Raw genomic sequence first — 72,089 nt, 5'->3', positions numbered from 1 at the left:
CAAAACTGACACATGGATTCGATTAAGATCCACACCGTTCATTTCGTCTATAAATTATGAGTATTTCCCCATCTTTTACTCTTTACGCTTAATCAATTCTTAAAGAAAAGAAATCACCTAGAACTTCCTTTCTCTCAAATTTCTCTAATTCCTCCATCTTCGAAGAATGACTAAGTTATCTTTCAGCGTCTCCGGTGCCGGCCACCAAAAGTCCAGCTCCGATGAACCTTCACAAAACCCCTCTACACCGAGCAAGGATAAAACTGGCCAAACTTCTGGCAAAGGGAAAGTTGTTAAGATCAGGACCTACTCCAAGGTCTTCGAAAATGTCCGCGAATGGAAGGTTGAGCCCTCTAGATGGGTCTCTGAGCATTTCGTACAACATGAACAACCATTTGCTGAATGGATTTCTAAGAACGAATGGACTGGGCTGTTCTCAGTCAGAGATGAGACATATCCTGACTTGGTAAGGGAGTTTTACCACAACCTCAAGGTTGCCAGTGACTCCGCCGACTACCTAAGCACTGAAGTAAGAGGGAAAACCATCTTCATCAACCCTCTGTACATAGGAAATCTCCTCCAGCTCAAAACTGAGGGAGTAAGCCTGAGGAAGTCAGGAGATCAGGACAAAACCAACTATGTCCTTACCTTCTGCAAACCTGAGGGCTACTCAGGAGAAGTCTCAGCATCTTCAATGGGTCAGCACCAGAAGATGGCTCACTATCTGCTGACATACTTTATCTATCCGAAGATCAATTGCACTACATCAGCAACGCACTTCGAGCAGTGCTTCATCTGGCACATGCTGACGTACACCCCCATCAACCTACCAGTTTTTCTTGTTGCTGGCTTTCTACGCAGCACTGGTACACTGAGGTTTATTACCAGGATCCTCATCGACCACAAGATTGACCTCGAAGGTGAGGAATCCGTCAGAGGAACTGAGATCACAGCTGCCTCGCTGAGCGCACTGAAATTTGGACAGCCCTTGAAGAAGGGAAAAGCTGCTGCTGGTCAAACTGACCAAGCTGAGGAATCTGTTGCTGAGCCTAAGAAAGGGCGAAGAACTAAGGCCCCAGCTTCTCGTAAGAGAAAATCTGCTGAGACTCCTTCACCAAACATTGAGTCTCCAGCAAAGAGGCAAAGATCAGCTGGTAAGTCAGCTGAGAAGAGAAACAGGCAAGATGAGCCTGGCACTGAGGAAGCTGCTGAGCTACCTCAGATGAAGCAGAAGCCTTCAACACTGGCACCTCTAGAAGTTATGCCGACAGACTTCATTGTACCGGGTGATTCCTACTTCACCCAGTGTCAAGGTACAGGTGCTGAGTCTGAGGAGCATGAGGTCCAGTTAGATGACCACTTCATCTCCCAAGTTGAGAAAGAACTTGATGGAGACAGCACTGCTGAAGAAGAAGCTGAAACCAGCGATCAGGATGTCGCTGATGAATCTGAGGAATATGACAGCGAAATTGAGGTTGAGGATGCCAACACTGGGTTAGCTGGTGGAAATGTGCAAACTAACACCGAGTTAGCTGCTGGAGTTGAGCAAGTTGAGCAAGTTGAGCAAGATGACCAGACCCATACTGAGCACAAGGAACCTTCTCCTACTCACTCAGAAGAACCTGCTCATCATACCACTCCACCACGTAGAAGGCGAAAGCTGGTCAAGGCTAGTGAGAAGATGGTCAGTGAACTTCCTGTGCAATCACCATCTATTCCTGAACTTGTCCTCTCTAAGACAACAAAGGACCCTTCTACTGTTCAACTAAAGTTTTTCAAACGGCCATCAACTTCCTCTACTACGACGTCGTTGGAAAAACAAGCCTCTGTTTCTTCTCAACAGGAACATGCCGACCATAACACTTCAACTACTTCAACTAGTCAGGTTGAACCGACCACTGCTCATGCCGTCTCCTTAAGCATGGTGCTGACTCCCCATCCTTCCACCGTCAGCACAGACAGTGTTCGGGTTATTACTTCCACAACAAACCTCTCTGCTGATCAATCAACATTACCTCCAATTCAAGTGCAGATTGAGCCAAGTCATCCAGTCACTGACCAGGGCACTCCCTTCACTCCACTTTCTTCTGGTCATACTGATATACATCGGGATGCCACTGAGTCCGACAAAAAGCTCATTGACTCAGTACAAGCACTCATCCACGATCTTCAACATTCCGCTTCGCCTTCTGCTGGATCTTCAATTCCTGAGACAACTCAGCTCTCCCAGGTCACTCTACTTCTCAACGAAGTCAAGGGACTCAAAGATCTGCTGAATGTAGTCTTGTCATTCCAAACCCAGCAAGCTAAGCAGGATTCACTTGCCAAGTTGGCAGAGATACATCTGTCAATAATTCAACACCTGAACTCTCTCCATCAGCAAGTTCAGAAGTTGTCTGCTGTGAACACTGACTACGCCACTTCCTCAGAACTCAAAATGCTTTTTGCCCAGCTTCATACTGAGCAACTTAAGACAAATGAGCAAATGGTGTCCTATAGTCAGTGCTCCGTCGAGCAAATCGGTGAGGTCGTCCGATTACTTAACCTCAACAAGCAAGAGTTGGATACTGACGTGTTGAAGCAGAATGAGTTGCTGTCTCTCGCACATCAATCTTTCAACCACATCCGTCATAATAATCTCCAGCGTCATCATTATGACTCAGCTCTCTTGAAGACATTCCACCAAGTCTTTGCTGGCCTCTCTGAAGCTCTCATCTGGCAAGCCAAAGCTCAAGCGTTCAGCATCAATATGCTCAGTGCTGCTGATCTTCGAGTACCAGTAGAAGTATCAGCTGATGGAGTTGCCATTTTTTATGGCGTCAATGATAGTGCCGACAAGCTAAAAGAGCTTTCACAAGAACTGACTCGCGCTGTCTTAACCGATGCGTTCAAGCTCCCTGAAGTTGACAAAACGGGGGAGAAAGCGCAAGCTGCTAGAGCTCAGCATGAGCGACGTCAGTACGAGCGAAGTCAGTCACAGGGCAAGAAAAAGAAATAAGCATAACTTAGGCCAAAACAGTTGCAATCTATTTGTCTTCCTTCTTTTCTCTGTGTAATTACTGACCGCTATCAATATATATCATACTTACTTTTCTTATTCAAATCTTGAGTTATGATATATGCTATTAAAGTACTGAGTTATTATGTATCTTCAATTAAATCAGCTATGTTTAAAACTTGTAATGTTTATTGACTAAATGATATGCTGATAACATGTTTGACATGAACCCATGTACTTATGAAGTATTCTGATAAGAACTCATTGAACAAATTACTCAGCACGCGCTCTGTATGTTTAAACCTTCCGCTTAACACTGAGTAAATAGAATATGTGATATAGCTGACCTATACCTAAAAACTGACCTTAGACTTACTCATTTAAATCCTTAAATGTTTTAAGTAAAACTAAGTCAGTAGCTCAACCCTTACGGGGGAGTTTGCTAAATTATATTAGGTCAACTATCATGGAGGAGCTCATACTGAGTTCCTTGCTGAATAGTTTTGCCAACATCAAAATGGGGGAGTTTGTTGAAACACCTTTCCACATAATTTTGATTTGACAAAATTGTTTAAGTATAATATACATATTCTAAACACACTAAGGTTAAATGCTTTGATTTATTCTACTAATGTGTTTGTTCAATGTTGAGTTACAAATATTATAAGTCATAAGGATTGGAAGGCCCAAGTCCAATACGGAATCCAAGGCCCATGTCAAACAACTCAGTACACTCGACCCGCGTATGTCAAGACGTTGCCGTTTTGAATGAAATCGCAACTCAGCAAACGGAAGGATCTAGAAGTCCTTCGGGAACAACTTCAAGATAAAGCTGCTGAGTAGTCTCGACAAACGTACAAGACAGCAGATGGCGAAGGAAAACTTCCAGACAAAGTGTTTCCTCTTTTGGCAAAGTTCAGACGACACAGTGTGCTGTCCAGTTGACTTTACCATAAAAGGAGAGACCATCTGCTGAGCTGACCGAGGACAGAAGATACACGATTGTGATTGGCCGAGAGCTCTGTACAAGTCAGGATGACAACGACACATAGTCGTTTCCCTCCAACGGTTATTTCGAAATTCGAAATGACCGATGACCCAGACGTCTCTATAAATAGTGCCATCACAAGCTTCACAAAACACAGAACTTGATCAAGCCATTACGCTGACCAAATCTCTACAAGTTCTGCAAGCCAGGAAGCAAAGCAAATTTCTTACACTACAATTTTCTCATCTGTGTAAAAGTCTAGAGTGATTGTAAAATCGTCTAAAGTGTCTTAGCACATCTTTGTATTAGGACAAAACACTTATCATTTCTAGAGATAGAAAGGAGAGGCTGAGTACTCGGTTTTAAGTACTCAGCGGAGAGATTAGGATTGAGTAGAAGTATAGAGGAAGGTACTCTTGTCATACTCAATTGCTGATATTGTAAAAGGTTTGAGGCTCTACCTTTAAAGAGCTCAGTAGAGGATTTGAAATCTCGGAAGTGTTCCGGGGACAGGACGTAGGCTTAGAAGAAGCCGAACCTGGATAAATCTACTGAGTGAAGTATTCCTAAACCTTTAACTCCTTATTTGTATTGCTTGCTTAAATAATCAAAAACTAACCAAGTAAAGAGGTCAAGTTGAGTTGTGCGCATTAAACGTAAGAGCTCAGGAATAGACTCTAAGTGCTATCTCCTGACTCAAGCTAAGAAACTGACCTAGTCACCTGTTGACTAAGCCAGTATCTTGCTGTTTACTCAGCGCCGCTGTTAAAACCTTTTTCTCTAGAAAAAGAAGTCTGCCTTAACTGGATAAAAAGTTTAAATAGTTCCTAACCCCCCCTTGGAACTATACTTGCAACTAAACAAGGGACCAACACATATGTTTGCACATAGCCGATCCACGAGGGTGGCTTACAAGGGCGAAGACATATTTTCGGATCAACCTTACGCCTGAGGAGTTGTGGTTGGACAACACAGAAATTTGTATTGGACCGACGATAAACTAGTTCAGCCTCCTACGCGAGTCAAATCCAGAACTTGCGAAGTTTTTAAAATGTGAGTTTTTTTTGTGGCGTTTTGGTCATTTGGAAATACCGAATCCATATGATCATTCAACAACAAGGCACTATAGACTTCATTGAGGAATTTGAGCTCCTTAGTTCCTCACCAGCCTTTATTAAATTTCTTAGCTTTCTTAGGTGTTTAAGTAAGGATGTCTTCTATGTTTACTTCGATTTATCCAATGGTGGAAAAAACAAAATAAGATTTACTTTGTCAAAAACAAAGTAAGTATAATCTAACCCTTAAGTTAGCTTACTTAAAGTAATCTACTAGCATTCCTAAGCTTGTATAAAATGTAGACACATTAACTTGTTCAAAATTTCATTTTTTTTACACTTGTATTTTAGAGGAATTAATAGTTTGATTTCAACAAATTCAAAAAGTAAATAGGTATTTTTAAAATTAGAAAGACACTTAACAAATAATAATAGTTAACAAATTTATCACACACGACATTCTTAGTGTGTGTATATATGGGCTAGGCTATGCTTACTTTGTTTTTGACAAAGTAAGCTTTACTTTGTTACTTTGTTTTTTACACTATTGGATGGTGATGAACTTTGACAAAGTAAGCTCATCCAATGGTAGAAAAAACAAAGTAAAGCTTACTTTGTAAAAAAACAAAGTAAGCATAGAAGACACCATATATATATATATATATATATATATCAATTATTGAATTATTATTGGTATTAAATAAGTCAAGCATAACTTAACACAAAACATCTTATTATAATCTTGTCAACTCAATCTATTACTTGGTAATATATATCACTAATTATAATGTCACAGGATCAGAGTTTTTCACAGAGGCATCTCTTGTGCGGCACCCTGACATTCCGTCTCTACCGAGATTCAACCTTCCGCTGCTCACTGATTTTCACCCTCCTATAGGGTCATAAGGGAAGCGGGATCAGCTCCCAAGCCTGTTCTAGTCAAATTCCAAACTAACGATAAGCTCCCCAAACTCGATTGTGTCGGTATACCTAACTCAGGATCAGGCGCTGCCTAAATAGCACGTACTTTTAATTATAACTGTCGCAACCGGAATTTTTTTCCGGGCGCGGACGCCGGACGTTATAAATCGACTAGGTAATAGTTTTACGTTTTTAGACTATTTTTTAGAGTCGCCACCAACCAAAATTAAGGTGTGATTGGACACCGAAATTGGGTAAAATTTTAATGGATAAGTGGTCCGCGAAATAGAGATTCTAAGCTCGTTTGTCGGTTACGTGTAGGGAAGAAAACATTGAGTAATCACCCTACCCCGCCCAAAATTGGTACTAAAAGATGTGGTTTTTGCATTAGATTCGCTTGATTTATCTGATTAATTCATCTTTATTTTATATACTTTTTATAATAAACGTATAATTTTAGGACAAGATTAATATTGTAGATGTAAATTCGTAACGAAGGATCGTGAATTGCACCTTTTAAGTTTTTACCGATTGAGGAGATATTTAATTACGTTATACCATTTTTATACCCCTAAAGCATAGACGTATAAATTGGGCCGTTTGGTTATTTTAATTAATTTTATTTTTGACCGATTTCATACCCCTATAGCATAGACGTATGAATTGAGTCGTTTTAAATTACTTAATTAATTTTTATTTTGACCGCTTTCATACCCCTATAGCATAGACGTATAAATTGGGCCGTTTGGTTATTTTAATTAATTTTATTTTGGCCGCTTTCATACCCCTATAGCATAGACGTATGAATTGAGTCGTTTTAAATTACTTAATTAATTTTTATTTTTGACCGCTTTTATACCCCTATAGCATAGACGTATAAATTGGGCCGTTCTAAATTATTTATTTTATTTTGACCGACTTTACACCCCTATGACATAGACTTATAAAGTAGGTCGTTGATTTTATGAATTTAAGGGTCTCTAATATGTATTTTCCTAGGACATAATAAATTTAATACAATTTCAAAGTTTTTTTAAATTAATTCATTTGTCTTCATCATTATTTTGATATGCATATAATTATTGAACTTATTTGGAAACAAGAAATCACATATATGTTGTTAAAAATTAAATACAAACAATCATATACCATACCTAAATAACACCTGAACCATGAACAACTAAACTAATTAAATAATGTCTAATTAACACTAGGTGATACCCAAGCTTTATATTTTGGGATGAATAATTAATTAAAGAATGGACATAAGGAGGGGTTGGGCTTGAACAAAACATCAGCGACCCAAGACCCATTAGTTTCAACCTCTTTCTCTTATATTATTTAATAACCCTAGGTCCCTATTTCCTCCGATTTTACAGAAACTTCTCTTGCGCTTTCGCCCCACTCCTCCTTCCTAGTCTTCCGCCTCTCAATCTCTCTAAAAATGGCGGATTTTGTTCTACTCAGAGCTCCTCAGGCGTCGCCCGCTAACTCCGGCGACAACCGTAAACGCAAACGGCAGTGGCGATTCTAACGCCCCTCCCCTCAGGCGTCGCCGTTAACTCCGGCGACAACCGTTAACACGACTATTCCCAACGGCAGTGGCGATTCTAACGCCCTTTCTCTTTCTGGACACCCTCGATCCACTCTCTCTCGTTTAAATCGGTGTCTGGCACCCCCTGCGATCTGAACATGCAGGCTCCTAAGAAATCAATCGTGGTTCCTAGAGGTATGGGTTCCTACATGTGTGATTTTGCATTGCTTTTCATTGGTTTAAGCTTCTTATTTGTTTAGGTTTTCGTTTTTTCAGGCTAGAAGAAGACTGGTTGAAGGAGGCAAATGATTGGACTAAAAGGACTTTTTGTTAAGTTAGACTTCAGCCTGTGAATTGGATTCAATATTTTATATCGCAAGGACCTAACATTACCTTGTCATCAAGGCGTTGTGAGTCCTATTTTATTTTCCATCTGACTAGTCTCTAGTTTATTACGGGCATATGGTCTTTTCTTTTCTTTAAGAGGCTACAAGTTTCATTTAGGTGCTTTGAATAGTTGGTATCTTTAAATGATATGGACAGAATGTAGCACATCCTCCCCTCTCAGTTAAAGAATTCCAAAAGAGAAAAGTTAGTTTTGTGAAGAAATTTCACCTGAGAAAGTGATTTTTTCTTTATCCCTCTTTTCCTTTTTTTTTTTTTGTCCGTCCCCCCTGATTAGGATCTTCCTATTTAAGGACTTTTATGGCTGTAACCCCTTGATTGTTTTGTTTTCACTCCTGTGTACCCTGTTGTTTATGGATATTTGGCTTAATTAAAAGCCTTTCTCTGTGTAATTAATTGAGAGCCTTTTTTTTGTAATTTCTTATGTCTTCGTTGGATTACTCTAATTGTAATGCACTGTATTTCTTGGTTTAATTATATGGAATGGGGAAATTGTTAGCTATAATAAGTTATTGGTTTAATCTTGAAAGTTATTTTCAGTTTATGACAAATGAGTTTATAGGGTTAATCCTTTGTTGGGGTCAATTTAAAAAAAAATTGCTAGACCTGGTTGGGAAATATTTCCCTTAGGAGGGACTATTTCCCAACCAGGGTTATAAAAACAAATTTTTTAATCAATTTATTACCCATTACGGCTCCATTGATGGGCTTGTTGTTGACAGGAGCATTCCTGTCAACAACTGGACAGTGACACTGCCCACAATTTTTTTTTTTTAATAATTATTTTAAATTTAATATTATAAAAATAAAAATATATTATTGAATATTTTTTTATGGAGTAAAATTTAAATTTGATTTTATTTGAAAATGTTATGTTAAATTTGCATATTTTTATACGTTAGTATTAAATCTGCATTTCGTTTAAAACGTTGAGATTAAATATTTAGTGCATTGCTAACGTATGAAATTGTGCAATTTTAATTTTAACGTTTCAAGTAAAAATTTAACCATAATATATGAAATTGTATAAATTTAAATATAACGTTTTAAGCGAAGTGCAGATTTAGGCCTAATGTATAAATTATGTAAATTTAACTCTAATATTTCCGAGCAAAATCAATTTTAACCACGTGCTATGGAAAATTTGAAAATACTTATTTGACTGTTATTCAGCTACATCGGACCTTCTAAACCAGTTTGTCGATAAATTAAAGCAGTTTCATATATTTTTTTGTAACTATGTGAATAACATAATAAAGTATTTTAAACAGTTTCAAAAAACTAAACATGCTATATATAAATTAATTACAATTTTTTTTTTGAAATTGTCTAAAATATTTGACTGTGTTACTAATGCATCATTTTTTTTTTTTGTTAGTAATGCACTAAATATTTAACCCTAACGTTTCAAATGAAGTGCGGATTTATCCCTAACGTATAAAATTGTATAAATTTATAGCGTTAATCCCCTGTTTAACTGTTATTTAGCCACATCAGATTTTCTAAACCAGTTTTTTGATAAATAACAGTAAACAAGTTTTTTCAAATTTTCGGTAACGTATGGTTAAAATTGATCTTGCTTTGAAATTTTAAGGTTAAATATTTAGTGCATTACTAAAAAAAAAAACAGTGCATTAATAATACAGTAAAATATTTTAAATAATTTAAAAGAAATGAATTAATTTATATGTAGCAGGTTTAGTTTTTTTGAAACTGTCTAAAATATTTTACCGTGTTATTAATATAGTTACAAAAAAAAAGTATGAAATTGCTTCAATTTATAGATAAACTGGTTTAGAAAGTCCGATGTAGCTAATAACAGTCAAAGAAGTATTTTCAAGTTTTCAGTAGCGCGTGGTTAAAATTAATTTTGCATTTTAATTTTGTTTGGAAACCTTAGAGTTAAATTTGTATAATTTTATATATCAGAGCCAAATTTGCACTTCGCTTAAAACGTTAGGGTTAATTTGTACAATTTCATACGTTAGAGTAAATCTGCATTTTACTTGAAACGTTATGATTAAATTTGCACAATTTCATACGTTAATCCTATAAATTAAAACCTTAACATTTCCAAATAAATCAAATTTAAAATTTAATCAAAATTTTATAAAACAATAATTTAATAATATAATTTTTATTTTTATTTTTATAATATTAAATTTTAAAAAATTGTTAAAAGAAAATTTATGTGAGGATCTCTGTCAACAACATGCCCATCATGGACGCCGTAATGGGCAATATCACAATAAAAAAAAATTTGTTTTCTTACCCTGGTTGGAAAATAGCCTCTTCTAGAGGAATATTTGATGAGAATCGGATCCATGCTAAAAACGAGATTATATTTACGAATTTTAGTCCTTTATTTGATAATCATATGAAGCGTGCGAAGTTCAAAATGAAATCATTTAATCCCTTTTCGAGTTACACGAATATCAAATTGAAAACGGATCAATTAGATTTAATTCATTTTGAATTTGGATTTTGAGGGAATTGAATTTGGATTTTAGGAGATCTAATTAAGTTGGATAATAAATTTTGGATGGTGGGAAATTATTTGCAATTTAAAGAATTGCACAATTTTTCTTTGATATGGTATGGGACTACATGAAGAATTATGAGGATGACTTTTACTTTGACTTTCTAGGTAATAATTTTGACTTGCTTAGTTACTTTTTTATCCTTATATTTATTATGTTTATTTTAGTTATGTAAGGGCAAAGTATGTCCAACATAATTTAGTTTTAGTCTTTAAATATTTCCAATTTTCTAAGTTTGTAACAACTTTGATATTAATAAAAATATTTTGTGAGTGATTTCTCTTGTGTTCTTTAGGGCACTACTTTGAACAGTTCGGGATTAAATCCTTAATTGTTGGAGACTGAGATTGGGTCTTTACAACCTAGTTTTGTAAGGGTTCTTTTCTGTCCGACCCTGATTCGTTAGCTTTCCTAGGGATCAAATCTAGTTGTCGGGTTTTCGAGGCACTGTTCCTCGTGGGTTCGCATCAATATTTCCCAACCAGGTCCAGTAGGGTAATTTTTTTAAAAAATTACCCCCAATAGAAGATTAATCCTGTGTTTATACCAATTAACTTTGAAATAATAATATTGGTAACTTTTAGCTTTGTGAATCGAGTTCTTTTGTCGACGAGTTATTAGTCTTAAAATTGATTAATTCAACATTTACCATTTTCCGCTATTGCTCCTTTATCTTCTAATTTTAACGAATTCGAACTAATTTCATATCCGTTTCATTTTTCTAGTGCATATTCTTTTCCCCTAATAATTATGAGTTTTATTTGAGAAATTTGATACATCGAACATGAAAGGGGTGGATACGTGGCAATTCCGACATGCTGCCTTGATTAGTAAAAGGACAAAAACGTGAAACAAAACCCCTTGTCTTGATTAAGAGGTTGAGGGGGCCTCCGCTCCGATCCTCTTTCGTGTGCAGAAGGGCCGACAAAAATAAGAGATAAACAAGAGAGTGGCCATTACTGTTCGAGTCAAAGAAAAACAAAAGGAAATAGACATCATTTGTTTTTTTTAAACAAAAGGGTATTAATATGTGACGGCTATCTAATCTCAATCGATGTGAATGATTTAGTAACAACATCCCAAATTAGCTCGCTAACCTCTATTTTTAAATGTAATCGAACTTTGTGAGACGTTTGTATACATTTAAAACACATCGATATTAAAACGAAAAAAATAAAAAATAAACAAGAAGTTAGTCAATATCCCCGACCCGTGTAAAATTTAAGCAAAATCGATAATATTTAGCCTAGAAGAGGAAAGAAAGAAAAAGTACGGTAAAGGTGAGGAAACAATTAAAATTAAAGACCTAAAAAGAATCGATCAGATATCATGAACGAAATAAAGTAAAAATAAGTAACGTTTTAGGAAGAAATTCCCAAAGCACTCAATAGGTATTTTTGATGCGAAATGTTTGGGAAAGGGGCAGGTTAGCCCCGGACAAAATGAGTATCTACAATAACCGTGCCGCTCCGCATTCCCATCTTCGATTGCAACCAGCAAGTATTTGCCTAATCTGCATACCACGACATTTCATCCGTGACAATAAGCTTAGCTTCGAAATCTATTGGCTTACGTAATTAATTTGCAGCTCTTAATCATCCAACACATAAGTTATCAAAGAGCCTTGCTTTGTTATCTGAAAAACCAGCCCCTTTTTCCAAATATGTGTATATTGCTTTCGATTTTTGACGTTTTTCATCAAAACTAATAAAATACTAATTAGAATATTAAAATGATTCATTTACTCTCAATACTTTTGTCCTAAAACTCTACTTTTTTATCGCATCAATACGAACAGTCTCTTTTACCATAAATAAGAATAAATTTAAAAAATTATTAAAAACGCATTGATAATACAAAAAAAAAAAAAAAAAAAACACAAATTGATAATCCTAAAACGACAGCTAGAGCTATTAGAAACCGGATGTAGTAATAACAGGACACTTCCATATATGACTTCAGAACCTCAACTTCTTTATCAGAACTTGCAGTATACTTTCCATGTATGAACTTGACAACCTCAACTTACTTCTTTTTTAGAACATACAACACTACTCGGCTGCTGCAATAGTCCGGATGCCACTGCGTTTGCTCCACACGCCCGATTACAAAATCCTCCATTGCCGCCTCCAAAAAGTATTCAAGGACAGCATCTGTAACAACAACCATTATCAATTTCATGTCAGTACGAGTTTTCATGTAACAGTCTGGTACAACATCTGATCCGTTTTGATCCAAATCATACTTATTATACCTCACGGCTTTAGAACTATTATACTCCAATTACTCTCTCAATTTCTGGTAGGGATTCAGTTTATTCTTGCCTCATTGCCATCCCTTGGACTGCTCACTACTCAGACTTTCTACCACGGCTAAATTGATGCATCAGCTTACATGGAGTCGGCTCTTATACCAATTGGCACCAAGGTAGAAATCTGAGTAAGGAATAGCTCTAAAGGATGATAATAGAGGTATGAATGAATTGAATCCTATATCGAAAATGGAGAGTGAATGATTGAGCTAAATTAGTACGCTAGATCTCCAATATAGGCTTAATACATCACCCGCTCTCTAAACTTGTCCATAATAATAGATTGGCTCCCTAAACTTTACAAGTGTCTCACCAACTTGATTATTTCATATCACCAACTCCCTGAACTTGTCCATAAAAGTAGATTAGCTCCTTGAACTTTATAAATGTTTCATCAACTCCCTAAACCTGCTTATTCTGTAACAACAGAATACAAAAACCTAAATTCTAAGAATACATTTTCATCTATTCGAGAGGTAATTTGTTCTCTTTTCCTAACTTTCAATATTATAGGAGTTAAGTGTTGCAGGTTTGAGAGATCGAATGAATGAAGATTGAGAGTTAGTATTACGGTTTTTGTATTTAGTTGTTACCGAATAAGCAAGTTTAGGGAGTTGGTGAGACACTTATAAAGCTTACTTTTATGGACAAATTCAGGGAGTTGGTGATACTGAATAATCAAGTTCAAGAAGGTGGTGAGATACTTGCAAAGTTTAGATAGCCAATCTACCATTATAGACAAGTTCAGGGAGCTGGTGATGTATTAGGCCTCTAATATATATGTAGACGTGTTTTAAAGTGGTGAGATCTAGGGACAAAACGGATCAGACTGCTACATTTCACCACTTTGAGAACTATCATTACAGCGGAAGTATCCAATGGCGGTACTTTGCACCAGAAAAATGCTGGCAAAACAATATTTTTGACCCCTATAATTGGCCAAATTATGACTTCTGGCCCTCTATTTCGTAACATGGTGAGATTTAACCCCTAAAATATGATTTTGGTTAGATTATATTCTTAATCGGTCTGTTGCACTTGAACTAATCAAGCATAGTGTTTAAAGATGATGATACTGTCCATTAAGGGTTACCTTTTAATTAAAATCAAAGTTCATGGGGAAAATTTCACCAAACTAAAGTTTAGAGAACAAAAGTCAAAATTATACTTATTACGTCTCATGGCTTTAAGACGCGTTTACATGTATTGGAAATACAGCTTACTATTATACTCCAATCACACTCTCTCCATTTCTGGCGGGGATTCAGTTTATTCTAGTCTCATCGTCATCCCTTGTGACCGCTTACTGCTCAGGCTTTCTACAATGGCCAAATGGATAGTTACAGACCCACCAACTTACATGGAGAGTCGGCTCTGATATCAGTTGGCCTCGGGGTATAAATCTGAGCATGGAACATCCCTAAAGGATGGGGCATGAATGAACTGAATTCATATAGGAAATAGAGAGCGAACAATTGAGCTAAATTAGTAAGGTGGATTTCCAATATATGTAGACACGTTTTAAAGCAGTGAGGTCCAATAAGTTAGATTGTGCCAAGGCGGACAATATCTACATGGTACTAGACTGTAACAATTTGAATTGCTCAGTGATTGTTATTGATGTGTAATTTCATATATATACAGAGTACAGTTCACTTTGTAGTGAAAGACTAATCTTATATTCTAGGCTAGAAATAGGGAACTAAGCTGTGTTAAATATACAGATAAGATATCAGCTACAAATAAATAATATACTCTAATATAGACCAATTGCGACATTTCACCACTTTGAGAACTATCATTACAGCAAAAGTATCCAATGGTTATACTTTGCACCAGAAAAATGCAGCCAAAATGATAATTTTTTACACCTGTAATTGGCAAAATTTTGACTTTTGGCCCTCGAACTTTAATTTGGTGAGATTTAACCCTTAAACAATGATTTCGGTTAAATTATACCCTTAATGACTCTGTTGCACCATGAAATCAAAGTTCAGGAGAAAAGGTTCAAACTTTATGGGCCAAATCAAAGTTTCAAGCACAGTGTTTAAACATGATGGCACTGTTCATTAAGGGGCGCATTTTAATTAAAATCAAAGTTCATGGGAAAAATTTCACCAAACTAAAGTTTTAGGGGACGAAAATCAAAATTTGATCAAGTATAGAGACCAAAAATATTAATCTGTTGAAAAATGCATAACAAACTTGAAATTTGCATGAGTTATGGCCAAATTTTGACTTATGGCCCTCAATTTCGTAATTTGGTGAGATTTAACCCCTAAACTATGATTTTGGTAAATTATACTCTTAATCGGTCTGTTGCACTTGAATCAAAGTTTCAAGCATAGTATTTAAACATGATGATACTATCCATTAAGGGTTACATTTTAATTAAAATCAAAGTTCATGGGAAAAAATTCACCAAACTAAAATTTTAGGGGAAAGAAGTCAAATTTTGGTGAAGTATAGAGGCCAAAAATATTAATCTACTGAAAAATGCACAACAAACTTGAAATTAGCATGAGATATGGAAGAAAGGTTTAGAAATTTTCACCGTTCCGCAACTCTCCGGCTAAAAATATAGTTGTTTGGGTTCCAGAAAGATGCATTAATGTGTCCAACAAATCTTTCACTGCTCCTTCACTATATATTACATCTGATCCTACAACTACACAAGTAGAGAAAATTTAGCTATTATGCATACAAATAACAAATTAAAAAGGCATAATATATCAGGAGCCCCTGAAATTAGCCCAAATTAAAAAGCTGATTGGCCACTTGAATTTACAAAGTGTCTCGTTACCTCTTGATTTTGATTAAAGTGACATGATTAACCCCTAAATCCACGTGGCAGAACAAGAGAGAATTTGGACAAAGTTAAATGAATATCACTTGATGCAAGTTCGGAGGGCTAATAGATCACTGTAAGGAAATTCAGGGAGCTAATCACTTTTAGACAAATTTAAGTGGCCAATAGATCACTTTAAGCAAGTTCAGGAGCTAACAAGACATCTGAAAGTTCCGGGGAAACGTTATTTCTAAAACATAACCTTCATAAAATAGCTAATAAAGAAAAGTGTATAGCATACAGATAAACAAAGCATGCTTACCATAATCTGGAAAAGGTTCAACCAAGTCCTGGTCAGGCTCATCTCCCCATACGAGCTCTTCCACAACTGCAGATCCTCGTACATTTCCGTGCCTCAGGTTGGACTCAATGTTCTTTTTCAGTAGCCTCAGTCTATCAGGCATATCAGTGAGTGTAACTTGAGCTCCTAAAAGAGCTGCAATGCACCTGGTAAACCAAAAATGATTCATAAGTTTGAATGGAAAAAACTAACTTTATGTTATTCCTCACCTTTTGTAATCATATATTGTAGGGTAAATAATTTATTAGTCCCCATCTTTTTACCTAACACACTGTTTAGTCCTCCTATTTTGAAAAACACATTATAAGGTCCCTATCATTTGTCAATATTAACAATTTGGTCCTTTATCTAGTTTTTTAGATTTTTAACCGAACATATCTTAGCTTTCAGGACAGTTATAGTAGATACAAAATGGTCATGTTACTCTGTTATTTTCTGGCTGTCTGTTTATGCCAAATATAACGGTTAAAAAACTAAAAAAAAATTAGACAGAAAAAAGGGTTTAATATTGACAAAAGATAGGGATCTTATAATGTGTTTTTCAAAATAGAGGGACTAATAAATTGTTTACCCTATATTGTATTTGAACACAAGAACTGACAATGAACTTCAATCATTCATGTTAAGGATTTTCGTTTAGTTTAACCAAAGCGATTTAATCAGTTTACTTACATGAAATCAGGCGAAAGCAAGTAACAGTTCACCATATATATATATATATATATATATATATTCCGTTCTTACGATTTTCCCTATTTTTCCGTTTTTACCTTTTTTCCGTTTCTACAGGTTCTTCTGTTTTTTCATGTTTTCACGTTTCTTCTGTTATCACATATTGTTTTTACCATTTTTCACATTTCTGTTTTTTTCTTCATTTTTCACGTTTTTTCTATTTTTCCTGTTTTTTCTGTTCTACCGTTTCTTCCATTATCAAGAAATGCTAACAGAAGATTATTATGCAAAATTTGGTACATTTGGTCTCTGAACCTCAATTCATTTTTCGATTAGGTCAAAAGTTAAAAGCATTAAAATTGAATGTTTCGTGAATCTCAATGATGTTCAAAACATTTAAATTGAAGGCCTATACTTTCACACGTGTATTTATTGTCAATCCGGTACCAGTTAAAACCGAAAAAAAAATACAGGAACTAACCAAATTTAGTATCGAGTGTAATATAGGATAATATAATCTATGTTGCACGGAAACTGAGACGGACACTAGGAAACGTTATTTCTAAAACAGTCTTCAAAACAGAGCCAGGAAATGGAAACAAAACACGGAGTCACTATGAAGCACGGAAACTCTTCATGATATGCGTTTCCGCGTTTCTGGCAGATGTTGGAAACGGAAATTATCGGAAACTGATACAAAACGTTTCCGGGCACGTTTCCGTAATCACCCAAATATGAAATGCATCTCCCCGTTTTTAAACGGTTTTCCCTACCTATTTCGATTAAAATTATGGAAATTCAAACTTTCTATTTTGCAATTCTTATTCAATCTAAGATTAGGAAAAATTGAAACTTCCTATTTGAGAGATAATTCCTTATATCCTTCAATTTAAAGAACTTACCCATATTTTTTTTTTTCAATCTTGTTTTTTTAATGTATTATTATATTTTTTAAATATTTATAAATATGTCCCTCTATTTTTAATATTTACACATTTCCGTTTCCTATGTTTTTCAGAAATTACGTTTCCCCATATCCGTATCCGTTTCCGTTTCCGCATCCGTGCAACATAGCGGAGTCGCTACTGAAGATGAGTTTCCGTGCAACATAGACTATAATTGAACAAGAAATATGAGACATTGAGATAATAGTTATCTTTACCCTACCAATCCACAGCCAGCACCCAACTCAATGAACTTCTTTCCTTGAAGTGTAAGCATCTTGGAGTCCACAGCATGTTCCAAAAACTTCCCCAAAACTACCCCACTGTCCCACATCACAGAACCAGTTACTCCAGGCTTGCCCTGTATATGCAGTAAAACAGGTAGAAGGCAAGAAGGGATATAAGGTACAAATGTAGGTATAAATTTAGCCGTATCTAGTCTCCACGTACAAAAATATTAGGCTTGTGTTTACAACACAGACTTAAGCGACCACCCTAGTCCACTAGGTGTCATAGAACCAATTGAACTAAAAGTTTAAGCTAATAGTTAAGGCTCGATCATAGAATTTATATTCTTATATTAATCTCTGGCACACCCCCACACGCAAATGACTGGTTTGAAGCCGTTTGCTCTAAGAGGCTAAGAGGCTCAGATACCATGTCATGGAACCAATTGAACTAAAAGCTTAAGCTGATAGTTAAGGTCCAATCATATAATACGTCTTTATTAATGGACGCTTAAAGGGCCACTTCAGATATCTGACACACACCCACACACGAATGCCCACTGAGCTTGAAGCATGCACAACACAGGCCTATACTACCATGTCCTACAATTAAATCAACAAATGGAGCTGTGAGGAATCGAACCCAATACCACTTGGTCAAAGTGGAACCGATTAAACTAAAAGGTCGAGGTGATAGTTAAAGGTCCACTCCATATTAATATCCGGCAAAGGGGATAGACGCCTTTGGTAGGAGTTGGCTGTCAGAGACTTGGGGGAAGTCTTGGCCCTGCACGGGGTTTTACCTGGCCGGTGACATTGTGAAATTTCAAAATTAAGGAAAGTTTGAGTTTTTCTATGTGCAATTACTGAATTACATGTTCTGGTCATTCTCCAACCTACTGAAAGTTTGAGTTTTTCTATGTGCAATTACTGAATTACATGTTCTGGTCATTCTCCAACCTACTGCTGCATTTTGGTCTCACAATAAAGTTTGAAATTGCACATCCTATCTTAATAAAAAGAACTCTATCTTCTGTTAAGGAAGATTGCACTGTTTTCCCCCATAGGGCTAAATTTGTAGCAGCAAAAATAAACCACAGAAACGAAAGAAAAACAAAAATCTTCAGGCAAATCAAACCCTAAGAAAATGTAGGTCAAAATTGAAATGGTAAGAATAATTAGATACCAAGGAAGAAGGAGACTGAAGAATGGAGAGAGAATGACCGCAAGCGTCGAGACGAAGTTGAAGAGAGGATTGAGCGACGAAAGAGTTGGGTTGAGAAAAAGTAGGTTGTTGAATTCCCCAGAGAAGCATAATCTCTTCCGACGCAGATTCTTCTCCATCTCTTAATAGCTTCACTTTGCCTCCATATGATCCAATTATGATCATCTTCTCCTCTGTTTCCTCCATATCTGAATCTCTATTAGACATTGATACACTTCTCCCTCCTCGGAGTGAAGGCCGCAACTCAATTTCTTTTGAACATTTTCATAAAAAAAAAAAATGTTTTGAAGATGTGAAGTCTTTCAACTTTGTCACTGGTCACTCGTCTAGTAATATTACTACGTGGTAAATAATTAATGGAAAAGTTACAAAATTGGATCAGATAGTAGATACATTTACATTTTTAATCCATTTACTCAACCTATTACATATTAAAACTTAATAAAAGGTATTAGAAGGTTTTGTTCTTCCTTTGAATACATCAACTTCAGCCATGTTTTTAGAGAACAGAACCGGATGGCGGATCGTTTGGCGGTTGCTGGACACGAGAGGATGCTGGGCGTCACAACCTTCTCTTATCCTCCTGATTATCTTTCTTCTCTTGTTTTGGAAGATGTGGTGGGGGTTAGCTTCCCTAGGCTAATCCGGAGTTAGGTTTTTTTTCTGTTTGTTTTCTTCCCGTTCCTACCAAAAAAAAGTAAATTTTATAATTTAAATGAAATTAATATATATATTATTTATAACGTCATCCGGTTCAACCAATTCGATTCAACCGATTGAACCAATTGATCCTTGACCCAGTTGTCAATTCGGTTCGACATTCGGTCCGGTTTTTAAAACATTGGATCCAAGTGTTATGGAGTTAAATGACAACAACATCATTTGAATTTGAATGTGTTAATTTTTGTTAGTAAGACATTTAATTGTATCATTTAATAAAAGTTAAGATTAAAATTATATTGTTTTGTATACATAAGCTAAATTAGCTTTCATCCTAAAAAAAATTGAGGTTATTTTGGTGTTTTATCTCTAATAACTTGACATGTTCAAAACACGTTCACCCGTCCAGCCCATCTCAAATGGATTGGATTGAACATGTATATTTGAAAAGTAGACCGCCTTAGCTTGAATCAGCTCAGGCATGCACATAGAATGAGTTGGATTTGGGATTTGCATTAAAAGTCTGAACTTAACTAGACCCGACCTGTCATTACAATTATTATAGTCAAATTTTTTATTTTTCACAATCATCATTTTTAGACTGTTCACTTTCTAAACATTAACTTTCTCTCTCCTTAAAAACAAAACCTAAATGATCTCAAAAATAAACAGTCGAAGAATTAAAGTTACTTAAAATATCATTTAAATCTTGAAAATTTTTATTTTGAGATTATTATCAGCCAAATTTGACAAAGTCATCCCAAAAGGGCTAACGATGTCAATCACATGGTTTGTTTTGTAAAAAAAAATCTACAGATACCAATCTGTAAAAACGTGAAGCCACAAAGATTTTATTTGGAATTAACCCTGTATTTTAATCAATTTTTTTAATATACAATATATGTATTAGTTGACGGATTGGATTGAGCTTGAACAATATAATAATGGGTAAGTTACACGTTTGACAAGAATTAGTACTTTTATACACATGTACAAAACTTATAAACAAAATTCTAAAATTGTCATATTTTTAAAAATTTAAACTATTTTTAGACGTCACAACCTTTGAAGTAGGGTTTTTTTTTTTTTGATAACCGGAAAACTTGTATTAAGAAACAAGAAACAGAACATCATCCTGAATACAAGAAGAAACACAAAAAGAAAAATCTTCGATGAGAATTTCCAAATGAGAAAGTGAGCGAGCCCAAGCAGCCAAATTATGGCGTCTCTCATGGATGAACTCGATTGAGCCAAAAGTACGTGCAATCTCAATTATATCTCCAACAATTACCCTCAACCAGTTTGACAAAACAAAATCTCCTTTAAGTAAACTTATTGCCGAAACTGAATCTGAAGCAATCAAAATCGATTGATATCCACAGTCATGAACCACACGTAATGCAAGTAGGGGTTGGTTATGAATTTAAATTTTTAAAATTAAATAATTAATGTTTGATAACTGTAATTTTGATAAAATAAGAAATATTTGTTCAGAATTTGATATTTCAAAATTAATAAACCTTCCTATGATAATAGAAAAAAAAACAAGATAGCTAATTATAAAAAAAATTAAATATGATTTTGTGTGTAATTTCTTTTATAATAATGTAAATAATGTAAAATCTCTGTGTAAATTTCCCTATAATTTAATGTAAAATCTGATTGGATTCAGCCTGAACCTGGTCGAGTACAGCCCATTAACAAATCTACTAATAAGTAACAATCGGATTGTCTTAATGTGGTTCAAGCAATACAACATCAAAACTTCGATCTCTCTTATTTATCGGATGTTGTTCAAGATTGTTATTTAATTTTACGAGATTTGGAGTCTGTTTCAATCTCTTATGTTCGTCGATCAGCGAACCTCGCAGCACATTTGCTTGCAAAGTCTGTTAGTTCTAAAACTGATCGCGGTGAGTGGGCATGTCCTCCACCGTTCCTTACCGATAGTTCTTGCTTCTGATTTAATTTAATTCATTCATTCTTTCAAAAAAAATTGAATTTTGCTCAGTAGGGAGAGAAATTTACTGTTTAGACATAGAAAAAATGTTAGATTTGAGAAATTAGTGTTAGACATAAAAAAAAGGGTTAGAGCATCTCCAAGAGACTCTTAGTGAACTCTCTATAAATAATATAAATAATTGACTCTTAGTGATTTAAGAGTGGCTAAGATATATCATTTCCAACAATGCTCACTCCTTATTTATTATTTTATTATTAAAATTATTATTTATTGTTATATTACCAATAGTGTGAGGAGAGAGACTTATTCATAATAAATTATTAATAAAATATGAAGTTAGGAGACACTAAGAGGTGGAGAGAGGCTCTTTATTAATAGAGAGGATGTAGAGGCTCTTAGTGATTTGAGGAGCCACTAAGAGACTGTTGGAGCTGATTTTTTATTCTCCTTCTTCAAATTTTAACTTAAGAACCAATTTAAGAGTCTGTTGGAGATGCTCTTAGACTATGCTTACTTTGTAAAGCAACAACCTGTTAATAAGCAACAACTAACAACAATAGTATATAAAATTAAAGCACTATTTAGCCGCTAATCTATTCAAAATATTGGTTTTGGGCTCTTGGTCTATTATTTAGTAACATTTGCCCCTTACTTATCCAAAATGTTAGTCTTCACACTTTAACATATTATTTAGTTGTATTTGCCCCTGACTTATTTAAAATTGGTGAAATCTCAATCATTCATACTGGTTGAGATTTCACCAATTTTGAATAGTTCAAGAGAGAAATGTAACTAAATAATAGGTAAGGAGGCGGAAATAAGTATTTTGGATAGATCATGTGGCAAATGTTACCAAATAATAAAAATAATAGACTAGAGGCCAAAAACCAAAATTTTATAAGTGATGAACCAAATAGTGTTTTAAGCCTAGTATATACAAATAGTTGAACCAAATAGGTTCTCAGGATTACATTGCACACAGGGCCGACCCTGGACATAGGTCTGGGGTGCGTCGGCCTAGGACTCAGGGCTAGAGGGACCCAAAAAAAAATTTAGCCTTCATATATATATATAATTTAATTTTCTTTTAATATAAATAGTGATAAAATTATATAGAAGAGTCTATTTCTTTCTAAAACCTCATTGATAAAAATAAAAAAAAAATTAAGAAAGGCTATTTTGTTATGTATAAATTTTCTATTATTAGAGGGATCCTTATTACTTATTTTGTCTAAGGCCTCTAAATTATCAGGACCGGCCCTGATTGCACAACGTAATCCTGAGAAAAGAAATGAGATTCCAAAAGAGTCATGGTTTTTCTGTCCAAAAATTTCATCTTCAAGTTTTATTAGGACTTGTTTGGTTCAACTATTCATATATACTATTGTCGCCAGTTGTATGCAGTTGTTAATAGTTAATAAAAGTGGGCTGATTTTCCTTCGAAATAGTTATCAATAAGGATATAAATAAGTCGAACCGCTTATTCATGTTCAGGAATGTAAAAGCAGAAGAGCCTTAGTGGATGAACATTACATATATTGAATTTTAGAACAAAACTAAACGAGCAGAGTCAGCAGCCCTTTACGACGGTTTTCTCGTGAACAACTTTTTAATTCTATTTAAAACTTTGTTTGCGAATAATTCAGTAATTATGTAGTTTTCAAAACCTACTAAACTAAATTTTTATACAAAACTATTACATTGCTTCTTTTATAAAAGTGTTATTATTAAAAAAAATACTCGAATCGAGCTTGCGCACATGCATTTGTATGAAAATTATAATCGAGTTTGTTCACAAACATATAACCGAAACTACTCGCGGGCTTTCAAACGAGTTTTCCCGTGCTCAAGTTTGACTCGATTACGAATCGAGCCTCAAAATCGTGTTCAAACTCAGCTCTTTTATAAATCGCACCAAACACATAGTCACATACTCAAGAAAGAATAAGGACTAAAAAGGAGAATTGTCAAAACTCCAGTTAGTTACCAGTTATTTTATTTTAAGTTGAGTCTGCTATTCTATTTCCTTGGCTGTCAAGTTTGTTATATATTTTCCTATTTCTGTGAGGTACTGCTTTATGCATTGTTATCATCCTATTTTGTCTTTTAGCTAAGTTGTTAGGCAAGCTATGTTTCTGCAGGTGTTATGTAACAGTGCCGACCTCAGCCACTTTTGCTGATACAAGGTCATGCAATTGCTAAGGCAAAGGCACTAATGATGAATATTAACTTTTTCCTCAATTCTCTTTCTTAATTCAGTACTCTCTTCTTCTTCTTCTCTCTTCTCAATTCTATTCTTTCTATTCCAGATATGAAAACTAAAGTCAGAATTCTTAAGATTTGACATTGGTATCAGAGATTTCCTTTCCTCCGGCCAGTTTTATGCATGGTAAACAATACTCATAATATCACCAGAGCAGTGAAAAGAAACCAAACAGACATGGAAGCTCTTGAGCAACAGATTAAGGATCTCGCCACCCAGTTCAACAATCGCTCTAAAGTTACAGTAGAGAAGAAGATGGAAGCTCGCTTCCAAGATGTCCAAACTGCTCAACAAAGGCGAATTGAATCCATCATTCTGGAGCAGAATCAGATGAGGAAGGACCAGATCGATTCCCAACAGCATCTGGAGGAAATGTTTCAGAAATCCATTACCACCTTGGCTAAACTCACACAACCAAACACTGAATCTAATATTCCCTCCCCATCTTCATCTAACCAAATTTCAAACCCTGAAAAACATTTTACCAACCTAGAATGGGGAATCCTGGGTAGTGGCCCTGGTTCTAAAACTGGAGATGGAAACCAGCCAATAAACCTTTCATTTAACAAGTTGCTTCCTAAATGTGATTTACCATCTTTTGATGGAACTGAGGTGGAGCTATGGGTGAGCAAATGCACCAAGTATTTCCAACTTTTCGAAGTTGAAGAATCTAGAAGGATTCAACTAGTTGGGCTCTACTTATAGGGCAGAGCAGAGAAATGGTTCAGGAACTGGATTCCTAGTCACTCAAATGTGACCTGGAATGAATTTGTAGAGGAAGTGGAGAAGCATTTCAAAGAAACGGAGGTAGATGATGTAGTACAGTAGATTGAGCAACTCACACAAGAGACCACTGTGGCTGCTTATCAAGATCAGTTTGAATCTATCAAACTAAGAATGGAGAAGAAGCATCCCACCATCACAGAATCATACTATGTATCTATTTTTCTCACTGGACTCAAACCTGAGGTCAGATATGCAGTGAGGAAACTTGAACCTGATAGCTCGTATGAAGCTATAAAACAGGCCAAGTATCAGGAATCTCATATAAAAGATCTCTTGGAATTAATCAAGCCCAAACCCAATTTTAGATCCCCAATTCCTACTAGACCTTGGGTTCCCAATGCATCTACACCTACCAAATACCCTGTTTCCAACAACACCTATACTACACCCACTACTAGATTGCCTGAATCTAAACCATACCAAAACACAAGTTTCAAACGAACTTCTAGAGCATGCTACAAATGTAGGGACAAGTATTTCCCTGGTCATCAATGTACCAACAAGAAGCTTAATGTTCTCAATGCTAAGGATAGTCCAGATGAAATAGAGGAAGAAAACATAAAGAACCAGGAGGATCTTAAGGAAGATGGAGCCAAGGAGGAAGAGCAGATCACTCTTTCCATTAATGCTTTAGATGGAGGCCTTGTTAATGGAACTCTAAAGCTTAAGGGTACCTTAAAGCAGAAACCTATCATGATATTGATAGATAGTGGAAGCACTCACAGTTTCTTGGATCAAAACCTAGCTAAGGAAGTTAAATTACCATTGTAATAGGTTCCACCAGCAGCAGTTTGATGCGCCTACGGATGTTGGTCCGATAGACTCACTAAGGGGTAAGTGTACCCCGTCGTTATCAAGTAATAATCTAGACAAGTCCAGGTATCGAATCCACAGGATTTACTCCTCCAAGTATCGAGCTACTCAGTTTCTAATGTTATCTAGGCTTTGGGGGGTGGGGGGGGGGGGGGGGGGGGGGGTTTAAGCTTGGTTTTGATTAAGTTAAACTACTCCTATCTAAGTTATTCTACTCTTAAGTGATCTTTCAATAATGTAATTACTCGAAGGGATATGGAATGATACGATAATGATGAATATAATCTGTTTAGACAACCAATTAATAACCTAATCTAAGTCACTTGTGTTTGAGGCGATTAACCCTACTTATCCTTCTATGGTTCTTAGTTCGTGATTCCCTTGTAAGGCCGAGACTAGCTCTAAGGCTCATAAATTTGGGTTTAATCTTCTATAAGGTCGTCAATCTTATAGGCTCTGACTAGGTCAGATTCAGCTCGCAATATGTGCCAAGAAAATATTTGGATTTATGAATGAGTTAAACCAATCAAACAAAGCGTAAGACAAAGATTAAATAGATGAATCAATTGAACAAAATAAGGATTGTATTAACATTAAAGATGGAGAAAATTGTCACGGAGATACAATGAGCCTAGGATTCATAGACTGGATCAAGAGATAAAGAAGATATAAAAGAGTAAGAAAATCCCTTTCAAGGAACATGTCTACCAGTGCAGGCATCTTCCTAGGACTTAAGGAGGGAACCTTGAATAATCTTCGGGGAGTGGAGCTTCGAATGTTCTTCAATAGAGGATGGATAAGATGGAGGAGATGGAGAGGATTCTTTAGGGGGGGAAGCTAGGGATTTTACAAAAGAAGAAAGATCGAAAAACTAAAACTAAAAAGTAAAAATTGATAGGTGAAAATCTGATTAAAAAAACTGGACTTATTATTCCTAACAAATGGAACTATTTATAATGAAAAACCAAAAACTTTCCTAATAAAAGACTAATTAATAAAACACATTCCTAATGAAAGACTAATTAATAAAAAGTTATTCTAATGAAAAACTAACTCTAACATTATCTAATAAAAGCTAATTTATCTTTGGAGATAAAAAAAATCTAATTATTTAAATAAAAAAGACCAAAGATAATCCCTAAAAATCTACCAAAATATTCTGCATAATTTTTATTTGAATTTGAACTCTTGAGTGGGTCCTGATTCTGATCCTTAAAAATCTCCACCTTTATCTCTAAAAATCTGCATATAATCTCATAAAATATTATTTAGATAATTCTCTCAAAATTAATTAACTATCCTACCAAAAATCCTTTTTAATTACCAAGTCAAATTTGATTTATTTTTTGTATGTTAATTTCTTAATTTTGGATACAGGTAAAGCTCAAAATAACATATAGAGATTAATTAATTAAAAGTGACAAAATACTTGACAAAAGTTAGGAATATTTAATAAAATGATAACAAGTAATTTAAAAATCTAAAATTGACAAAACAATGATAAATTACTATTAAAGCAAATAAAAACCTTTTGGCTTGACTAATGCACCAACAACTTTCCAATCTTTGATGAACACTATATTTCAACCTTATCTAAGGCAGTTTGTCCTAGTATTTTTTGATGACATACTAGTTTATAGTACTATAGTTGAAACTCACTTGTGCCATCTAGAATTGGTGTTTCAACTTTTGCAGGAATTGTATGCTAAGGCCTCAAAGTTTGATGTAGCTGTCAATTCTGTGTCCTATTTAGGCCACATCATTTCAGGAGATGGAGTTTCCACAGACCCCTCTAAAATTTCAGCTATGGTGGATTGGCCAATTCCTACTACACTCAAGGGCTTGAGAGGATTCCTAGGCCTAACAGGATATTACAGGAGATTCATTAAAGGGTATGGATCCATTAGTAAACCCTTGACTGGTCTTCTCAAGAAGGATCAATTTGTTTGGAATGATACTGCCTTATCTGGTTTCAATCATCTCAAACATCTAATGTCTTCTGCCCCAGTTTTAGCCTTACCAGACTTCAACTTACCCTTCTCAATTGAGTGTGATGCCAGTGGTATAGGAATAGGGGCTGTACTCATGCAACAAGGTAAGCCTATATGTTATTTATCTAAAACTTTGAGCCCACGAAACCAATGCCTTTCTACCTATGAGAGGGAACTACTAGCCATACTTCAAGCTTGTTCCATTTGGAGACATTACCTTAAGAGTTCCCCTTTTGTGATCAAAACCGATCATGAAAGCATTAAACACTTATTAGACCAGAAACTACACTTACTTGCAACATAAAGGGGTGTCAAAGTTATTGGGTCTTGACTATAGCATTCAATACAAGAAAGGGGTAGATAATAAGGTTGCAGATGCCTTATCTAGAAAAAATAAGAAGGAGGATCCTCAGTTATTGGTTATATCCTCAGTTCTTCCTACTTGGTTGGAGGAGGTTCAAGCATCTTACAATGGTGACCTAGCTGTTTCCCAGTTGCTGCAACAACTTATGATTCAACCACACACTAATGCTAAGTTCACCTTACAAAACGGGTTAATTAAGTGCAAGCAGCGCATTTACATTGGCCACACAACAAACCTGAGGAGTAAGATACTCACTGCTTGTCATAATTCTACATTTGGAGGGCATTCTGGCATCAAGGTAACTCTCACTAGAGTTCAACAAAGTTTCTACTGGCCCAAACTTCACCAGGATGTCATTAAATGGGTGGCATCTTGTGAAACTTGTCAGAGGTGTAAGGCAGAGCATGTAGCTTACCCTGGCTTACTTCAGCCATTGCTTATTCCAAAAGGGGCTTGGCAAGACATAACTATGGATTTCATAGAAAAATTACCCTATTCAAAAGGGTTTGACACAATACTGGTGGTGGTGGATAGATTTTCTAAGGGTGGACACTTTATTCCTCTTTCTCACCCTTTCAATACTGCAACTGTGGCTAAAGCATTCCGGGATAACATCTTTAAGCTACATGGAGTTCCCCATTCAATTATCTCTGATAGGGATAAGATCTTTACTGGCCATTTCTGGAAAGAGTTTATGAAACTGCTAGGCATTGAGCTTCATTACACTAGTGCCTATCACCCTCAGACCGACGACCAATCTGAGAGGTTGAGTCAGTGTTTGGAAAACTACCTCCGGTGTATGTGTTTCCTTCATCCTAAATGATGGGCATCTTGGTTAAGCTTAGTTGAATACTGGTACAACACCAGTTATCACACTTCTATCAAAATGAGCCCATTTCAAGCTCTGTATGGCATGAGTCCTACATACCTATCTTGCCTCTTACTACATCCTCAGTTGCAGCTGTGGAGGACTTGTTATCTCAAAGGGAGCACATGAACAAGATCCTATAAGATTGTCTAGCGAAGGCCTAGAACCGTATGAAACAATATGCAGACAAGAAGAGAACTGATAAGGAGTTTACAGTGGGAGACTTAGTCTTTCTCAAGTTACAACCCTGTAGACAATCTACTGTGAATGCCAGAACTTCCCTGAAGTTATCAACACGATACTATGGTCCCTATCTAATTTTGGAAAGGGTGGGCAAGGTAGCATACAAGCTACAGTTACCTTCTGCTAGTCACATACACCCAGTTTTCCATGTTTCCCTGCTTAAAAGGCAATTAAAGCCCTCTACTCCAGCACTGACTACTTTGCCACTAGTCATTGATGATGAATGGGTCATCACACCTCAAAAGGTGCTTAACTTTCATACTGTGATACTTAATGACGCTCCTATGAAGTAGTTATTGATTTTGTGGTCTGGCATGTCTACCATTGATGCCACTTGGGAGTCTCAGACTGCAATTAGCCATCAACTCCATGCCTTTTATCATTTTTGGGGACAAGAATGTGCTCATGGGAGGGGTATTATCACATACTCAAGAAAGAAGAAGGACTAAAAAGGAGAATCGCCAAAACTCCAGTTAGTTACCAGTTATTTTATTTTAAGTTGAGTCTGCTATTCTATTTCCTTGGCTGTCAAGTTTGTTATGTATTTTCCGATTTCTGTGAGGTACTGCTTTATGCACTGTTATCATCTTATTTTGTCTTTTAGCTAAGTTGTTAGGCAAGCTGTGTTTCTGCAGGTGTTACGTAACAGTGCTGACCTCAGCCGCTTTTGCTGATATAAGGTCATGCAATTGCTAAGGTAAAGGCACTAATGATGAATATTAACTTTTTCCTCAATTCTCTTTCTTAATTCAGTACTCTCTTCTTCTTCTTCTCTCTTCTCAATTCTATTCTTTCTATTCTCAATCTGAAAACTAAAGTCAGAATTCTTAAGATTTGACACACAATTCAGTTTTTATCGAGCGGAACGCTGAGCCACTCATCATTTACAACTATATATCGGTTCATTTACAACCCTGTTGATTGCTATTTCGAAAGAAATCAGCCACATTCTACCGACTATTAACAATGGCAGACAACTAACAATAATAATATATATGAATAGTTGAACCAAACCGGTAAAAAACAAGACTTCAAAATGAAATTTTGGGACGGAAAAACCATTTGGTTCATCTCAATGAACATTACATTGAATTTTCAGGCCAAGACTAAACAAGCTGAGTCAGCAACTTCACAAATCACAAGACAAGTCAGGGTTTAGTTGAGTCAGTTCATTAAGAAAATTATTTGATCACGAGCTGCCAGATTATTTTAACGAGATTTGATCGCAAACAGTTTGTTAATTCTATTCATGAACTTTGTTCGCAAATAATTAATTAATTATGTTCACAAGCTACGTAGTTTTGAAACATATTAAACTAAATTTTTCACACAAAACTACTTATTTTTATAATTCCCTTTTTATAGAAATGATATTATTAAAAGAAAATACTCGAACCGAGTTTGCTTACGAACATATTCATAAACATTATAATCGAGCTTGTTCACGAACCTATAACCAAACCTGTTCGCGGATTTTCAAGCCGAATTTCTCTATGTTTAAGCTCAATTCGTTTACAAATCGAGTCTTAAAATCGTACTCAAGTCCAACTTGTTTCTAATCGAGCCGAACACGATCGAGCTTTTATGCTCATTTACAGCCCCATCTATCTATACTATACTCTAAATCAGTAGACAATATGCTTAGCCCAGTGGTTGGGAGTATACATATGACTAGGAAGATCATAGGTTCGAATCACATGGGGTGAAGGTTTTTCTTTCTTCTTTGGTGTAAGCGCATTGTGCGGCAATATTAACAACTAATGTGTAATTTAGTTAATTTTTATGATTTTTCTTAGGTTTTCACGAGTCTTATCCCTCAAATCCTATACCCAGGAACAGGTGGTATAAGGAGATGAGATAAACTCTTGCGATTTTAATAGGATGGAGAAGTCCATCTTATCCCTCAAATTGATGTTATATAGTTTAAATAAAGTTAAAATAGTAAAATTTATTATTTGGTTTCCTTTGGCTGTTGTTCTTGTGCAGCGGCGAATATAGGATTGTTCGGTTGGAGTGTTGATTTTACACGTGGTGTGTAAAAAAAATTTACTAAATTCTTGTTCAAAAAAATTTCGTATACATATGTGTTATAATCAGAGTGGTCAAGAACAAACTTTTAAGTACCAATGTAAAACTTTTCAAAATTAAGCTATATTGTGTATACCATTCTTAACATGTAAAATAATTTTGTCTAATAGAAAAAATTGGACTTTGGTAGCGCCTAATAGGTTAAAAAATTATAAATTTGGATTTAAGGAGGGCCTAACAGGCCAAAGAAAATTAGAATTTTGAATTTAGAGAGGGCCTAACAGGAAAAAAAATAGAATTTTGGATTTATATAGGGCCTAACAGGACCCGAGCCAAATTTAGGGTGTTAATTCATCACTCGGTCATTATTTCTTAGAAACAAAGGGGCCGGAACCACCACAGCCTCAAATTTCGTGGAGACAGGGAGCCGAAACTACTCGTGGATGGTGGTTCCGGCAGCCGGAAGGGCCCGGGCCCACCATGTCTTCGTCCCTAGGGCTGTAGCCGAGCCGAGCCGAGCTTTGACCTGCTCAAGCTCGGCTCGCTATAAAATTAACGAGCTCAAGCCCAAGCCGAGCTTGCTGTAAAATTAACAAGGTTGAGCCCGATCCGAGCTTTGGCTTGCTCAACGAGCTCGAGTCAAGCTCCGAGCTTGTTTCAAGCCCAATGGTCATTAAGAAAATTATCTCACCATGAATTGTTTGTAAGTAAATCGTTAATTATATTTGTGAAGTTTGCTCGCAATAACTCTTTAATAGTGTATATAAAGAAGCTCACAAACAAAGTTCGTGAATAAATAAACAAGATGCTTACAAATAGTTCGTCTATTACTCATTTATTATGTTTGTGAATGAACTTATCTAATAGCAAATGAAATAATATTAAGTTTAGATATTTGTGAACTAACACAAAACTATATAGTTTTCTACAAAACTAAAATTTGTTTATAAATGTTCTAATCGAACCTACTCGCGAGCTTTCGAGCCGAGCTTTGGCCTGTTCAACCTCCGCTCATTTACGAACCGAACCAGTAAATCGTGCTCACGAGTGGCTCGTCTACAAATCGATCCGAGCGGCTCGGCTCATTTACAGGCGTATCCGCCCCTGTCCTTGCTATTCGTATTTTACCACATGCATGTAGGTAATAATTTGTTGTGATTTCCTATTTTCCTTTGCTTTGCTTGTGGTTACAATTGGAGAGTAAAATTTTGCTAATTTGTTTATGTTCCTTCACATTTAAAAGCTTATCATTTTCTGAATTTATTTCAAATTACTGTTATCCACAAACTTAGCATGTAAGAATCAAAAAATTAGTGTGTAATTTAACAAAGAAAATTGATCTAGAATGCACAAAAATGTTTGGAAGTCATGTAAGAAACATAGTACTCCAATTAAATGCTACATGACTACATCTATCGAATTGTCTGTCACGATTATAGATAGGGACAGTGGCGAATAGAAGATTACTCGGTTGGAGGTCGATTTTACACGTACGTTAGTAAAAAAAAATTTTGCTAAATCGAACTTGCTCAATTTATATATATGTGTGTGTGTTATAATTTCAGTGGACAAGAACCAACTTTTAGATATTAATATTCAATTTCTCAAAATTAAGCTGGATTTTATTTAAGATTCCTAACATGTAAAAAAATTGGATTTAGGGAGGGCCGAACAGGTAAAAAAAATAAAAATTTTGATTTGAGATGGCCTACTAGTATCAGGCCAAAAAAAATTAATAATTTGGATTTGGAGGGCGTAACATGCCAAAAAAAATAGAAATTTGGATTTAGGAAGGCCTAACAAGCTAAAAAAAATTAGAAATTTGGATTTAAAAAAGCCTAACAGAGCAAAAAAAGTTAGAAATTTGGATTTACGGAGTACCTAATGGGCTCAAAATATTAAAATATTGAAATTTGGACAATCCTATAACACTCGATGGGCCATCTTAGGGGGCTAATTCAACACCCCGAGAAATTTTTTTTGAGACAGGGGGCCGAAACTACCCGGAGATCATGGTGGTTCCGGCGGCCAAAGAGGTCCGGTCCCCCAGACCCCCCTGTCTACGCCCCTGGATAGAGATTATTTAGGTATTATTAGGTGGTTAATTATTTTTACATTAAGTGGTATTTAGCTTTAATAGATGTTATTTAGGAATGTTTACAGCTATGGGAAATTATAATTGCTGTCACATCAGCAGTTATTAGACCTATTTAGAGTGAATTGCTATATTTCCTATTCGTAGGTTAAATTTCTTATTCTCGTTTAAGGTAGGTTAGAATGAAAATGGTGATTTAAGATAAGTTAGAATTATTAGGGCCATGAATTTAGGAGACTAGCTATACTTTCTTTTTTCCTTTTTTTCTATTTAAGTGAATTGAGTCTGTACTGATTCATTATGCAATTGATTAATGAAATCTTTATTTCTTTCTTCTAAATTCTTCTCTCTATTTTGTCTGTTCTTATTCTTTCTCTTCCTATTTTAAAATTCAGTTCATCAGAATCCTAGTTCTGACATCGTGAAAACTACTAACTTCCCACCATTAGAGTGCATTTCCTTTTCACAAAGATTCATCATTCAATACATATCTTATTTTGTGGGTAAATTACATCAATGGTCATTGAACTTTACCCATTTAACATTGTGGTCATTGAACTTCAATTCTTAACAGTAGGACCATTGCACATTACACTTTTTAACACCAGTGGCCACTCAACGTCTCACAATGACCGTTGACCGCCTCAAAATAAAAATTCGAAGAGTTAATGATGTTCTAAGGAACTTTAATTCTTGAAAAATTTCGTTTTAAGGTCATATAGATGTTGTTTTGTTAGGAGGGAGAGTGAATTTGTAGAGAGAGAAAGCTCCAACAAAGATGATTTTGGAAAATAAAAAATATGGTTTCATGGTAAATGTCATTCTGAACAACTTTAATTCTTGAATATTTTCATTTTGAGGTCGTTACCGGTCATTTTGAGGAATTAGTTAAAGTTCAATGGCCACCGGTGTTAAAAAGCATAAAGTTCAGTGACCAACCCTTAAGAATTGAAGTTCAATGGCCACAATATTAAAATGAGTAAAGTTCAGTGGTCAGGGGTGTAATTTACCCGTTTTACTCACCATGATCAATGATTATGAATTTTCAATCAAACTGCTTCATTTTGTAACATCATTAGCAACATACATTTCACTGTCAGTGATTTAATGTCTGGCTAATTAATCGGTGATCACAAAAGTTTGGACAATGTTTCTAAAAGGTCACAAAACTTTAATTTATCTTAATAAAATCATTTAAGTTTGTTTTTGTCCCAATAAAGTCACTTTGAACGTTTATCGATCATTTTTTCGCCAAAAAGTTGTTCACGTGGTATCTAAAGTGTCTCTAAAAGGTCACAAAAGTTTAATTTATCTCAATAAAATCACTTAAGTTTGTTTTTATCCCAATAAAGTCACTTTGAACATTTATCGATTATTTTTTCGCGAAAAATTGTTCACGTGGTATCTAATCACATGTTTCAACACCATATGACATAATAAAAAAAATTAACCATAAATTAACTCAAGCAAATAAGGATTTTTAATTAAAATTTTAATCCTAAATTAACCTATGTAGCATATAGATTATAAAATAAAATATGTAGTTACATTTTTTAATATGCTAGGTGGTACTAACGTGACGTTGAGATACCACGTGAGCAATTTCGGTGAAAAGGTAATCGAAAAACATCCAAAGTGACTTTATTGGGATAAAAACAAATTTAAATGATTTTATTGAAACAAATCAAATTTTTATAACCTTTTAGAGACATTATCTAAATTTTTATGACTGCCGGTGCTAATTATCCTTTTAATGTCTAGAAAGACTTTTCAAGTCTAGGATAATGATCACTAAATAGAACCTATTACATGTGTCATTCTGATGCAACCTCTGAAACAATTATTCTCTGCTTAACTAATTAAGTTTGATAGAAGTAGTAAGGGTAAATTACACTCATGGCTATTAAACTTTATCCATTTTCACATTATGGTCATTAAATTTCATTTCTTCCCGATATGGCCATTGAACTTTACACTTTTTAACACCGGTGGTCACTTAACGTCTCAAAACGACCGTTGACGGCTAAAAATAAAAAATCCAAAGCGTTAATGATATTCTAAGGAACTTTAATTTTTGAAAATTTTCATTTTGAGGTCATTTGGATGTTGTTTGGTTAGGAGAGAGAAAGTAAATTTTTAGAGAGAGAAAGCTCCAAAAAATGTGATTTTTAAAAATAAAAAATGTGGTTTTATGGTAAATGTTGTTCTGAACAACTTTAATTCTTGAATATTTTCATTTTAAGGTCGTTAAAGGTTATTTTGAGAAGTTAGTTAAAATTGAGTGACCACATGTGTTAGAAAGTGTAAAGTTCAGTGGCCATATCGGAAAGAAATGAAGTTCAGGGGCCATAATGTAAAAATGGATAAAATTCAGTGCCCATGGGTGTAATTTACCTGAAGTAGTAAATCAACATAAAATTACAGGCTAAATAATTGAAATAAGCTAAATTAAAGGCATTGATATATGAAACTAGAAAATTGAAATGATAATAAAAGATGGGTCCTAACTATTCTTTAAATGATGTTTGACTTGACTACACAAAAACTTGGTATTTACACATTTTTTTTTTATATATAATCGTTGAATTCAGGCACATTCTTTGATTATCTCTTTCTCTTTTGGCAAAATTGGTATTTACGTGTTCTTTATTTTTTTATTGATATCGTTGAATTCAAAGACATTCTATGACACACACTCTCTCTTAATCCTTTCAAATTCTTCTCCCACTTATCATAAACAAAATTATTTTTTCTCTGTTTAGCTTCTCATATGGTAATTTTCGATAATGATTGTTTGGTTTGCTCAATGTTTAGGTGCTCATGAATATTTAGTTTATTGGATAACTTTAATGTCATATTTAAATGTATGTTTTTTAATTTATTTTATTCTTTTTGGTAAATTTTTAACTAAGGATTTGACTCTTTATTTATTTGTTCCGGATGGTTTATTTTGCAATGTATTACATGAATTTCGGCCAAAAGAAAAAAAATTCAATTCTAGTCGAATGAAAAAATCCCTTTTCAAGAATAAAAAAATGTTTGCTTCAAAATGATTAGAAAAAGAAAGTTAGTAGTACCGCAGGCGAAACAACAAGCTGGTGATTTTTATTGGTCTTATACTGGCAAGAAAATAAAAAGAAATCTTATTCTACATACTCCTAAACGTCAGGAAGGAGTATGTAGAATAAGATTTCCTTTTATTTTCTTGCCATTATAAGACCAATCAAAACCACCAGCTTGTTGCTCCGCATGTGGTGCTACTAACTTTCTTTTTCTGATCCTTTTGAAAAAAAGATTTTTTCATTTGGTTGGACTTGAAAAAGCATTTTTTCATTCGACCGGAATTGAAAAAAGATTTTTTCTTTCGGCCAGAATTGATGTAATACATTGCAAAATAACCCACATAGAACAAATTAATAAAGAGTCAAACCCCTAGTTAAAAATTTACCCAAAAAAAATAAAGTAAACTAAAAAAACATGCATTTAAACGGGACATTATAGTTATCCAACAAACTAAATATCCATGAGTAGCCTAAACATTGAGTAGGTCAAACAAAAAAGAGTCATTATCCAAAATTACCATATGAGAACTAAACAGAGAAAAAATAATTTAGTCAATGATAAGTGGGAGAAGAATTTGAAAGGATGTATAACAAAACGAAATTTGATCACTAACAACTTGAAACCCAAAAGTCGGAGAGAGAGAGAGAGAATCAAAGAATGCTATGAATTCAACGATATCAAGAAAGAAACAAGGAACGCGTACGAAGTTTGATCACTAACAACTTGAAACCCAAAAGAGAGAGAGAGAGAGAGAGAGTCAAAGAATGTCTCTAAATTCAATAATATTGATAACTTGTGGAAAAATCCTTGATCGGAGCACTTCCCTGTGAGGCGTTGTTGGGATCGGTCGGGGACACTCCGATGTCCAAGTCAGTAATATTCTTGAGAGAATAAACTGTAGTCACAAAAGTAGGGTTAGAATCATGTGTACCTTTGAATCCAAGAAGCTTGGGTATGAGGTTCAAAAAAAAAAAAAAGAAGCTGGGGTATTTATATACAATTCTGTAACAATTGCATTAATCCTTTTTATTGTCATTGAATGTGGGTTTTGATGTTACTTTAGTTATTCTTGATAGTTTCAGTATTAATGGAGTTGTTAGTATCATCAATCGGAGGTTTCTCCTTGATAACGGTTTAGAGACCTCTGGATTAATCCTGCATTAATTATCATTAATTCCACATTAATCATACATAAATTCCACTTTTATAAAGAATAATGGTTTGCCATTATTTCTATTAATTTCTCTTTATTCCTCATTCTAGAATAATTTGGGTTGTTATCGAATATCAAGAAAGAAACAAGGAACGCGTAAATACCAAATTTGAGAGAAAGCTAGGAGAGAGAGAATTAAAGAATGTTTCTGAATTCAACGTGTGCAATCAAGTCAAATGTTTCATTCTTTTAGTTTTGTTTACAAGTTTTTATTTTCTTAAAGTTGTCTTATTTTGTCTTATTATTTAGACTATCAACAGCTAAATGTGTAAAAATATTTTCTAGAATAAGGCTTTGTTTGATAACAACAAAAATCACTTAAATTAATAGATTAAGCATTTATTTAGTTTAAGTGTGCTTGATAATTATTTTTTATTAACCACTTAAATTATTCACTTAAGCTATATATCACTTATTTTGATAAGTCAAAATATTTAACTTAAAATTTTAAGTTAAACATTGTCAACTAATATTTTAATATTCAGTACTTATTTTTAATGTTTATCAAACACTTATATCATTTATTATTTCAGCACTTATAATATTCAACACTTAAAATTCAGTATTTATTTTCTCAGCACTTAATTTTCAGTTTTTTTTTATCAAGCAAAAGCACAATATTATTGAAAGCACAATATTTTAGCACTTATAATTTTCACTTAATTTTCAGTTTTATCAAACAACACCTAAGTCTTTATTTTTTTAATATTTCTTATTATTCCAAATTTTTGAATAAAATGCTAAATTAGATTTGATGACTATTGGTTAATTTATAGTTCAAAATGTTTTAAAAAAATGTATATAATTTAAAATATAATAAATTAATAAATATATTTCATAGTGAATGACTAAACAAATTTGACCACTCACTATAATATCTATAATAGGATTCTAATAAATCTAATTTTTTTTATAGGATTGCTAAAATTTTGTTGAGTAATAAGATTGACAGTAGAGCATGAAAACAGTAAGGAATAAAACTTCACATACATATAGGCTAAGCCTAATACATGATCCACAATTGCAAGAAAATGACTACAAAAAGCAAAACAAACCATTAAAGATACATCTAAAATAGACAACAGTTGAAACATATATTGATCGTAACTCCAGATTCACAGCAGAGCAACTGTAGTCCAATCTTCATCATTTGAACCATTCTAAAACTTCCGATGTAAGTCCATTCTTTTACAATCAAGTGATCTATAGATAAGATATACATTTTCTGCCCTTGCTACAACAGAAAAAGTTACAAAATAAAAAAATTTAACCAACAGACGCAGTTCAAACGGATCCAGAGATCGTATAAAATATATAGGATTCAACTAAAATAAACTAACACAAACAAAAAGAAAAACAACTAGCATAACAGGAAAAAAAACAAAAAACAGCGGGAGGAGGAAGAATGAAGACATTTCTCAACTAGATAGTAGCAACTCGAATGTAAATGGATTCCAAAACATGAAAAAGAATGAGAGACAACGAGCTGATCTATAAGTTTCCTAGTGTTTCTTCAGACTTTGTTGTGAATAGTCGGAGGAAGAGGAAGAGAGTGCAGTTGAGGCAAGACGGATATTTTGCGGAAGGAGAAATGGGAGGGTAGACGATTTAGTGGAGGAGGAGGAGGGGGAGTGCGGGGCGGCGAATGAAGGCCAAGAAGAAGAAAAAACCTAGAGGGAAGCTGCTTTTTCCTTAGTGAAGTTTTCAAAATTTAATTGGCTTAATCTATCTATAAAATATACTAAATTTATAGACTAAATGCTGATGTGGCAGTAATTTAGAGTTGTTAGGTTTACATGTCTTTTCCATAGATTTTTAAAGAATATTTAATTTCTCTTTCATTTAGTTTCCTTTTACTCTCTCCCCTCAACCTCATTTCTTTCAATAAAACTGTTGTTTTAAAAAGTATTTTGACAGTTATTTTATTTCCGCTACTCCCAATCTTTCCTTCTTCTTCGCAAGTGGGCATGCTCAGTTTAATTATTTCTGTCTATAACCTCTGATCTCCTCTCTTAGTTCTCCCTCCATCTTTTCTTCTTTCTTCCACTTCCTAACTGTTACGCTAATCTCTCCTTTTTCTCCTTTGGCTTGCATCTGAAAATGAAATTTTGGGATAGAAAAACCACTTGGTTCATCTCAATTATGTTTTACATAATCCTGAGAAACGGAATGAGAAATCCAAAAGAATTAATGAATGTAATAAGCAGAAAAGAAGTAATTGATGAACATTACAACAACAACAAAGCCTTAGTCCCGAAATGATTCGGGGTCGGCTAACATGAACCGTCATATGAAACCGTGAAATCAAGTCGTGTCAGCGACATAAATTCTCTTCCTCCACTCCGTCCTCCACTGTCCATTGATGAACATTACATTGAATTTTCAGGGCAAGACTAAACGAGCAGAATCAGCAGCTTCACAAATCACAACTGCCGAGTCAAGGTTTAGTTGATTAGCCAAATCTGGCTGAGCCTTGACATATTCTTCCCTCACAAAACAGGCAGCATCTTCTGCTAAATTACTATCTACAAAAGCAACACAACATCCTCTGAATCCAGCACCACTAAACCTTGCTCCAAATACACCGGGTGCTCTCTGAAGAATCTCATACAGTTGTTTCAGTGTCTCGCAACCTAAAATTCAGACAATATTTGGCAACTACGTTATAGATATACCCCTAATGTAAGAAATGGTACAATTTTATCCTCAACGTTTCCCACGTAGAACAACTTTGAACCCAAGCAGTGATGGAGTAAACATTTGACTGCTCGCCAGCTTTCGAGACAACTCGACTAGTCTACAAATCGAGCCTCAAAATCAAAATCGCGCGCAAGTTCAGCTCATTTCTAAATCGAGCCGAATGTGGAGACGCTCATGAGCGGCTCGGCTCATTTACATTCCTATTGATAACTATTTCGAAGGAAAATCCCTAACTTCGATCAACTATTAGCAATAGCGAACAAGTGACACCAATAGTATATATGAATAGTTGAACCAAACAGGTACTAAGAAAGCTTGAAAATGAAGCCACTTATGAGCGGCTTGGCTCATTTACCACCCTTTTGATAACTATTTCGAAGAAAAATCAGCTAACTTCTGCCAACAATTAACAACAGCAGACAACTGACAGCAATAGCAAATATGGATGGTTAAACCAAACAGGTACTAAGAAAGCTTGAAAATAAAGCCGCTCGGCTCATTTACAACCCTATTGATAGCTATTTCGAAGGAAAATCAGCTAGCTTCTACCAACTAATAGTAACAGCAGACAACTGACAGCAACAGTATATGAATAGTTGAACCAAACCGGTCCTAAGAAAACTTGCAAATGAAAATTTTTGGGATAGAAAAACCATTTGGTTCATCTCAATTATGTTTTTACATAATCCCGAGAAACGGAATGAGAAATTCAAAAGAATTAATGGATGTAATAAGCAGAGAACAGTGGTTGATGAACATTACATTGAATTTTCAGGGCAAGACTAAACAAGCAGAGTCAGCAGCTTCACAAATCACAACTGCCGAGTCAAGGTTTAGTTGATTAGCCAAATCTGGCTGAGCCTTGAGGTATTCTTCCCTCACAAAACAAGCAGCATCTTCTGCTAATTTACTATCTACAAAAGCAACACAACATCCTCTGAATCCAGCACCACTAAACCTTGCTCCGAATACTCCAGGTGCTCTCTGTAGAATCTCATACAGTTGTTTCAGTGGCTCGCAACCTATAAATTAGGCATTTTCAAGAGGATTATTGGTGGCAGATTCGGAACTTCAGACCATATTGGGGAATTATGGATATACCCCTACCGTAAACGTAAAAAATGGTAAATTTTCGTCCAAAAACGTTTTCAACATGGAATAATTTTGGACCCAGGCAGTGATAGAGTGAATGTGTTTGACTGATTGGAGTGCAAAAAGATAAACCTAACCTCTACTCGGGAAAAACGACGTCGTTTTAGCCTAGACTAAAATAAAACAATGCACAGCCTTTCTTATGTTGGGAGTGCAATAAGCACCCTGCAGATAAAGATGGACAAGTGGCTCCCGGCAGCAAGGGCACGATGATATCCCCGTGCTCTCTTGCCTGGCCATTTGGGCCCAGGTAAGAGTGCCGTTTTTATTGGTTTTGTTGCATAAGGGGCCAAAATTGCTCCATGTACCGTTATTTGGTCCTACAATTGCTCTAATTTGAAAACGGGTAAATTGTACCAATAGTCACTGAAGTTTGAGGTCATTTTAAAAGTTATTGAACTTCATTTTGTTTCAATAAAGTAATTCCTAACCAATTTAGACAGAAAAAATCATAAAATAGTAACATGACAACCACGTTGAAAAAAACTTACTTTTACGTGTAACATGTGGCAACCATTTGTATGTCATGTGACACCAAAAAAAAATATATATTTTTTTGGCTGCCATGTAACCTGGCATTGCAGTTGAACTAAGCAAATAAAAAATATATTTGTTATTTTTTTGTCGTCATATGGCTGTGTAAGGGTAAATCATTTTTAACGTGACCGTTTTGAAACTGACCCCAAACTTCATTGAAACAAAATGAAGTATATTGACCATTTTGAAACTGACCCCAAACTTCAGTGACCATCTGTGCAATTTACCCGTTGAAAACGTTAGGGACAAATTTTATTATTTCTTACATTAGATGTATATATATGTACTTTTCCAGAAACGTTTGAGGTTAAATTTGTATCTTATCCCTTTATTCTACCTATGTGATGGCTGGACAGCACATCAGAGAACTCATAAAACCAGAAGTTACAAGTAACATACCACATTCATAGTTTTCAATAGAACTTAAACCAGAGGCTGATATGAGCTTCCCAAATTCTTCTATGTCACCACAAGTCCAAGCTTCAAGTCCTGAAATCATTACAGAGTAAGAAAGCATAGATAGATGTGTGAGAACAAGTTTTGATAGAATAAAGGCCTAAACTATACAGAGCCCCTAAAGTTGTCCATTTTTGTCAATTTGCCCATGAACTTAAGGGACAACCTATTTGCACTCCAACTCCCTAAAAGTGACATAACGCACCCCTTATTTTTCCTCAATCGGAGAAGATTTTAATCACTCGCCTTTCGGTTGACTTCCCATATGCAATGTCACTTTTCTCTTCAAAAAAAATTTACATTTTCTTAGAGCATATTTTGTAATAGCCTTTCTAAACTCCATCCTGAAAGGCAGGTTGCAAAATTTTTATAAAGAAAAAGCCACATTGCATATAGGAATCAACTGAAAGGTGAGTGGTTCACGGGTCAAAATATTTTCCGATTGAGGCAAATAAGGAGCGGGTTACGTCACTTTTAGCAAGTTCGAGTGGCTAATGGGTTGTCTCTTAAGTTTGGGGGGCAAAGTAACCAAAATGGACAATTTTAGGGGCTCCATACGATATAGGCCTAGAATAAATGAAAGCATTAATTAAAACCTTTGATGACTCTTCTATTTTCTGAGAAAAAATGTTCTGCTCTTTTGGCTAAATTGGGTTCCAAATTGCACTGTAGAGTCAAACAATAATACAATAGAAAAAAGTTATTAATACATGAAATGTGATATTACTTCACTAATAAACAAAGTGTTCTTTCTACAAGAAAGAAAAGACTCAAACAAAACACATGAATAATAATAAAAATTAAGATCCATTGTTGTTAAAGATAATAATAAAAATATTCTTGTAGACTAATTACCAGCTTAACCTTTTGGTTCAATTGGTTCATTTGACAATCGTCAAATCATTATAGCCCACAGCGACCCGGTCCTGAGGGGGTCGCACTGAGCTGAGCAAGGAGGGATATCGATGGGGCAGGAATGAACTGAATCTTATATCGAAAATGGATAGAGAGTGATTGGGCTACATTAAAAAGGTGTGTTTATAATACATGTAGACGTGTTTTAAAGTTGTAAGCCCCTAATAAGTTGGATTTGTTGATTAAATTTCAACACATGGTAAAATGGAGTGTCAGAGATAATAATAAAAACTATTTTTAGGCCTTAACTATCAGCTTAAGTTTTTAGTTCAATTGATTCCTTAACAATCGCCAAACCATTGTAGCCCACAGAGCGTCGATCTTGAGGGGGCCGTGCCAGGTTGAGCAAGGAGGGACGGCGATGAGGCAGAAATGAACTGAATCCTATATCAGAAATGGGTAGGGAGTGATAGGGCTACATTAGAAATGTGTGTTTCTAATACATGTAGATGAGTTTTAAAATTACAAGGCCCAATAAGTAGGATTTGGACCAAAACGGACAATATCTACATGGTATTGAGCCATGTCATTACAGTTGATATCAGAGTAGGACTCTCCATGTACGATTTGTTAATTCACGAATGAACCAGGCGGAAGCTGATGGGCTTGTAACGACCCAATCTTGACGACGGGGTGGAAGGCTTGAGCAAGAAGCGGCCCTAAAGAATGGCGATGGTGGCGGGAACGAAGTAAGGTGTGTTCCAATACACGTGGACGCATTCTAAAGCCGTGATTCGATTTGGACCAAAGTGGACAATATCTACATGGTATGGTATTGTCAATTTAGCCGCAACGGACAAAAATAACACCATTTTAGCCTAACGTAAAAAAAAAAAAAAAATAGCATCATTTTAGCCTCAACCTTTGTGAAATGGCAATTATAACCCTCGGCAACGGAACTTGGGCTAAAGTGGTACCATTTCACAAATGTTGAGGCGTCAAGTTCTATTACCCATGGCTATAATTGCACCATTTCACAAACGCTGAGGCTAAGATTGTGCTATTTTATAGGTTGGGGCTAAATTGATACTTTTCCAAAAACTTTGAGTCTGTTTTGGTAATTTATCCCTTTTTTATTTTTGACATGTTGATATGCATGATTCATCCATTTACTTATATATTAGAGACCTATTTTAAGCATGAGTTCACAAATATCTTTTCAGAAGACAATGAACATCAAAAAAGAGACAATCAATTACCTTGTACTTGTCATATGAGTCTGGATCAACTGTTTGAGCACAGAAAACAGTTGAAGAGAGAATGATAAATCAAAATTAGGATACATGTAAACAGAGAAAAATGAGATTAGGATGGAGAATAAAGTTGAGAGGTACTTGCCATTGCAGAGAACAGGCTCCATGTTTTCATTTCCAGAAGAGCTGTAAACCAAAATTAAAACGTGTTGATTATTTGCAATTTTTCCAATGGAAATACTAGTTACATGTTATAGGAAAAAAATTAGAAAATAAAAAGGCTTAATACATCTGTTGTTGCTCCTGTACTTGGCCCAAAAACTTCAACTTCCCCCCTGAACTTCCAAAAGTTTCAAATGACCCTCCTATTCTTGTCCAATTACATTCAATAACCCCCTATTTTTGTCCTATTACATTCAATAAACCCCTATTCATCTCCAATTGCATTCAATAACCCCCTATTTTTGTCCAATTGCATTCAATAACCTAAAAACTTCAACTTTCCCATGAACTTTCAAAAGTTCCTAAGTATTTGTTTATTTACCATTTTCTTTTTTACACGTGGCAGAGCATGTCTCCAATTTTCTGCATCCTCTATTGAAAAAATAGGGGGTTATTGAATGCAACTGGACAAAAATAAGGGGTCATTTGGAACTTTTGAGAGTTCATGGCGCCAATTGAAGTTTTAAGTCAAATACCGGGGCAACATATGTATTAGGCCAAATAAAAATAAAACTTAGAACTCATGTTTCACAAGATTATGGTAACATGTGCAAGGGATAAGGACTGAACTTAAAGGGAAACTTCAAAGCTGATGTGTTAGCATATGTGCTAATCATGCTTTACATAATTGGATTACATAATTTACGGGTTAAATGCACCATTGGTCACTGAATTTTTATGATTGTCTCAAAATGGTAATTCAACTTCAATTTGTCTCAATAAAATCATTCAACTTTGAATTTTGTCTCAATAAAGTCACTCCATCGACTTCAATAGCAAAAAGACACCGAAAATATGACCTGCCTTCCACGTTCGCCACACTCAAATAAGATCGATGACGTGGCCGACACATGGCAACCACATAGGTGTTAAAAAGCCAAGCAACTGATCCATATTTTTTAATATACCTAGTTGATACGTGTCAGCAACGTGTCGTTTCGGTCAGCAGTGAAAGTTGACTACTAATGTGGCATCCACGCCATTTTTCTGGTGTCTTTTCGCTCTTGAAGTCGCCAGAGTGGCTTTGACTTTATTGAGACAAAATTCAAAATTGAATGATTTTATAAAGACAAATTGAAGTTGAGTGACAATTTTGAGATAATCATGAAAGTTTAGTGACCAATGATGCATTTAACCACACAATTTAGCCCCACTTAGTTGTAAAATTTGTAACTTTGGCCCTGTGCACCCTTGACAGACAAATTCTTTTGCATGGTATTAGACAATTTAGTGACCAAGGGCCAAATTTTATGTCTTTGATTAGTGAAGTACTTTTGCTATTGATATTGCCACAACATGCTAACTCACTTTATTTGACACAGATTAAGATTAACTGAAGCTAACGTTCAACAATCATGTTTAGTCTATTTTAATCTATGCCACCATTGATCCGAAACGAAAAACATTCAATCACATCCAGAATTAAAATTCAATTGACAATTGAATGAGATTGGTTATTCAAAATTAGATGCCTATGTTTGGAAATTGAATGCACAATGGCCTCTGCAAATTCCAGGCAGAGGTTGCAATCCAATAAATTCATAAAAAATCAAGAATTCATAATGGTAAAAAGAAGATAAGCCAAGCAAGAGAGACAGAAAAAATGTAGAGACTAAAGGGCCCGGTGCACTACGCGTCCCTGCTAAGCGAGGGTCCGGAGAGGGGTCCCACCACAAGGGTGTATTGGGGGCAAGACTTCCCCTGCCAATTTTTTGGCAAGAGGCCGCTCCTAAGATTCGAACCCGTGACCTCTCGATCACACGACAACAACGTTTAGAAAAAATGTAGAGACTATTAGAAAAAAATCCATTAGCAATTTAATTGTTATTGAGGGAAGATAATGATAATACTTGAGCAGAAATCTGGCAGCTTCTTGACACTCGGCAACTCTACGATTGTATCCAGGGCTGCTTGTTAAAGCATTCCTAAGGCCGGAGAATGCCACTAATATTTTGTAGGATTTCAGCAGGTTAGGTGGAGGTATAAGCTTGTGTTCCTTGGTCTGCAAATGCCAAACAAGACCAATGAGACACCATAAAATGCATAAACACTAACGAAATCAAATAATTTTCCGTCTGATATTCATAGAAACAATATTTAGTCCTTTTAGATAGGTTTAATAAACACATATATCTCCATACTCTTAAAATGAATACTAAAATGCCCTTCTGCCCCCTCCTAATTGCTACCCTATGAAATTCGCACATCACAAAAATGTTGAATTTTACATAACTCTAGAATAAAAGGGTGTATAACCAAACTTTGTAATTAGCTCTTGATGCTACAGCTCAAATCCAATGTTTATGTAGTTTTGCTGGAACATGTTGAATAGAATGTCATTTAACTTAAAGCAACACAACCTCAAAAAGAATCATTAAAGCAGTAAGCAGCCATGAATCATGTGATACTAATTTTATGACTGTCATAAATGTACAACTAGCTTTCCTAAACAGTACCTTAATCATAGGAAATCAACAACAACAACAAAGCCTTAGTCCCGAAATGATACGGGGTCGGCTAACATGAACCATCATATAAAACCGTGAAATCAAGTCGTGTCAGCGACACAAATTCTCTCCCTCCACTCTTTCCTATCCACTACCATATTTTCCTCAATCCCCAATAAACTCATATCACTCTCGATCCCGCTCCTCCAAGTTTGCTTAGGTCTTCCCCTACCCCTCACCACTACATCCCTTTGCCACTCTTTAGTCCTCCTAACCGGCGTATCAAGCGCTCTTCGTCTTACATGGCCAAACCACCTTAGTCGGTTTTCCCTCATTTTATTCTCAATAGGTGTAACCCCTACTTTTGTCCTAATTATTTCATTACTCACCCGATCCTTTCTCGTATGACCACACATCCATCTCAACATACGCATCTCCGCCACTGACATCTTATGAGTGTGACAGTATTTCACTGCCCAACACTCCGTACCATATAAAAGTGTTGGTCTGATTGCCGTGCGGTAGAATTTCCCTTCAATCTATTTGGCATGCCGGGGTCACAAAGGAAACTCGTAGCACTCTTCCACTTCGCCCAACCAGATTTAATCCTATGAGCAACATCTCCATCTACTTCTCCATCCGTTTGGATAATAGATCCTAAATACCGAAAGCACTCCGATGCCTGAACAACTCTCCCATCTAGGGTTATTGTCCCTGCCTCCCTACTCCTATCGCCGCTAAACTTACATAGCCTTTAGATTCTAAAGCCTTTAGATTCTAAAGTTTGTCTCCATAGTTCCAACTTCCTCTCCACGCCTTCTTCCGCCTCATCAACCAACACAATATCATCTGCAAACAACATGCACCATGGTATACCATCTTGAAGTGAACTCGTTAGTTCATCCATAACGATGGCAAAAAGAAATGGGCTTAGTGCAGAACCTTAATGCACTCTAATCGTAATAGGGAACTCTTCAGTCTTCCCAACACTGGTGCGTACACTCGTGCATGCTCCCTCATACATGTCCTTTATGATGTCAACATATTTCCCCGAAATGTCTTTCCTTATTAAGGCCCACCAAAGTACTTCCCTTGGTACCTTATCATATGCCTTCTCCAAGTCAATGAAAACCATATGCAAGTCTTTCTTCTTATTTCGATAGTGCTCTATTAATTGTCTCATTAGATGGATGGCTTCCATAGTTGATCTTCCCGGCATAAAGCCAAACTGGTTTTCCGAGATCTTCACCGTCCTCCTTAGCCTTTGTTCGATCACTCGCTCCCACAGTTTCATAGTGTGACTCATTGATTTGATTCCTCGATAGTTGGCACAATCTTGGACATCGCCTTTGTTCTTATACAACGGGATTAGGATACTTTTTCTCCATTCGGATGACATCTTATTGTTTCTCCAAATTTTGTTGAAGAACGTCGTCAACCATTCGATTCCTCTCTCTCCCAAACATCTCCAAATCTCAATAGGGATGCCATCAGGTCCTACTGCTTTCTTCAATCTCATCTTATTTAATGCCATTTTGACTTCACCCTTTTGAATTCTCCGTATGCATTCACGATTTATCATATCGTGAGGGATACTTATATCTCCAACCTCTTGTCCGCGATCTCCATTAAATAAGTTATCAAAATAGGACCTCCATCGTTCCTTGATATCCTTATCTCCAACTAGGACTTTTTGGTCCACATCCTTCACACATTTAACTTTTCCGAGATCTCGCGTCTTCCTATCTCTCATCCGAGCAATTCTATATATGTCTCTTTCCCCTTCCTTCGTATCCAATCTTGTGTACAGATCCCGATTCACCTTTGCTCTAGCATCTCGTATGACCTTCTTTATTTCCCTTTTAGCCTCTTTGTACTTTTCGTAGTTCTCATCACTCCTGCACTTCCCTAATATTTTATAGGATTCTCGCTTACTCTTTACTGCTTGTCGTACTTCTTCTGTCCACCAAGATGTGTCCTTACCCGGTGGCATGCTACCTTTAGATTCTCCTAGAACTTCCTTCGCTACTTCCCTTATACTATGCTCCATCTTAGTCCATATCGAATCTATATCTAAATCCATATTACAAGTCCAAATATCTTTTTTGGCCATCTCATCCACAAATTTTTGTTGATTCTCCCCTTGCAGTTTCCACCACTTAATCTTAGTCTCCACTTGTGGTGTTCGTTTTCTCATACATCTCCTACTTCGAAAGTCAAGCACCACTACTCTATGTTGGGTTGTCGTACTCTCACCAGGGATCACCTTACAATCAATATAACTCTTTCTCCAAGCACTCCTTACTAGGAAGAAGTCAATTTGGCTCGCATTACCGCCACTCCGATAAGTCACTAAGTGGGATGTTCTTTTCATAAACCATGTGTTCATGATACTCAAGTTATAGGCTGATGCGAATTCCAAGATATCATTTCCTGCTTCATTTTTATCTCCAAAACCATACCCTCCATGAACACTCTCAAACCCATCTCGCCTAGACCCTACGTGTCCATTGAGATCACCACCTAGTACCATCTTTTCATCGCTAGGAACCTGTTGCACCACTTCCTCCAAGTCCTCCCAAAAAGCTTGTCTTATAGAGACATCTAATCTTATTTGTGGCGCATATGCACTTATGACATTCACAACCTCATCTCCTATCACAAGCTTAATACTCATAATTCTATCGCTCTTCCTAGACACCGCTACTACATCATCAATATACTCCCTATCAATAAGAATACCTACTCCATTTCTACCCTTATCCTTTCCTGAGTACCACAGTTGATAACCCCAAGGAGCTATCTCTCTAGCCTTGGCTCCAACCCACTTGGTTTCTTGTAGGCACATTATATTTATTCTCCCCCTCTTCATAACATCTACAATTTTAGCTAATTTTCCTGTCAAAGAGCCTATGTTCCATGTCCCAAAGCGTAACCTATTACCCCTACCCCTACCATTACCGTTACCGTGGACTAGCTTATTTACCCGCAACCCTTGCATATTTGACACCACCCTCAGGTCCTGGGGTGGCGCGCCGCTTCGGGGCGACGACCTAGCAACCCTTGCATATTTTTCACTACACCCGGGTCTAAGAAGTGCAGCGCGTCGCTGAGTAGGGAACGCCCCCACGATATTTATATTCTGGTTCATATCATAAGATGTGGCTAAGTTTTACGCTGGTCGCCACAAACCTACCGCAACCCTCCTCCTTTGTCCGGGCTTGGGACCGGCTATAAATGCCACCAAGTGACCCTCATAGGAAATCAACATAAATGTGAATTATATACTTCCCTTGTACAGCCTACAGAATGTGTATATGTAGGTTGCAAGCCAGGAAGCACCGACACGGGTATCGTACGAGTAGAAAATGGCACCTTTTAAAAATATGAGACACGGGCCAAATTTTTACATATATATAACTCAGAGATTGTATCCCTGAAGTGTCTCAAAAGTGTCCCCATATTAAGAAAAAGAGGGGACACTTATTTTGGAGTGTCGGGTGCATGTCCCCAAGTGTCCCCGGAGTCTCGGAGTGTCCGGCACTCATACGTTAACCTCCTAAAAGTGTCGGTGCTTCCTAAGTTGCAAGTCTTCATTATCAAACATACAAGAATACAGATTTCATTCCTCTCTATTTGTCTGTTACAATGACAAACCCTTATGACACATAAAGCAAATATAAGCCAATAAAAAAAATTGGATCCAATCTACAAATACAAGATAGTATCAAATACACAGGCGTCTATTTCATACCTTGCAGTTCATGCATGTAAGATAGCCATGCCGTGAAAGTAATATTGCTGATTGATCAAGTATGCCATTTCTCAAGCCAAAATACTCGTTTTCTATCAACCTGCCACCGTAGTTATGATTCAGAATTATGCTAATTATGTGATTCCAAATTGCCTAAGCCACATTACACTGCAGAAACAGTTAAGCAAGAGACTTCATAAAACAAGAATCTCTAATTAACAAATTCTCAAATTGTATACTTGCTTTGTTGCAGGAACAGAAACGTATAAGTGAAGATGCTATTCCAAAGTTTGAAAAACAAATATGCAAGAAAAACCATGGACATCTCAAAGAGACAGATATAGAACTCATAAAGAAAGGTCTAATATCTGATGCATTCTGATACAAGTACATGTAGATGCCATAATCAAATAGCTAAGGGTTTCTAATTAGGTTATTTCATCTTATTGATAGGGTCCTCTCTTTTTTTCTTTCTTTCCAGCGGAATTCATTCACATACTAGAAGAAAAAGAGGGCAGAGTAGCCGGCGCATTTTCAAACTGGGGTCAAGGTTCTTAGCATTCTCCAAGGTGGAGTCACTAAAAAGAGATGCATATGAGAAATATGAAGTAAAAGCACTTATTCAATTTCAACTTACCGATCATATTCAATATTTTCTGTAGGGGACATAGTTAAGTTATTTGCATTTTCAAAAGCCAATAGATAAGAAACTCCAACCTGCCATATGAAACTAAGCAAATTAGTACCGCTTCCAAAACTGTGAAATTACTTGATATGGAAAAAAAAAAAAAAATTTAAGGGCTAAGGATCAAATTTGATCCTAACCTTTTTGAAGTGCAGATTTAGCCCTAACCTATGAAATGGTGCAGACCTTAAAGTTTTCAAACAAGATCAATTTTAGCCCTACATTACTGAAAATTTGAAAAAGTTGATTTGAATGTTATATAAGTGTCTTCTAAACAAATTTGTCGATAAACTGCTTGTGGTTGGTTATTTTTAACTATATTAGTAATACAGTAAACATTTTAGACACATTGACAACAAAATTCGTGATTAACTTGTATGTGGCTTAGTTATTAGCATTTTAATAAGTTTTTTGTAATTGTGTTAGTGACACATTAAATATCTTAGACATAATTGATGTTTGGAAGGTCCGATGTGACCGTTAAATAACTTTGAAACCAGACTTTTCAAATTTTCGGTAACATAGGGCTAAAATTGATCTTGCTTGGAGACGTTAGGGTTAAACTTGGCCATTTCGTACCTTAGGCTAAATCTGCACTTCACCGAAAACGTTAAGGTCAAATTTGGCCCTTATCCCAAAAATTAAATAGCTAAAGTAACTTTGTCTGTTAGAACATGTTGCGGAAATTCTGAGAACGTAGAAACAGAACCATCACTGCCTTGAAATCGTAATAAAAATATTAAACAAAAAAAGGACAAAAGCCACTAACACAACATACTCAGAAAGTCACTAACACGACATCCTCTACTTGTGGCTGAAGAAACCATGCAAAATTGTATTGATACAAATTAGTCCCAAGGATAATCAACATGCCTCTAGATTGCAGACCAATCATTAAAACTCAGTATCTTTATCTTACGCATGCAAAATCTTGTAGAAAGAACACCACAATCAGTAAGTTCATCAGTATTTGAAATACAATCGAGTATTAGCTACTAGAACAGATAAAAGCAGAGTATATGCTTCTCAAATAGATCGAACCTTCATTAAAAAATGCTTATAGTAATTGAATTGGGTAGAATAATGACTCTAACAAGTACATAAATGAATAAATAAAGTGTATTCATATAAATTTAAGTGAAAATATCCTTAACTCATTCATAATAGAATTACTAACATATAAGCCGCCCTTGACCAAATGATACCAACAATACCTCCAATTCCTTAACACAATCCTTTTTCTGGCTACAGTCTGACAACAATTGCATTGTTTAAGTCTTTAATTCATAAAATGAGCTTGGCTGGAAGACTGCACTTAATGGGATTTTTAATTGAAAAGAGATATACACTTGCCAAAATGATTGTTGCTTTTCGTTTACTCAATCTGATGTTATTTTCCAGTGAAAAGAAAGTGTCATGGTATCAGCATAAAGGAAAGGATTAACAGATTTACTTACAGCAGCAGAAGAACTAAGGCCCGAACTATCAAAACCTTCAGAACCACTAATGTAACCAGTGATACCCTGTAATTATAACAACAACAATAATCAACCAATTTGAAATGTGCAAAATTACGCCAGAGATAAAACAAGCCACCAAAAGTCCTATACATGCATAGTTTCTTCATTCTTTGGCTTAAACCACAACGGAGCCCCATAAAGTTGTCCATTTTGGTCACTTTGCCCCCCGAACTTAAGGGACAACCAATTAGCCACTCCAACTCCCTGAAAGTGACATAACGCCATTTATCTTTCCTCAATCGGAGAAGATGTTGATCCGTGAGGACCACCCGCCTTTCGGTTGACTTCCCATATGCACTGTGCATATGGGAAGTCAGCCGAAAGGCGAGTGATCAACATCTTCTCCGACTGAGGAAAAACAAAGGGTGTTATGTCACTTTCAGGGAGCTAGAGTGGCTAACGGGTTGTCCCTTAAGTTCGGGGCAAAGTTGACCAAAATGGACAACTTTAGGGGGCTCCGTATGGTTTAGGCCTCACTCTTTATTTGGCTAGAAAACAATTATTATCTTAGTACAAAAAGTCTTATTTACTTGAACATTTTTGCGCTCCTAATGCATGTATGAAATTGCTACATTGTTTATTTTTTATTTTTCTCTCTTTTATATTATTGTTTTCAAGAACCATATGCATTAACAACCCAAACAATTAATTTGAATATTATTTCAGTTTCCAAACAACCTTCTTGGAATAGGAGTTTTATAGAACAAAGAAGTATTATGACCTGTGTAATACTGTTCCCCCTACTCTGCAGTGCATAGACAGCTCCTCTTGCAAAATGTCCCCAGTTAGAATCTTCTTGTGGTTTTGGAGAATCAGTTCCATTACTCTCGCTCTTTTTCCTAATAGGTCTGGGATGCTGAACTTCATCAACACTGTAAAATAAATGTATGGAACAGTATATTAAGCACAAAGCAATAATATTTCCAAATTCCAGCAAAATCAGTATCATGGCCGATTCTTTTATTTGTACATGTAGGGCTGTAAATGAGCCGAGCCGCTAATGAGCGGCTCGGTGTTCGGGTCGATCGTGTTCGGCTCGATTTATAAACGAGCCGAGCTTGAGCATGGCAAAACTTGCTCTAAAGCTCGCAAGCAGGCTCGATTATAGGTTAATGAACAAGCTCATGAGCAAACTCGGTTATAATGTTTATGAACACGTTTGCGACCAAGCTTGGTTCAATTATTTTTTTAATAATAATATTTCTATGAAGGAGGAAAATGTAAAACAACGTAGTTTTGTAGATTTATTTAGTTGTGTTATGGAAATTTCAAATCAATATAATTAATCAGTTGTTCGCAAGCGAAGTTCATGAAATGAATTAACGAGCTACTCACGAGACAAGCTCATGAACAAGCTCGCGAACAGCTCGTGAGCAGCTCACGAACAGGATGTTGAACTCGTGCTCGTCAATTTTCTGACGAACAGAGCATAAGCAGTCCAAAGCTCGGCTCGGCTTGGCTCGACTACAGCCCTATGTATATGCATATTGAATGAGGTGAATCCTTGATAACATTAGGCCAGGCATCTGTCATCACTCATATGAAGTGCTTTTCAAATACTTCTAAAGTCTAAGGTGGAGTTGCTAGAAGAAATATAAATTCAATCGATACATCTAAAAGGAATAGTAATGAAATTGTAACCTAACATCTGCTTGAGTAGTTGAAATTTATTTTGTAGGCATCTCGCAAACAAATTTCTATAAATTTTAATCAAGATCTTTTGGCTCGAATTTCTCAGTGGAATGATTCAGTGGACATAACATAACTCACTGGTAATTTTATAGCAGCATACTAAGCCAGAGATCAAGATTTAAAAGGTATCGTCGAGTATAACCTTGGATTTGTTATTACAATTCTGATTTTTTACATGATTGAAGGTGATAGTGGCTTTATTTTTATTGAAATAAAACAATATTAGGTTGTTGCATGACTATTATTGTCATAAACAGTTTTCTTTGCTGTTTCTAAAACTCAAAAAATTATGTACTTCCCCAAACATTTATGTGTTTAAGAAAAACGAAGTACATGTTAAGAAATTCATGAATCCATGCTGTATTGCACCCATCTGAATCAATGGCTGGATTTTACTCTTGCTAGGGCGATAAATTTATAAAACAGGTTCCTATTCATCGAATGCAAGGTAAATGCATGTAAGATTTGATTGCAATCTGAGACTTGTTTGGAGAAATGCAAGTCAATTTCTTTGTCTCCTATTTCTGTCTTTCTCCATTAATTTTTGTCTTAAAGGTGTAGAGTGCTCAGAATTTTTGTTCACAAATAGAACGTGGTTGTCTCGTTGATACAATTATTAGGAGCAACAATTAGCCTATTTATAAAAACAGTTGGACCAGACTTACTTATTCAAAGCTCCAGATGGTGACTTTATCACAAAATACTCTAGGAAGCCTTTCTAGTTAGACAAGGTTATCCCTAATTGTAATTATCAAATACAGGCATAGCATTTTTTTTTTTAAATAATAGTATAACATGAAGGGGATGTCTTTGCTTCTGTTTTTTTTTTCTTCTCTTTTTTTTTTTTTTTTTTTGTGAAAAATTAAAACTAGGAAAGCAGTTGCAAAAGCAGAGAGAAGCCAATTTCATTGTTTTAGCTTTCTGCTGGTTTTAGTGAGCTGTTTTTCTTAATGTGATTTACGGAAATGCAGAAAATAACTATAACAAAGCATAATTAGTTATATATAAAGTAACATACCATTTAGTATCTCAACCTTTTATAAGGAACAAATTTTACCACATCAATCAAATGCCAAATAATCAGCAATAACTATCAACTATCAACTACCACTCGTATTTCAACCAATAGGTTATTAAAAATATTGAAAATATTAGTTTGTTTCTCTCCAGGAGTGCATTAGTTTCCAAAAGGAAGCCATTCAATTTAATATGTGAGAGAGAGAGGGAGAGCAACATTGAAATGTAAATCACAAAAGTCAAGAATCATGCTAGAAGAGGATTTGAATAAAGAAAGACTGTTAGAATGAATACCTGAACCTAACTTCTCCGCTGAATTGTCCTGAGCGTAACATAACCTACACCAAGATTCACCAAGATTTTAAGGGACATTCGATAAAATAATAAAATCAAAATCCAAAAAACAATAATAAATAGTTGAAATAAGAGTTACATCGAAGAATTTTTCATATTAAGATGAATCTTCTGGGTTGCACACATATGTACTGGAATGCATGTAACTGAAAAAGTAATGAAATATGGCTATTGTTTTGACAATGAAATGGTTAGCAGTTATGGTACCGAATTGTACGAGATGATAATAGTGGGAAAACCATGATGAGCAGAAGCAGCATTACTGGCTATACCCCTATTCGTGCCGGTGCAGCACTATTCGCCCTATATAGCAGTTCCAATTTTATGTCTGTTTTTTATCTGTAATTAAGCTATTCTGGTAAGCATTTTTTATGACTTTATATGCACAACTCAGTTAACGATCTTATATCTACATAGGGCAAAGGCATGTTTTCCAAGAAAAATCATCATATATAACTTAAATGATTATTTTCTTGGTTGCTTATGCAGCAAAATCAAAACTTTGCTTGAGCTTTTGAACTCTTTGTTTTTCTTATGAATATTCTCTTCATTTCTTTACAACATACTTATAGGTTAGGATCAGGTCAGGTAGCTTCTACAAAAACCCTTTATTTTTAATCCAAGCTGGTATTAGTAAATTGGAGGGACTTGTTCTTACATGGTGGAAAAGGTTGGACAATCAGACAAGAAAAGCCATATATTGGAAATGATCAAAAGTAGAACAAAGAAAAAGAATTTGCTCCAGTTGATTTCTTTTATGAGTTCGATGCGAGCATTTCCAAGGCTTACAACGTAATCAACTTTCTAAAGCGCCACATACTACTGAATATAAAATTGTCCACTAAAACAAATGTTGCATAGACACGGAAATGAAAGAAAAGTATTTCAAAAACATAGCCTTCAAACGAAAACAGAAACGGACAGACAAAATAAAAACACTACTAAAGAGGAGTGTCCGTGCAACATAGGATTCTAAAACAAATGAAAAACTCACAGCTCAGACCACCTATTCATTATTAACATAGTTGTGAATCGACCTTCCAACATAGGAAATACATATCAACAAAGGCAAATAGTGATAAGGAAGTCGGATTACATGGTTCGTTTCTACCTAGATTAGGACTCTGTATAGCTTCGGTCTCCTAGGTAGAGTTATTTTAGGTGTTGGTTTAGGTTTCGAAATCTCTGTCCTTACCACATAAGTGAGATTTACTACAGAAATCTATCTCTATCATGGTATCACCTAGAGGTTTAAAAACCATTTTTCTATCTCTGTTGTTCGTTTGATTTGACACTGCATGGAGGCGGCCCGCTTCGCAAATTACACTGTTTTTCTGATGCTGACAGGGGAGGAGATCAAGATGATCAAAAATCCACCAGCGGGTATGTCATTTTTCCAGGCAGATGCCTTCTGTCTTGGTCATCACGTAATCAACATACAGTTTCACGTTCCTCCAGCGAGGCAGAATATCGTTCGATCGCATCTGCTATGTCAGAGCTCAGCTGGATACAAATGTTACTCCGTGAAGTTGGTTTTTTAGTACAGTTTATTTAACTGCGAACATTTGAAAATTGATTTTCATTTTGTTCGGGATAAAGTTCCTTCAAAAGCCCTTGTCTTACGATACATTTCTACCGTTGATCAGACAGCAGATTTTTTTACCAAACCACTGCATTGCAGGAGGTTCCAACTGCTTCGAGACAAACTTACAGTGCAGTCCCGCCCAGTACATACAGCTTGAGCGGGTGATAAGGAAGTCGGATTACACAATACATTTCTACCTAGATTAGGACTCTGTATAGCTTCGGTCTCCTAGGTAGAGTTAGTTTAGGTGTTGGTTTAGGTTTCGGACTCTCTATCCTTACAAAACCAAAGTGAGATTTACTACAGAAATCTATCTTTATCAAATAGTAGCACGCTAGTGAGTTCTGATTTACCTCATTATTTCCGGAAGGAACAAATCCCAGAAGTATTCCTTTGTTAATTGTCATAGCTGAAACAGTTCCGCCCTGCAAAAAGCATCATTCAGTTCTGAACAGCACTGGAGTCTTACTATCAACGAAACAAAATCACTGAGACCAAGCTCATTCTTCAAAATTGAGCACAAAACCAACAAATTTAAACCAAAAACTAGTAAAAAGGGGAACAAATAAACAAACCTGGTGATCAATGTGAGCGCCAAGAGGACAAATCCGATACGGAGAAGCTACTACTCGAACTTGTTCAACACATGTCCCAGCCATTGCAGAAACAATTTTTCTTACTCCATTCAACTGTTAAAAAATTCAATAAAATTGGGGATAAAAGAAGAAAAAGAAGAAGAAAACAGTTGTCAGAATTACAAACAACAATTGACAATGCAGCAAGCACCATTATCGATATATTCAATCAATTGTGAAACGGATATGAAGAAAGAGTTTATTACCTCATTTTCAGAAGGCCACGAAAGCCTTTTCTCCGCTTCCATTGTCGGGTGAATTCTCAGCCCGAATTGTTACCGATTGAATTCGCTGGGATCATGAAGGTGAAATCTGTTGAAATGTCGCTTACATTATCTTGCATTTCAAGCTTCACTCGGCATTAGACTGATTGATAATTGCCTAACTGTAATAAATGATGATTTCCAGTTGATTGACTCCTACTTTTAGTTTTAATAGATTTATTTCGTTAATTTCTTTTTTTTTGGTAAGAATTTATTTCGTTAATTTCAATAATAAATAAATAAATAAAAAGATTTCTTTATTTAATTTTTTTATGTGTTCTTTAATTAAGGCTATAAATGGGAAGTTTTGCTTACCGCTTCCAAATTACTAGTTACCACTCTCTATCAGATAATTTTATCCTTTTCGTATTTTTCTTTCAAAAACTATGAATGGTTCTTTTTCGATCAAAACTGAAATTCTGAAAATAATTGATGAGTTACAACCCGAGAACCTCAGAAATTGATGATTACAAGTTAGATAAATTGGACGAGGTACATTTTTCGTGAAAATATACGTTATTTCGTGAAAATATTCTCGGCAATAGGAGTCAATAACTCTACCTTGTTGAAGGTAAATTTCAGCTTAATCAGAAAAGTGCGTTTCTCAAACGGCGATAGCGGAACCAGTTCGCGCCACTTATCCTTATCCATAGCTTCCGGGTTCCAGAAGGAACGGAAGAGGAACCCCTCGAGGGTACAAATCCCCATCCAAGGGGTTACCTCCCTCATCCTTTAGTAGGAAGATCTAGAATGAAGAAGGCTTAAAATTCTTATTACTAGAAGACTTATAAAAAACGAAGGAATCAGGCTGGAGGGAAGCTTTGATATCCACATAGAATTCTCATTCTTCCTCACAGAAGGTGATGTGATATCAAAAGCACATGAGCATAGAACAAATGAGCTTGGAGTTAAGGAGCCCAGTAGAAGCATGAGGGATCAATTGGAGCTGTCAATTGGACCTATGACGAAGAATCGTGCAAAGAAAGACCAATAAATGCTTAATGGACCCGTCTTGAGCTTCTTTAAGCAAGGAATGGATTCTAGCGAAGTCATTAGAGATGGTGTGTTTTTGTGTTGTATCCAAACACAAGCCCATAATAGTGATATGTAAAAAGGTTGATCATGTTTTAAGAGAAACTTTGGACTTGCATGTATTTGGCATGTGCAAAACCCATTGGGACTCATTAAAATTAATGTTATAACCTTATAAGTTTGATTGGGCTTATTTCTAGCTAATTAAAAGGCTCAAATAATGTTAATTAGTGGGCTGAAATTGGGCTCTAAAGGACAAAAATGAATTTAATGTTTTTCCTTGTCTAATTAGGATTTCTTTTACTTTGGTGCACTAGGATTCAACTTCCTTTTTAGTTTAGGTTTAGGTTTCTTTTGTAGCCTATATAAAGGCTTGTATTCTTCCTTATTTCATAAATCGAACATCAATATTTTTATGAACAAAAGTTTTTCTTTTCCTTTGGGGATTATTTTCAATCTGGGATTGAATTCTTTATTGTGAGTTTGAGAGATCGGGTCATCATTCTTGCAATATTATCTTAATCGTGAACAAGTATTTTGGTAAGGTACTTGTGAATCGCCAAACACCCAGGTTCCAATTTAATTATTCGAAGGTGTAAGGTTACATCTCCTTTCATTGTCTTTAATTCTTTGGGATTGGTTTGTTATCACCAATTTATGCTTGTTATTTGATGGTATTAATTCCTTAAGATAGATCGGAAAAACTTGTTGATTTGGTTATTATTTCTCTTTCATAACCAATATCACATCAGAAGGAGTCCAGATGTGGTGGAGCAAGGGTCCGGTCATCTCGAAATTAAAGTCCTCACATATTTTTACCAACCCAAGCAAATCTAGCCAGCCATTTTGGGATAACTAGGCAAGGCAAAAGTCAAACTCATTTAAGATGTTTACAATGCTAGGGGAGAAGGGTATGTTGAAACACCTTTCCACAAGATTTTGATTTGACAAAATTATTTAAGTTAATCCATGATTAAGAGGCAATTAAATTTAAGTGTTTTGATTTAATTGTACTAATATATTTGTTCAATGTTGAGTATAAGTATAAATGAAAACAGAATCAAAAAGTAAGACAGGACGAAGTCAGCATGAGAACACAGCACAAGCTGAGTGAAGTGAACTCAGCATGATAGAAGAAAAGTTATCTTTAGAACAAATACTTAAAGATGAAGCTGACCAAAGAAGCTGAGTGGAACGCAACTCAGTATCAAAGAAGAGAAGTCTTCCTCTAAACTAATGCTTGCAGACGAAGCTGACCACAGAAGCTGAGTAAGAATATAAATCAGAAACAAAGAACAAAAGCAACGTCAATACAGTCAAGCTGAGTGTTCGTCAGGACAGCACGAATGATCCGTTTGCTAGAAGACAAGATCTGACATCTATCTGCACCAATAATAGAAACCTTGGAATTACGCACAGAGTCAATTTCGAGATGCATGTGTCAACTGTCCGTTAGCTAAAAGACGAACTGGCACTAGAAGACGCACCTGCGGGAAGAAGACAACCCTGACGCCTGCTAATTTCAGACGACAGGATTGGCCTGCAAATATGAAGCTGACCAGAACAATGACGCAAGAAAGAGCCGTTTGAATCCAACGGATAATTCCAGATTCAAATCATTAGAGCTTCAGACCTTAACTATAAAAGGACAAGTTCATTCTTGGATCCTTTGCCGATTGCCGAAATACAAAAGAGAAAAAGAGCATATACATACAAAGCACATTTAAACAAGAAAAAGATCTTACACCAAACTTTCATTTCTGTGTAAAAGCTAGATTGATTTTGTAATCATCTAAAGTGTTCTTCATCTAGAAAGAACAAGTTTGTATCAATTGTAAAATTGAGAGAGTTGTGCTGAGTACTCGGTTTTAAGTACTCAGTGGTAGAGAAATCTAGGTGTTCGGTTATAGCACTTAGTAGGAGTTGAGTAGACGAATAGAGGAAGGTACCCTTGCATATTCAACTCCCTTGTAAACGGTTTGTGCTCTACCTTTAAAGAGCTCAGTATTGGATTGAAAAAGCCTGGAGGGACTCTGGGGACTGGACGTAGGCGGAGAGGCCGAACCAGGATAAGTCGTGCTGAGTAATTTTTAACTCTCTCTCAATATATCTATTTATGTGTTGCTTGATTAAATTGCTCAGGATATAAATTGTAAAAGCTGACACTGAGTAATCTTGGTGCTGAGTTGGAAGCTGACCTCAAATGTTAATTCCCAACTCATAAGTAAAACAGTTCTAGTCAGCATCTGACTAAAGCTGTCTTACATCTCTCGGCCGTGCTGACCTAAAACAAAGTTAAGTAAATTAAAGAATTGATTAAGTCAGCATAATTAAACAAAAAAGTTACATTAGTTCCTAACCCCCCCCCCTTGGAACTAATCACACGGGACCAACAAGTGGTATCAGAGCACAGTAGCTCACTACTCAAAGATATAACTATCTTGAGCTGATCCCGATAAATGGCTGAGAACAGCACTCGTTTCCTTCCAAGAAATCAAACAACATAGATACTCCCTGAGGGATTGTCAATTAGTCGGCCACCCTTGTTTTTCGGATGAAGAACTTTATTCAAGCTACCAACATGAGTGCGTGGCTTGCAATAATTCAAAGCCCATATGTGCCTTACAAAACAGTTGACAACGAAAAAGTTGTCAAAAGTGAAACTGAGTGGTTAGAAGATGACCTTAAAAAATTACAAAATAATGCTTCGGCTATCAATATGCTTCACTGTGCGCTAGATGTTGCAGAGTACAACAAAATTTCAGGTTGTGAGTCAGCACAGGAAATATGGAAGAAGCTCGAAGTAACCTATGAAGGCACGAGCAAAGTCAAGGAATCTAAAGTAAACCAGCACATGAGACTATACGAGCTGTTCGAGATGAATGAAAACGAAAACATCTCGGAGATGAACTCAAGGTTCACAAATATCATAAATGAGCTCAAGAGACTCGAAAAGAATTTCACCGAGGAGGAACAGGTGAAGAAAATATTGAGGAGTCTCCCCAAAAGATGGCAAGCTAAGAAGACAGCTGTGGAAGAAGCTCAGGACTTGACCACGTACAAATACGACGAGCTGATCGGATCTCTGCTGACTCATAAGATCTCTATGAAAAACTTCGAAGCAAAAGAAAAGTCAGAAGACAAGAAGCAAAAATCTCTTGTCATGAAAGCTGACTCGACCGAACCTGACTCATCAGATAATGAGGAAATGGCCATGTTCACGAGAAAGATGAAAAAGCCATTTAGAAAGAGTGACAAGAACAGGAAGAGGCCATTCAGAAGAAGCGACAAATACAGAGCTGAGTCCAGCGACAAATACAGAGCTGAGTCCAGCGACAAATACAAAAAGGACAGCTCCAAGTCTGTCACGTGCTTTGAGTGCCATCAAACTGGGCACATTAAGTCAAGCTACCCCAACTTAAAGAAAGAAAAGAAGGGAAGCAAAAAGGCAATGGTGGCCACATGGAGTGACAACGATGAGTTAACCTCATCAGAAGCTGATGCAAATGAGACAGCAAATATATGCTTCATGGCCGATGACGCTGCTGACCAATGCCAATCTGAGCAACCTGACCTCTCAGATGATACTAACCAAGAGGAACACTCCAATGAGGTAACATCTCTGCTCTTGCTTAGAAATGAAATGGTTAACGCCCTGAGTGATCTATATACACTGACTAAAAAGTGTAACAAGAAAATAAAGGCACTCAGCAGGCGATGTGATGAGATTGAAGAGGTCAAACTGAGTGACCTCCGATATCTTCTCCAAGACAACACCAGGCAAGATGAAAATTTAAAAGTCATGCATGGTTTTGTCTCGGAAGTCCAAGCTGAGTCAAAGAAGCTTAGAAAGGACATCACAACCATACAGAACCAGCTGAGTAAATCGGCTAAGAAATGGTTCTATCTCAATGCTGAGTATCAAGGTACTGGTCAGCATAAACGGTTCACTTAGTGTGACTGTTGTGGAAAAAGAGGACACACCATTGATGTGTGTTGGTATACTCGGTGGAATGTCCAATGTGACTTCTGCGAAAAGAAAGGCCATACCACTAAGGTATGCTGGCATGCTCAGCACAATCGTGCTGACCAGAAACAAAATCACTCTCAAAGGGTGACCTATTGTGACTTCTGTGGTAAAGCTGGCCACACAATAAATATATGTCGTCACAAATTAAAACATGATGTAGCACTTGTCTATGCTAACCAACGAGGACCCAAAAAGAATTGGGTACCTAAAGATGAATGATTCAAAATGCAGGTGAGCCTGAGGTGCATGGAGAAGTCAAAGCTTTGGTATATTGACAGCGCATGCTCGAGGCACATGACTGGTGATGAAACTTGTCGCACCCTGGCTTTCGGTTTTTTAGGTATGTCGGGGTGCGTGGCCGGCTCGATTTGCCTTTCTCGTGTTTTAAGGTTTCGAGTCGCCACCAATCATCACTTGGAAATACATGCGCGGGCGTGATTGGTCGCCCTATCTGTTTGGATTGACTTTGTGTGGTTTGGTTTTGATAAGGACGGTCTTCGGAGAGATTTAGGGTTCGTTTTTCCGGTTACGTGTAGGGAAGAGATGTAATCTCACCCTACCCCGCCCGACGTATCGGTACTATTGTGATATCATATGTTTGCTATTTGTGTTTGCTATTTGTTTTGCTCTGAATGATCGGTATAAATCAGGCACTCGTGGATTTTGAGGTTATTGGTTTTAGTATTGAATTCTAATGACGTTTTCACATCGATTAGAATTAATTTGGTTATAAATTCAAGCGACGTTTTCACATCGATTCGAATTAATTAAGTTATGAATTCGGATGACGCTTTCACATCGATCCAAATTAATTTTGTTATAAATTCGAATGACGTTTTCACATCAATCCGAATTAATTTAGTTATGAATTCGGATGACGTTTTTACATTGATCCGAGTTTATTTGGTTTACAATTTTCGAATGACGTTTTCACATCAGTTCAACTTAATTTGGTTATCTTTTATTGATTCGAGATAACATCTCGAATTGATTTAATTTTGTTTTGAATTACGCGTATAACATACACGTAATCATATTTTATTGAATTAAAATTCAAAATTTATTTTACGTATATCACATATACGAGAAATAATATTTGAATTTTAATAAGAAATGTTTTGAAATTGTTTTTTATAAATTCAAATGACGATTTCGCATCAATTTGAACCTAGTTGAATTTGTTAAAATTCGAGATAACGTCTCGAATCGATTTATTTTGGTTTTGAAATTACGTATGTCACATATACACAATGCATTGAATATATGAAACTAATAAAAATAAAGGGCCAACTTAAAACGAATTAAAAAAAATATCCCGAGGGTCAAATTAGAAATTTAAACAAGTTAGAGGAGGGTGGGTGTTAATTGAAGGGACTTAATTGAGTTTAACTTAAGCAATTAGGGTCTAATTAAAATATGGAGGGATTTAATTGAGAGATATGTGACAAACAAGGTTAAAATAGTGAATTCAGTAGGGCCTAATTGAAATGACTTTGGATTAACAGGGATTTAAACCAAATTGGTTAATATTAAGGGATTAAATGGATAATTAGCCCATTATATATTCATCTTTTTGGGTAGAAAACCCATTGCATCCGCCCACATCATTTCTTCTACTTCCTTTCTCCCACTAAATTAACCCCCTCATCTCCCGTAGCCGATCCTCTCTCCTCGACTCCGTCAACTCCGGTCGCCTCACTCGCCGTTCTCTCCCTCCTTCGTTCTCTCTCTGGTTCTACCAACTATCCTTCATGGTTTTCATCTAATTACAGTCCTTTCAGGCTATATCGAACGAAGTCCGGGATTGACGCGGTTTCTCACCTCCAATGAAGAAATTTGAGTGTCTGAGGAGGTTCAGTTGATATACAATCTACATGCAAAGGTGAGTTTCTAAGGTTTGCTCTCTCTCTTCCTCTCTCTCTCTCGTTCTTGGCCCGGATTTTGTTCGGGCTCGTTACGGATTCTAGGAATTTACCTACGCGATGTTTGGTCCCTTTTTTTTAGATGAATACTTATTGTGTTGATTTAGCCCTGAGTTGTTTTGCTGGGATTGTTTTATTCTATCTATTTGATTCAAGATGGATTTTGGCTATGTTTGTTGGTTTGGGATGTAGATATCTGCCTATGTTGATTGAATTTGGGATGAGTATTGTGATATTTGTGTGATGCTTGGCTGTGTTGGCTTATTTTGTGATTTTCCGGGTTATGATGCACCTGTTTATACTAACAAGAAAGGACCCAAAAGAAATTGGGTACCTAAAAATGAATAGTTTGAACTGCAGGTCAGCTTGACATGCGTGGAGAAGTCAAAACTATGGTATATAGACAGCACATGCTCAAGGCATATGACAGGTGATGAAACTCAGTTCATCACATTAGAGCTTAAACGAGGTGGAAGTGTAAGCTTTGGAGACAACAAGAAGGGTAAGATAGTCGGATCAGGTACTATCGGAGGTAGCCCAACTATTGAGTCTGTCTCCTTAGTTAAAGGTCTCAAATACAATCTGCTGAGTGTAGCTCAGCTTTGCAAGAGCGGCAAAAAGGTTGTATTTGATGATACTAAGTGTCAAATACTCGAGGGAAATACAAATGAACTGATTTTAACTGCCCCTTGTTTAGAAAATGTATATATGTTAAACTTAGAAAAACAGTTTTCTAAAAACATATGCTTAGTGTCTAAAGAGGACAACTCCTGGCTATGGCATAGAAGACTTGGGCATGTCAGCATGGACCTTCTCGCCAAATTAGCTAGAAAGCAATTAGTTGAGGGATTACCCAAATTAAAGTTTGAAAAAGATCAACTGTGTAAAGCTTGTCAGCAAGGCAAACAAACTAAAAAGTCATTTCATAGCAAAAATATTGTCTCAACCAAAAGACTATTGGAATTACTACACTTGGATCTTTTCGGACCTATCCAGCCACTCAGCTTGGGAGGTAAGAAATTCTCCTTGGTTATTGTAGATGATTTCTCTCGGTACACTTGGATCATCTTGCTGAGCAGCAAGGATGAAACTTTTGAGATGTTTACCACACTGATTAAAAAGCTTGAAAATGACAAAGACCTAAGAGTAGCTCACATTAGAAGCGACAATGGTGGAGAATTCAAAAACCAACAGTTCGATGAATTATGTGAAACCTGTGGTATTGACCATAACTTCTCTGCTCCTAGAACACCTCAACAAAATGGGGTCGTTGAAAGGAAAAACAGAACCATTGTCGAAATAGCTAGGACAATGCTGAGTGAAAATAGGCTTCCAAAGTACTTCTAGGGTGAAGCTGTTCACACGGCATGTTACATACTGAACAGGGCTCTAGTTAGACATATACTTAAGAAAACCCCATATGAACTTTGGAAAGGTCGAAAGCCCAACATTGGATACTTTCGTGCCTTTGGGTGTAAATGCTTTATACTCAATACAAAAGACAACCTTGCTAAATTTGATGCTAAAGCTGATGAGGCGATCTTTTTAGGGTACTCAACAAACAGTAAAGCATATAGAGTATTCAACAAAAGAACTCAGGCTATAGAAGAGTCTGTACATGTTGAGTTCGATGAAACTGACCCTACAGGTAAGTCAGCTCAGCCTGATGAAGATGAACCAGGCTCAGCTTCCGCTGATCAACCAGAAGCCTCTGTGTCAACTATACAGGAGCTGACCCAAGGTAAGCAAGAAATTGAAATATCGTTTGCTGACTAATCTATTCCTGTAGAGATTGTAGAAACACCTCTTCCAGACAACTCAACATTGCCCAAGGAAATAAAGATCCCAAGAGGACATACAGAACAAGCCATTCTTGATGCCGCCAACAACAAATTAATGACCAGAGATCAGCTTAGAAAATACCTCAGCAATGTTGCATTCGTCTCAATACATGAGCCAAAGAACTTTGCTGATGCTGAGCAAGATGAATATTGGATCAATGCTATGTAAGAAGAGCTTGACCAATTCACCAGAAATGAGGTATGGGATCTAGTACCTAAACCTAGGAATCAAAAGCCCATAGGAACCAAGTGGGTCTTTAGAAATAAGCTAGATGAGCATGAAAATGTGATTAGAAACAAAGCTCGACTTGTAGCCCAAGGCTATAGTCAGCAAGAGGGTATAGACTATGGAGAAACATTTGCTCCTGTTGTTAGATTAGAAGCTATACGTATATTGTGTGCCTATACTAGTTACATGAATTTTAAACTATATCAAATGGATGTGAAAAGTGCGTTTCTTAATGGCTTTATAAACGAAGAGGTATATGTTAACCAACCTCCTGGGTTTGAAGATCCAAAATTTCCAAACCACGTTTATAAACTCAAAAAGGCCCTGTACGGCCTAAAGCAAGCTCCAAGAGCTTGGTATGAGAGGTTGACCAACTTCCTGTTGACCAGGAACTATGTCAGGGGAAAAGCTGACACAACCTTATTTATTAAGAAAAAGGGTAAACATACCCTACTTGCACAGATATATGTAGATGATATAATTTTTGGTGCTACTGACGAATCCTTGTGCAGAGAATTTAGCCAACAAATGCAAACTGAGTTCGAAATGTCCATGATGGGTGAACTCAACTTCTTTCTTGGACTTCAAATCAAGCAAGGTAAGAATGACATCTTTATAAGTCAGTCTAAGTACACCAAGGAAATGTTAAAGAAATTCAGCATGGTAGATTGTAAACCAATATCAACCCCCATGGGTACTGATACTGTCCTATGCAAGGATGAGAAGAGTAAGTCAGTTGATAGTAAACTCTATCGAGGTATGATAGGTTCTTTACTCTATCTCACTGCTAGTAGACCGGATATTCAATACTCAGTATGCTATTGTGCTAGATATCAAGCTGACCCCAGGGAATCTCATCTAACTGCTGTAAAAAGAATTTTTAGATACTTGCAAAGCTCAGTTGATGTAGGTCTATGGTATCCAACCTCAAATGACTTCACACTCATTGGATATACTGATGCTGACTACGGACGAGATAAGCTAGAACGAAAAAGTACTTCGGGAGGATGTCATTTCCTCAGAAGCTGTCTAGTATCTTGGTTCATCAAGAAGCAATCATCCGTAGCTCTCTCTACAACTGAAGCTGAGTACGTGGCTGTTGGAAGCTATGTTGCACAAGTCCTGTGGATAAAGCAACAGCTTGAGGATTACAGAGTCAAAACAAAGACAATAGAGATCAAATGCGACAACAAAAGTGCCATTGATCTATCTAAAAATCCAGTCCAACACAGCAGGATGAAGCATGTTAGCATAAGGCATCACTTCATCAGAGACCATGTACTAAAAGATGAGATCAAGCTGACCTACGTGCCAACAAATGACCAGCTTGCAGATATCTTCACAAAGCCCTTGGCACGAGAACAATTCAACACACTAAGGGAAGCAATTGGTATGTCAAATCCACTCTAACTAAATCTGTATTGAATAATTGCACAAATGCCACCCTATGCTGAATTGACATATATATTGAGTGATGATACTGAGTAGTCATAAAAACTGAGTAAAACATCCTATGCTGAGTAGATAAACATATCGAGTAATCACTCTATGCTGAGTAAATACGCATGCTGAGTGAGTGACGTATGTTGAGAAATAATCTTCACAAAAGTTAGGCACTCAATATCGAAGATGTTTCGAATTCTAGTAAAACCTAGTAAAAACCCACTCGCGTAAAGTGAACCTACACGTGTAAACCTCTAGCACCTTGGGAAGACGCACATTAATGGAAAAACCCATGCGCCGAAGATGTCATAATTGACAGAATGTCTGTCGGTTGAACGTCCCTAGGAGAAAAACGGCTTGATAATGATTTAGGGTCTTCATGAGTTTATATAAAAAGGTGGAAGAATCCCCACTCTTCATTACGCCTGTAATCTCCCAAAATCGAACTTCCTACTCTCTAAAAACTTCAAAAACCTTCAAAAATGGCCTCCGGCAAACACAAATCCCCTAAAACTCAAACCACAGACAAATCCACTGACCACGCTGGTCCTTCAACGGAAATCGAAAGGACAATGATCAAGGTACACTCAAAGGTCAATAATCTGGAGGTTTTAAAGTGCCGGTGGTTTTCTCTAAGTTTCGTCTCATCTGAGAAACCATTCTGTGAATGGATCAAGAAGAACAAATGGAAAGGCCTCTTCTCTCTTTCAGGAACAGCTTACCCCAGGTTAGTACGGGAATTCTACTCGAATCTACGTGTTGATGCAGACGACTCTGATTATTTGGAGACCACTGTGAAAGGTTAGAAAATCGTTATAAACCCTGCTTATCTAGCCACACTGCTAGAATTACCAGACGAAGGAATTCAATTTAGAACGACGAAAGAAAAAATACCAAAAGCCACATCTGATAAGCTAAAGGGGTTCTGTAAACCCAAAGATCATAAGGGGGAAATACCCAGCACCTGCATGGGTAAAGAACAAAAGATGGTCCACTTCATGCTGACCAACTTTATCTTCCCCAAACTCAGCTCAGCTTCATCCGCATCAAATTTTGAACAGTGCTTCATCTGGCACATGTTGACCTACACTCCATTCAATCTTCCTGTCTTTCTAGTTGGTGCGTTTCAACGAAGTGGTAAGAAACTCCGCTTGGGATCTCTAATCACAAAGATTCTTGAAGACAAGCAGATTGAAACGAAAAGTGAAACAAGTAGCTTGGGGAGTGAAATTACTACAGTCCTGCTGGATGGACTGTTGTACAATCAACCCTTGAAGGGATATGAAGGAGCTGGAGATGCTGAAGAAGATGAAGAAGATGAGCAACAAGAAATTGAGCCTGAAGCTGAGCCTGCAGAAGAGGTTGATGCTCGTGCTGAGTCACCAGAAACTGCTCAGCCTGAGAAGAGAAAGAAGAGGAAGGCTGTAGAAACCTGCTCCAATGACATTCATGATGTCCCAAAGAAAGTAAGGCTTTCATCAAGACAGAAAGCTAAAGCTGACAAAGCTAAGGAGCATGCCGAGAAAAGAAAGAGGCATGAAGAGCCCGAGGATGAGAACGAAGAAACTCCAGAAACCCCTTTAAAGAAAAAGAAAAAGGGTAACTCTTTAAAGATAATAGAAGCTGTCCCACTAGCCTCTACTCAACCTGAAGGTCATGGAACTGACCAAGAAAAGGAAGCTGAGCAACATGTTGAGCACCAACAAGTTAATACTAAGGAGGAAGAATACCCCAATGATGATGCTGAGCAGAAAAAGAAAGAAAGTAATGTTGTTGAGGGACCTGTTGAGCAACCTGTAGAAGAGGAGACAATTGCTACTGAGTCCAGTGAAGGTCTTCGAACTGACCATTCACCTCCAAAAACTGAGACCCGGCGAAGATTAAAGAAGAAAGCACAAAAGCAAATTGATCTCATGGACGACTTTCCCATTGACGAGCCTGAAACTGACCTCTCTACAATCCAGTTCCAGTACTTCTTAAATAAAACTGAGTCTCCACCAGAAGATCGAGTGGAAAAGCAAGCCTCTGTTACTCAGGATGAGGAACAAGCCAAAAACCCTGCAAATCCAACTCAAGCTGACACACTTCCTGGTTCCACTTCACCTCTTCAAGCTGAGAAGAGTAACTTATCGAATCAAGTTCCACCCTCAACACAACATATTGATGATTCAGCTCATCCAATCAATCAAAGTCCAGGTACCAATCAAGGTACTCAATCTGGCAGAGAACCAACTCCTCCACCAGCATCAAATTCTGAACTAGCCTCTGAGTCCAATGCTGCTAAATTTGCATACTTAAATGCAACTGAGTCTGGCCGACGGGTCATTGCTTCTGCTCAGTCCTTGCTTCAAGATTTCCATCCTACTCAAGCTGATGGTCCCCAATATACTCCAGCTGAGTCCTCTCACCTGACAGGTATTACTCAGCTTCTGAATGAACTTCGAGGCCTAAAAGATCTGGTTAACATTATCACTGCAGTCCAGACTCAGCAACCAAACCAAGAGCAAATGGCAAAACTGACTGAATCAGTACTTACAATGGCCACCCATCTGAACACTCTTGAAGGGAAAATTCAACAACTGTCAGAAGCCAATCCAGGATACGTCACTTCCAATGAGCTTCAAAACTATTTTGTTAAGCTAGCAGCGGAACTGACCCCCTCTAGAGCAACTACCCATACTGAATATGCCTCATCTGCTGAGTTGCAAGATTGCTTCACCAAACTGTATGCTGAGCTAACCAAATCCAGTCCACCCAGCGATACTGAGTTTGTCACCTCTACCGAACTTCAACAATGCTTCACTAAGCTTCATGCTGAGCTGACCAGTACATGTGATCTAGTATCCTCCTCCTCTCAGTGTACTATTGACCAATTAAGCGAGGCTGTCAGACTACTCAACATTGACCGAGCCCAAATGGATGTTGATCCCATTTCCAACACTGAACTCATGAACTTTTCACAAGCTATCATGAAGACAATGCGTATTAACAATGGCCAGCGCATGTTTTATGATTCTGCTCTGCTCAAATTATTTCATCAAGCTTTTGGACAGATCACAAGTTGCCTCACCTGCCTGAGCAAATCTCATGAATGCCTCCTCAGTATGATCAGGAGCTCTATCAGGGTTCCTCGGCATATCCAGGAT

General features: G+C 36.3%; 2 protein-coding genes and 1 long non-coding RNA gene across 4 annotated transcripts; 1 reads left to right on the top strand and 2 right to left on the bottom strand.

Moving 5' to 3' along the window:
* The first annotated feature begins 7,183 nt into the window (after positions 1-7,183).
* On the top strand, positions 7,184-8,318 carry LOC136200663 (uncharacterized). Its single transcript, XR_010673433.1, has 2 exons — positions 7,184-7,691; positions 7,773-8,318. It is a non-coding gene; the product is annotated as an uncharacterized lncRNA (long non-coding RNA).
* A 3,912-nt stretch (positions 8,319-12,230) lies between these two features.
* Positions 12,231-19,268, bottom strand: LOC136201422 (uncharacterized). Its single transcript, XM_065992085.1, has 5 exons — positions 18,931-19,268; positions 17,736-17,878; positions 15,863-16,047; positions 15,307-15,420; positions 12,231-12,594 (listed from the first exon to the last, which is right to left on the bottom strand). The coding sequence occupies exons 1-5, from the start codon at positions 19,174-19,176 to the stop codon at positions 12,467-12,469; spliced, it is 816 nt and encodes a 271-aa protein (XP_065848157.1). The 5' UTR covers positions 19,177-19,268; the 3' UTR covers positions 12,231-12,466.
* Positions 19,269-39,512: 20,244 nt separating this feature from the next.
* On the bottom strand, positions 39,513-58,594 carry LOC136201310 (galacturonokinase). Of its 2 annotated transcripts, none has more exons than XM_065991955.1 (14): positions 58,390-58,594; positions 58,124-58,237; positions 57,902-57,973; positions 55,904-55,947; positions 53,622-53,772; positions 52,838-52,903; positions 51,333-51,412; positions 50,696-50,795; positions 46,345-46,496; positions 44,418-44,458; positions 44,279-44,307; positions 42,761-42,830; positions 42,108-42,197; positions 39,513-39,952 (listed from the first exon to the last, which is right to left on the bottom strand). In XM_065991955.1, exons 1-14 carry the CDS (start codon positions 58,429-58,431, stop codon positions 39,702-39,704), a joined length of 1,302 nt encoding a protein of 433 aa, XP_065848027.1. In that variant the 5' UTR covers positions 58,432-58,594; the 3' UTR covers positions 39,513-39,701. The 2 variants fall into 2 exon arrangements, with proteins under 2 accessions (XP_065848027.1, XP_065848026.1); XM_065991954.1 differs by lacking the exon at positions 39,513-39,952 and adding an exon at positions 40,633-41,041 and having other exon boundaries at positions 58,390-58,591.
* Between the last annotated feature and the right edge of the window lie 13,495 nt (positions 58,595-72,089).

Source organism: Euphorbia lathyris, chromosome 7, assembly GCF_963576675.1.
Source record: "Euphorbia lathyris chromosome 7, ddEupLath1.1, whole genome shotgun sequence".
NCBI classification, from domain to species: Eukaryota; Viridiplantae; Streptophyta; class Magnoliopsida; order Malpighiales; family Euphorbiaceae; genus Euphorbia; species Euphorbia lathyris.
Note: the sequence above shows the minus strand (reverse complement) of the source record. Positions and strands in the feature narration are given on the sequence as shown.

What these genes read in the sequence shown, in the direction of transcription:
- LOC136201310 (XM_065991955.1), bottom strand. Translation starts at nt 58,431, where the DNA reads ATGGAAGCGGAGAAAAGGCTTTCGTGGCCTTCTGAAAATGAG. An exon ending in GCGCTCACATTGATCACCAG is followed by an intron (nt 57,974 to 58,123) that starts GTTTGTTTATTT and finishes TGCTTTTTGCAG; the next exon opens with GGCGGAACTGTTTCAGCTAT. An exon ending in GGAGCCTGTTCTCTGCAATG is followed by an intron (nt 44,308 to 44,417) that starts GCAAGTACCTCT and finishes GTGCTCAAACAG; the next exon opens with TTGATCCAGACTCATATGAC.
- LOC136201422 (XM_065992085.1), bottom strand. Translation starts at nt 19,176, where the DNA reads ATGTCTAATAGAGATTCAGATATGGAGGAAACAGAGGAGAAGATGATC. An exon ending in TTCAGTCTCCTTCTTCCTTG is followed by an intron (nt 17,879 to 18,930) that starts GTATCTAATTAT and finishes CTGCATATACAG; the next exon opens with GGCAAGCCTGGAGTAACTGG. An exon ending in GCTGGCTGTGGATTGGTAGG is followed by an intron (nt 16,048 to 17,735) that starts GTAAAGATAACT and finishes TTGGTTTACCAG; the next exon opens with GTGCATTGCAGCTCTTTTAG.